The 72,089-nt window shown below is 36.2% G+C and overlaps 1 protein-coding gene across 1 annotated transcript; it reads left to right on the top strand.

Annotated features, from left to right (window-relative positions):
• The first annotated feature begins 4,396 nt into the window (after window positions 1–4,396).
• Window positions 4,397–30,557, top strand: LOC113334069 (heterogeneous nuclear ribonucleoprotein 1-like). The gene is made up of 6 exons (XM_026580413.1): window positions 4,397–5,127; window positions 27,220–27,319; window positions 27,448–27,617; window positions 27,979–28,462; window positions 29,689–29,927; window positions 30,267–30,557. Exons 1-6 carry the CDS (start codon window positions 5,017–5,019, stop codon window positions 30,555–30,557), a joined length of 1,395 nt encoding a protein of 464 aa, XP_026436198.1. The 5' UTR covers window positions 4,397–5,016.
• Window positions 30,558–72,089: the final 41,532 nt, after the last annotated feature.

Consider the following 72,089-nt stretch of genomic DNA (forward strand, 5'->3'; position numbering starts at 1 on the left):
TATGGGAATCAAGTGCGCAGTATCCTGCTAGGATCAGAGGCGTAGGAGTACAACTTTACCTTGTATCAGTGGGAGATTGGTAGGGGTTCAACTATATATCAGTCTGAAGTTAGCTTGGAGTAGGCTAGTGTCTGTAGAGGCTTAATACAATGTGTATTCAATATGGACTAGGTCCCGGGGTTTTTCTGCATTTGCGGTTTCCTCGTTAACAAAATTTCTGGTGTCTGTGTTATTTATTTTCCGCATTATATTTTATATATAGAAATAATACAGGTTGTGCCTTAAGATCATCAACTTCTCTAATCCAAATTTTAGTTTTTTATTGTAGTTGATTGATCCTTGGACATTGGTCTTTGGTACCGTCCAAGTTATCTCTCTTTGATAAAGACTCGCTATTGATTTTAGCTTGAGTAGAAATCAAATCGAGAGATTGAGATGATAACTCCTTGAGATGCTTTTTATCTAGATTGAGTCTGACTTTCTAGTTCATTCTCTAGCAAAGTATTTCGGAGTTAATCCATACAGATTGCTATGCGAAATATTGGGTGGTGTTGTTAGACCCCGGCTTTTTCACTTTTCACCCAATTCACCGATTCATGGCTTCTCTGCTGCTGTTGTTAAACTTATTGAAAGATGTATTTTTGTTTGTGAGAGTGATCATCTTATTGTGCAACTGGGTTTTTTTATTCCATGATTCTCAATCTACATTGTGGGTGTTTTCAGGAAGATTTTTATTGGTGGTCTAGCGAAGGAGACTACTCCTCGTAAGTTCTAATATTTTTTCCCTCAATTTTCTTGTTACTGCTTCCCGTTGGTTTTGTTCTCACGTTGTTGTTTCTCTTTTTGTGCTCAATGCAGTTCACTTTACCAAGTATTTCGGTAAATATGGAGAAATCACAGACTCTGTGATAATGATGTTGGATATTTTCAATAACATAGAAAATAAAATGTTTTCGTTTTTGGTTTGCCGCTATGACGGGGGAGCTTCCTGTGTTGAATAAACACAATGGATGTTAGTTGGAGATGAAGAGACACCTCTAAAGGGTGTGATGGTTCATAAAAGACACAACCATTCTCAATAGACACCTTATGTGTCTTTTGGAAGTGAAGCGGCATCTCCAATAGGCATGAGTTCCCTATAAGTAGTGATGATTTGTTTTCATTCAAACAATGGAAAAACATATCTAAAACATCTGATTTCTTTTCTCTCTAAACATCATCAGAATCTAAATATTGTGTGTTCTTGGTTGGGTCAAGGAAAGTACAACTCTTGAATCCAATCACGTTGTTAGGGCTTCATTGTATCCTGAAAGCAATATTTCGCTGACCGGTTGTACTCGCCAATTATTTGGGAATGGTCGAAATAATTGCTGAAAAAAATCGCAAGGCCTTGAAGCTCCGGTGATACAACATTCTTTTTCGTTCTCTGTTTTTAGCCCAAATTTTCCAACCGTTTTCAGCAATTAATTTTTGACGAAAGAGGATGAAACATCATGTGAGTTTTTTAAGGACGGCTTGGGGAAGAGTCTTCACGAAATATAATAGAGTTAAACCCTTCTTTTGAAATACTATGAATACGTTAGAGGCGTGGATATTAGAGGCGTGGACAATTTTTCATCTTGGGCTTTTATCGTATTTCCGGAAATTGGGCTTTATGAAGAGACCAACAACCTAATCATATGTTGCCGAATTGTGAAGAAGATGATTTGGGGTTTCGCTGTTGATTTGCAAAGTGATCAATTGTTTCCTGCAAATCGGGTATTCCTGGTAACAAACGCATGATGGAACTCGCAACTGTAACCATCATCAGGCCATCGATATATCAGTTTCCATGAAATACTAGTTTCAGACCGATTCTGAAAACGGAATTTTTCAAGGCGTTCACCTTTAAGGCTAAACCCCAGATAAGTTTGTCTTTTCCAATTGTTTGTGTTTTATGGTTTTAGATGTTTCATGATGCTCAATTTTCTATGATTCATGATTGATATGTCTATGCTTACATCCATAACCATGAGATACTGTTGGATATGAAATTGATAAACTGCATGGTGCTTGCAAATTTCATGTTTGAATTTACCCAGCAGTAACTTTGTGTGCGGACACCTTGTTTGATATTTGGCCTGAACGACTGCTGTCCTCATTGAAATCGTTGCTTCTTTGATTTCGTGATTTTTCTGTATTTACGGTCTACAAACTAATATTAAGATTGGCAAAGTTGGTGCTTCTTAACGGTTGTTGACAAGGGAAACTTTCACGGAATAAGATAAGTGTTCGTCCCCGACTCTTTGTTTTATTGTGATATTATATCATGCCGGGATCTGTTTCATCCATGCCTATTGATCCCTTATGATGAGATTAGGAATTAAAAGATTTTGTTTGGTTAAACATGGATTAGATATAGAAAGCCATATTTCGGTTCTTTATATTGATCTCAAAATGAAAAGACGCATCTCTTAGTTGAATGGACGTGGGGTCATTTATAGTTTCATCTGTGCATATTGATTCGTTACAATTAAATATGTATCAAATGCGTACTCACTATTTGGTGTGAGTATGGATGTTATCATTCGGTCATCGGGTCATGGATGATGGGCATTTGAATGTTTATTATTATCTGTTGAACTTGGATTATATCCAAATATCTCCATGAAGCTTGGATTGTCATGATCAATTTGAATAGAGAATGATGTCAGATGATAAGTGTCGTAAGTCTTCTCAATGGTTACGACAGTGCTAATCCATCCAACCTGTTTTCTCTTATTTGAGAAAAATAATGTTTGTCCAGAGGCAGTTTCCTTTTCTTGGATTAAGTTTGATCTGAAGAACCTCTCGCCACCATAATTAATTATGAGGTTCCCATAAAAAAAAAAAAAAAAGGCGACGAACCATAGGAGGTAGGGGTTAATCTACCAAAGCGGTTACTGATTGGATAAGTTATCATCAAATTTGATGCTGGCCATCAGTATTGGTGATGATAATGAATGGTCTCAACAAGAGAATAGATAGCACCAACAATTGTTGTCACAACAATTTTATGGTACGGATATAATTCTTTGCCATAAGAATTATATGGTTCCAAATCTGGAAATTGGCATGTCTTAAATGACATCGAAAGGAAAGTGGAATACCGGCTAATATGTAACGTATTGGAAGATTGGGCGGCCGACCAAATATCCAACGATGAGGTGTTACGATATTACCGATGAATAAATTATGAACATTTGCATTACATAATGTAAAATGTTAAATAGACATTGTCTATATTTTTGGGTATAAATTTGTAGAAGATTGGGCATGAGTAGAGGAGTTACTCATCGTAATAATGTGCTTGTTGAAATAGCAAGTAAGTTGCCTACAAATTTTCTATGCCTCTAGTGTATGCAAGTCTATGACGACTTCTTGTGAATTAACAGTAAATGTTAATTAGGATCACTAGAGAAGTCACAATTATTTTGTGAAATTAAAGAGGAACATTTTTAATAATGTTTCCAAAATTGATTGCATGAGTAGATGCAATTAATGAGGAGGAATGGCTTGGAAACAAACTTGTAGAGAACCCATTTTGGAAGAAGCCATTTCAAGCGGTCTTGATTAATTGTGAGAATCAGGATATGAATCTATAATGTCTCTAATGAGAGTTATAATGAAAAAGTCAAGATATGCAAGTCTTGGAAATTGAACGGTAAGTCAATTACTCAAGAAAGGAGTAATTGCAGTTAGCCATTGAAATGGACTAGAACTTGGAAGACCAATTATGAAGAGTCTCCCAAAGGAAATATTTTCAATGAAGTATACGGAAATGGGACTAAGGTCTATGAATGAAAGTTCGATCACCCATAGCAGAAACCCAACCTATGTTTTGAAAAAGATAAACAAGGTTCAATGTGGTACCAACAAGTTATGGAAGTGATTATGTGCACTAAGTATAAAACTTCTCATTTCTGTTTAGTGCAGGTTCTGCAAGAAAATAGGATGGATGAAAATCCTTAATAAGTCTAACTTTTATCACAAGGTGTCTCGCAGAAACACCTTCGAGACTTACCTATATGAGTATGGAAATCATGTCGTTTCCTAAGAGAAGAAGACCGTTCTTTAAAGCAGACTCATGAATCCAGGATAAGCACAGGGCCATTAATGTGCTGAGCTACAGAACACACAATCTATGAAATCAATATGTGTGGAGATTCCGGTTTTATCACATGGGGTACTTGGTTCAAGACTGGTTTCACCACTGAACCCCGATAAGGCTTTGAATTTCTTACACTAAGTGAAGGTTCAAATCCAAAAGATACCTATTATTTATGTATTGATTTCGACGATGATGCTTATTTCCCAATTGAGCTTGAACTACGTTGGCTTGATCCCACCCGGGTACGTAGGCAGTCACTTGAGTGATGCAGCCACTCCGGTTTTGTAAGTTTTACTTTATTTTCTGTTTTGGTTTTTGAAAATAAGGGGAGATTGTTGGATATTTTCAATAACATAGAAAATAAAATGTTTTCGTTTTTGGTTTGCCGCTATGACGGGGGAGCTTCCTGTGTTGAATAAACACAATGGATGTTAGTTGGAGATGAAGAGACACCTCTAAAGGGTGTGATGGTTCACAAAAGACACAACCATTCTCAATAGACACCTTATGTGTCTTTTGGAAGTAAAGAGGCATCTCCAATAGGCATGAGTTCCCTATAAGTAGTGATGATTTGTTTTCATTCAAACAATGGAAAAACATATCTAAAACATCTGATTTATTTTCTCTCTAAGCATCATCAGAATCTAAATACTGTGTGTTCTTGGTTGGGTCAAGGGAAGTACAACTCTTGAATCCAATTACGTTGTTAGGGCTTCATTGTATCCTGAAAGCAATATTTCGCTGGCCGGTTGTACTCGCCAGTTATTTGGGAATGGTCGAAATAATTGCTGAAAAGAATCGCAAGGCCTTGAAGCTCCAGTGATACAACATTCTTTTCCGTTCTCTGTTTTCTTCATCCTCTGTTTTTAGCCCAAATTTTCCAACAAATGAAAGATCGAGCAAGTGGGCAGCCCCGTGGATTCGTTTTTGTGACTTATTCAGATGCCTCTGTAGTTGACAGAGTTATCGAAGATACTCATGTTATAAATGGAAAACAAGTATGATTCGGACCCGTGTGTGGTTTTTGAGTATAATTGTTTCCTTATGTGTTACGACGATGCCTTACTGCAATTCAGGAATTTGACTTTTGTTTTTGTTTTTCCTTCTTCTGTAGGTTGAGATCAAGCAGACCATACCTAAGGGAGCCATGGGATCCAAGGATTTGAAGACCAAAAATATCTTCGTGGGAGGTATTCCTACTAGCCTAAACGAAGGTGATTCTATGTTTTAATGTGCTCAGTTTTTTCTTACATACTCGGAGTCAGCGTGGTTCTCCATTACCGTTGGCGTCACCTTTTTGATATTGATTTTCTCTTCAAATGTGCCAGATGAATTTAGTGGTTTTTTCTCTAAGTTTGGAGAGGTCAAGGAACATCAAATCATGCGGGACCATGCAAGCACTCGTTCTCGGGGTTTTGGGTTTATTACATTTGATAGTGAGGAATCTGTCTATAACATTCTGTCTCAAGGGAACAAAATCGAATTTGCTGGAGCTCAGGTTAGTTTAGAGCCTACTAGGAAAATTTGGCAAATTGGTAGCATAGTTTTTTGCTTATTTCTCACCTGTCTCAAATGTTTGGCACTTCCAATTCTCTGTGGCGGCTTAATACAGTATGGTGTTCAAATTGGACTAGGTCTCGGGGTTTTTCTGCATTTGCATGTTCCTCGTTAACAAAATTCTGGTGTTTGTGTTATTTCTTTTCTGCATTATATTTTGTTATATAATTGAAATATCACAGGTTGTGCGTTAAGTTCAATCAATTAGAATATCCAACCTTTGGTTGTTGATTTACATTGATTGACACTTGAACAATGCATTGGTCTTTGGTACCGTTCAAGTTGTTTCACATAATAATCAGGCTCGCGGATTTCTATATTTTGATTTGTTGATTACATTGTGAAACAGAGATATAAAACCTCCTCGATATACTTTACTCTAGATTGAGTGTGACTGTCTAGTTGATTCTCTAGAAAGTGTATTGGAGTAAGTCCTCTCAGATTGCCAAACGAATTGTTGGGTGCGGTTATTAGGCCCCCGAATTTTCGCTCCTGATAAACCTACTCGGTTGCGGGAGTTCTGTGAGAAGCTACTTGATTTTTGGGACTTTCTATTTTCTCTTTGCAGTCCAAAAATTAGGGGGAAAAGTGTACCAATGTCTTTGCAACTACAATGCAAATCACTACTAGGCTGGAATTCCAATTATTTGGCTTTGGATTGTGGAACAATCACATGTCGATCCTTTAATCAGTTTCATGAGGATAAACCATCATTCGGGTTTTACTGTCTCTCGAAATTTCCATCAGCTAATGTCAAAGTTAGCTTCTTCCCGAGGCATGGGCATTTTTATCACATTGATTACATTTTGTTAGACCTTGGACTCCGCTCTTCTACACTATTTTTTGTTAGACCTTGAACTTCATTCTTCCACACAAGAATAATCATATGTAGAAAAATTTGAGAATTGATCAAATCGACTAATAAAAACTATTATAGATTAAGATTTATCATCTCAAACACTTGGATCGAAACTAGGTTTTACATTATCGGTCTTTTCAGCCTACATAAAAAGTAACAAAAATATTATAATACATGCCACTACCACATGATCGTCTTCCACTCCTGTGGGGACATGGTCTGTTGTGGACTCTTAATTTTCCTAGCGACTCACCGAGTAATCTTTATTTAACACAAAATTGGTTAAAAAGACAAAAATCAATAATTTCTGGGTGAAATGGACAGTTAGATTTTGATACTGTTTAAATGCACAAAAATGTAAAAATAGGCAGGATGTAACCAGTTTCATCGTACCCATTTTCAAATATTTTTTCTTATTTTTAATTTACACAGGATGTATCCAGTTTCATCCTTGCTATTTTTTAAATTTAAGCTAAGATGAAACCAGTTTCATCCTTATTATTTTTTTTTTGGCCATTTCACCCAAACTATTTTTTACTCGTCCATTTGAACCGTGATTTAAAAATATTTGGACAAATGACTCATTTTCCGTTTATTTAACGGGGATTCAGGTATCACATAAGTGTGTGCAAGCTTGTGTACTTAAATATACGTGCACCGGTGCAGTGTACCCCATCATTATTTTGAAAAGTAACCAGGTTAAAGAAATGGAATTGAAGTTGAATGTAAGTTAAAGAAATGGAATTAAAGTTGACTGCAAGTGAAGTAAAGTTATTAGTTTTAATGTTTTGGAATACTAATCCACTATTTCAAAGGAGGTATATGCATCAACGCTACTAGAGTATTAATCTATACTAAACAAAACAATTTTGAGTATTGGATCTCTGGATTGACTTGAAAGTACTTTTTTTAGATCAAATCTATTTTTGCAAAATAAATAAATAAATTAGATCACTATTTATTTGAAAGATGAGGACTTTTGCGATTGTGGCTAAAGTTTTGATATTGATATTTGAGTAAACAACCTAATATAAAAAACGAAAGAAATTTTTTTATTTTAGTTTCAGTAAGTTCCATTGATAGATTTTCTAACTCCGTTGTTTTCACAAAAGGTGAAATATCATTAATTAAAATATGAAGCATAATGTGATTGATAAAAAAAAAAGTGAAAACAACTAAAAGTGCAAGATGTAGAGGAGACACAAGAACGGAGCCCCTCCAATTCCACCTAGTACTTTCTTTATAAATGGCGTGAAGATAGTGCTGGGTGTATCATCAACATGGGGTAAAATGGCAGATGTAGACGAGGGACTCTTAGTTTAGTTGTTGGTAGGAGGGAAGCTTGTTTGATTGTTGTTAATCGGCTAAGCGGAGACTACGATTGATGATACTAGTGGTGATGGCGTTGTTGTTGGTGTTTCTGCACCAAAACCACCAAACTTGCCATATTAAGAAAGATAAATGCCATTGATGCATAGTAATTCATAGCGAATAAGACGATTTTTATGCGAGAGAAAGAAGTGCATAATCACTTCTTCAACATATATATACAGGAAAAAAACCTAAATTGGGCAGTGAAACTGACCAGGAAGGAAAAAGGTCCCGGTCCATTTTATCCATCATCTCCAAACTTTTCCAAGTCCAAATTTTTCCAATATAATATCCACACACTTCCAGTGTATGTCGTCAAATGATTTCTCGAAGACCACTGTGCAGATAATACCATACTTGTTTTCCTTGATTCTAGAGTCTATTAGTTTTGTTGCAATTAAATTCTTCCATTTACCCGTCTTTCATGAAAGCTCCTAGAAAACTAGCGATAATGGAAGATAAGACCAACTTTATTCTTTCTACAAGTATCTTTGATATTATTTTATATGCGCTTTTTATCAAACTAATGTTCATGTAGTTGTGCAAAGAGACGACCTCATTACATTTTGACAGTAGCTTCAAGTTTGTATAGTTCAACCTCTAATCGATTAAGTCTTTAATTTTAAACTTTTCAATTACTAGTATCTCCTGATATTAATGAGTCAGTCTAGCTATCCACGTTAGATTGCCTGATAGTTGTATGATTTTCGAAGATGAAATGTGGTTTCTGAACTTATTATGATTTTCTGATATGACAGTTAACAACTCATGCAGGATATACAACTGAATTTATTCAGTTGTCACTTGTTAGTCTGTAGGAACATAATTTTGGGTTCAACCGATAGGAAGATGCGATTTGCATAATTTGGTGATGGGTATGTGGTTTGCATATTCTTCTTACAGATGCAAGAAGAAGGAAGATGCAGTTTGCATAATTTGTTTGTGGGTATGTTGGTTTGCATATTCTTCTCACAGATGACTGCGTGAAATATATTGTCATGGTTAATTTTACTGTGTCAATACATGTAAATTTAATACACCTAAATTCCTATTTGTTTGATATATATATATATATATATATGTCCTCATAATTTTATTTGCATTAATACACCTAAAATCAATATCGATCATTTATGTTAATACGATGATATTGAATAGAAAGGAAAACACACTCGAGTAAAACGACTCACAAAAAGAAAAACAAAAAGATGTTAAACTTTATGTTTGTTTTATAACTGTTGTAATGTTAAAGGGATGGTTATATTTAGTCACCGCATTGAGAAATAATATAAGAACTTTACTCGTTCGTAATGTGGGTTTAATTTATTTGTTATTTGCATCATTGATAACTTATGAAAATATGTCTTATATGTTAACACATTTTTCTTGTATAATGTGAAAAATGTGAATATTTCTTTTCCCATAGATTTTTTATGAGTTCGGGCATGTATGCATTTTAAAATTCAAAGCAAATTTCCCAATCTGAAAGAATTAGTAATTCTTCATACTGTTAATATCTTTGTAATGTATGATAGGTAGTCTAATTCTATGAACTAATCGAATTATTACTTGAAATTTGAACAAAGTTTCATAACACTGATTGAATCTCAGGTTTCTGAATTAATACCAAAAAGAAAAGAAAGAACCAGCACAAACCACTTACTTCCATGTGGTGTGTGCTGGGAAATTAATACCAAAAACAAAAGAGACTAACAAGTTGTCACTTGTTAGTCTGTAGGAACATAATTTTGGGTTCAACCGATAGGAAGATGCGATTTGCATAATTTGGTGATGGGTATGTGGTTTGCATATTCTTCTTACAGATGCAAGAAGAAGGAAGAATTTTGTGTTTGCAGAGATATGAAGATGCAGTTTGCATAATTTGTTTGTGGGTATGTTGGTTTGCATATTCTTCTCACAGATGACTGCGTGAAATATATTGTCATGGTTAATTTTACTGTGTCAATACATGTAAATTTAATACACCTAAATTCCTATTTGTTTGATATATATATATATATATATATATATATATATATATATATGTCCTCATAATTTTATTTGCATTAATACACCTAAAATCAATATCGATCATTTATGTTAATACGATGATATTGAATAGAAAGGAAAACACACTCGAGTAAAACGACTCACAAAAAGAAAAACAAAAAGATGTTAAACTTTATGTTTGTTTTATAACTGTTGTAAATGTTAAAGGGATGGTTATATTTAGTCACTGCATTGAGAAATAATATAAGAACTTTACTCGTTGGTAATGTGGGTTTAATTTATTTGTTATTTGCATCATTGATAACTTATGAAAATATGTCTTATATGTTAACACATTTTTCTTGTATAATGCGAAAAATGTGAATATTTCTTTTCCCATAGATTTTTTATGAGTTCGGGCATGTATGCATTTTAAAATTCAAAGCAAATTTCCCAATCTGAAAGAATTAGTAATTCTTCATACTGTTAATATCTTTGTAATGTATGATAGGTAGTCTAATTCTATGAACTAATCGAATTATTACTTGAAATTTGAACAAAGTTTCATAACACTGATTGAATCTCAGGTTTCTGAATTAATACCAAAAGAAAAGAGAGAACCAGCACACACCACTTACTTCCATGTGGTGTGTGCTGGGAAATTAATACCTAAAAGAAAAGAGACTAACAAGTTGTCACTTGTTAGTCAGTAGGAACATAATTTTGGGTTCAACCGATAGGAAGATGCGATTTGCATAATTTGGTGATTGGTATGTGGTTTGCATATTCTTCTTACAGATGCAAGAAGAAGGAAGAATTTTGTGTTTGCAGAGATAGGAAGATGCAGTTTGCATAATTTGTTTGTGGGTATGTTGGTTTTCATATTCTTCTCACATATGACTGCGTGAAATATATTGTCATGGTTAATTTTACTGTGTCAATACATGTAAATTTAATACACCTAAATTCCTATTTTTTTGATATATATATATATATATGTCCTCATAATTTTATTTGCATTAATACACCTAAAATCAATATCGATCATTTATGTTAATACGATGATATTGAATAGAAAGGAAAACACACTCGAGTAAAACGACTCACAAAAAGAAAAACAAAAAGATGTTAAACTTTATGTTTGTTTTATAACTGTTGTAATGTTAAAGGGATGGTTATATTTAGTCACTGCATTGAGAAATAATATAAGAACTTTACTCGTTGGTAATGTGGGTTTAATTTATTTGTTATTTACATCATTGATAACTTATGAAAATATGTCTTATATGTTAGCACATTTTTCTTGTATAATGTGAAAAATGTGAATATTTCTTTTCTCATAGATTTTTTATGAGTTCGGGCATGTATGCATTTTAAAATTCAAAGCAAATTTCCCAATCTGAAAGAATTAGTAATTCTTCATACTGTTAATATCTTTGTAATGTATGATAGGTAGTCTAATTCTATGAACTAATCGAATTATTACTTGAAATTTGAACAAAGTTTCATAACACTGATTGAATCTCAGGTTTCTGAATTAATACCAAAAAGAAAAGAAAGAACCAGCACACACCACTTACTTCCATGTGGTGTGTGCTGGGAAATTAATACCAAAAACAAAAGAGACTAACAAGTGACAGGAACATAATTTTGGGTTCAACCGATAGGAAGATGCGATTTGCATAATTTGGTGATTGGTATGTGGTTTGCATATTCTTCTTACAGATGCAAGAAGAAGGAAGAATTTTGTGTTTGCGGAGATAAGAAGATGTAGTTTGCATAATTTGTTTGTGGGTATGTTGGTTTGCATATTTGATGAGTGCCAAATATTGTATATATTTATCCCTTTTTGTTGGCATTTTAACTCATCTTTTGTGCAGTAATTCTACATTTTATCCCATATTCTGTATTTTCATTGTTTTCAAGAATAAATATTTTTATTAATTAATTTTGCATTTTTAGGTAATAAATAAAGTTCGGATGAGTCGTGGAGCGAAAAGAGCAGAAAAGTAGTGAAAAGCCGGGAGAAATTACGCAAGGAAACCGCAAAGAATGGTGCGCACAACCTCATTTTCTACACACAAAAGCGCCTCCGTTCTCAGCCATCAGATCAGTTCTCAGGAGCATCCGACGGTCGCTCCTTCATAGATCATCAAAATCTGATGTTTCTGCCGAGCACCACAGCGCTGAAATTCCAAGCCTTCAGATTAGATGGTAGTTGAATCCAACGGTCGCTCCTATGCCTTGCATCAACTCCCGATGATTCCGCCTAACACTACAACACCTAACTCATCTAGCACCGTTGACTTCGTTGTATTTTACATCCTACGGTCGCTACAAGCTGCCTCTTCCTTAGCCGTCCGATCTACCTACCATCTCCACACCCCACGGCTAAGCATCGCAAGACATCGAAATACGATGGGCCCGCCTCACACTCAAGCAGTCGAGAACCTACACCCAACCAAACAGATCCTTCTCCTCAAACCCATCGACCACCTCTGCCATCACCTTCTCCTTCACAGGCTCTGCAACACCATGTCCTGCCACCACCATCGCCTGCAACCCACTGCCACCACCAGACCTCGAGCTTCCTTCACCACCACCAGTTCCATCACTGCCACCACCATCTCCAACACCCGACAACACCCTAGCCTAGCTATTTTCTTCATCTCACAACCTCTGAAACCCTAGGTTTTGGGGTGAGTAAAATAGCTAGAAATTAGGGGACAATAGGAGCAGGAAGAGCATCATAAGGACGATTCAGAGCATGGGTCGAGCAATTTTTGGAGTTTGGAGGCCAAATTTTGGGTAATAATTTATCCCTAAATTGTACTGTGTATTGATACTTTTGGGAAAAATGTGTGTGAAACCCTAATTTGTTAATTTGGGTATAAATAGGCAATGTGTAGGAGATGAAAAACTTGTTCTTGGACTAGCCAAGTTTCCCCCTATTTGGGTTAGGTTTGATTTTAATTTTTGCTGCACTGTTAACCATTTGCATATTTTTTCACTGTGCTGTGTATGATGTTGTAGTGTGTAACTGTTTGATGTTTGTTAGTTTAATGCTCTAATTCACCACTATGTAATTGTTTGATGTTGTGTAATTGTCTGTTGTGTTGTTAGTTTAATGCTCCTGTTCATTTGTAATTGTTCCTGTTAAAGTGCAATGTCTTGTTAATGTCTTGTTAGTGCCATTCCTAGCTCACTGTTATGCTGCTTGTCATGTTCTAAATCACCTTGCTAGGGACTTGATGAATCACTAATGTCTTATTGTGTAGTACATTGACCACATTGCTCTAGAAAGCTAAACAAGTTTAGGTAAAATTTGAACTTAGCTCATCATCACCTCACTTTCACAATGTATGTCATGTATATTTTGTAGTTAGGATCATGAGCTGCTGATAAGCTGCAACTTAAGCTGAATTCATAATCTCTTGACTAGTTGTGCTGTAGAAAGACAATTAGTGCTTTGGAAATAGTACCATAGTTGTGTTTAACTTCCTATAGGAGAATATACAGTAAAAGTTAGAGTGAATTCAACCCCTAGTTCCTATCCATAAATCCATCTTTAACTGTTAGTCTTGTTTTTTTGTCACTCATTTGCTTTACCTGCACTGCTGCATTACTACTTGTATTTCTGTTTTTGCATTCTCTTTACTACTTGCTTCCCCTGCTGCCAAGCTGCAGCTTCTACTGCATTTCTTCTACTGCAGCCACTTCTGTTGCTTCTCTGTTGTGCCTTTTTCTTCTACTGCAGCTGCTTCTACTGCATCTCTGCTTCCCCTGCTGCCACTGCCTTTCTTGGACTGCTGCTGCCACTGCCTTTCTTGCATTGCTGCTGCCACTCCTTGCCTTGTGCTGCTGTTGCAGTACTGACTTCTCTTCTGTGGCTGTTGCATAGCTGCTGCTTGCTTTGCTCCAAGGCTCACTTCATTCCTGAGCCCAAGTCCACTTCTGTGAAACCAAAGGTTAAAGGCCTAACCAACTCAAGCCCAAAGTTCACTTCCAAAAGCCCAGAACACAATCTGAGCCCAACTGTAAGATCAATACTAAGGCCCATTCCATTAAAGCTCAAAGCCCAGTTTGGGTTAAGGTTGAAGGCCAAATCCAAATCAACTGTGGGCTTAACCCAAAGCTCAATCAAAGGCTCAAAGCCCATTTGCACTTCAAAGATAACTGAGCCCAGGCTCAGTTCATTTTATGTTTAACAAACCCACTAAGCCCAATCCATTCAAAGGGCATTCAAACCCAATAGTACATTAAGCCCAACACTTCCAAAGGGCTTCTAAGCCCAAAGCAAATCTAGGAACCCAATTAGCTAAAACACTTCCGAAACACACCCGATCTCTGTGGATCGACCCGTACTTGCACGAGCTACAACTGACGACCGTGCACTTGCGGTATTACTGTAGGCCCCCGTTCCATCGCATCATAATTTTACACACCTTTCCGGACCCAACAAGTTTTTGGCGCCGCTGCCGGGGATAAATTTTTAGGACCTTTTACAAGCCCGCCAAGTTTTTGGCGCCGTTGCCGGGGATTGGTGCTGTGTTTTATCTGTGTTTTTTAGTTATTTTGTATTTCATTTCATAGCATTTGCATCTGCATCTGCTTCATTTCATTTGCTGTTGGACCTGCTGTTCTGAACCTGTTTTTCCTCTGCTGGGACGCCACCAAGGAAAAGAACCAAAACCCAACTGGGTTTTTGCAACAATATCAGAGCAGCTGGGCTGTGCTACAAAGGTAAGCCTAAACCCATTTCATTGAGAGAACCCAACCTGTGGGCTTCCAATTTTTTATTTGGGCTTGTAATAATTAACCCAATTTTTTGGGCTTTTTATTTTTCTATTTTGGGTTTGTAATAATTTATTTGTGGGCTTGTATTTATTTTGTGTGGGCTTGTTTAAATTCTTCCATTGGACTTGTATTTTGGACTCTGGGTTTAAACCCAGCTGAGCTTATAACTGGTTGTGGACTTGTAAGTGGACCTCGAAACCAAAGTTTTAAAACAAACGTCGGGCCTTAACCAACTGGGCCAAATTAAACTTTCAAAAATTAAAACTTGGATTTTCGTAGGCCGCAGCCTTCATTTCATTAGAGGCTTGCACAGTGGGCTTGCTCCCATTTCAAAAACCAAATTTTATTTTCTTCTTTTTATTATTTAAAAAAAAAAAAAAAAAAAAAAAAAAAAAAAAATTTACTTGCTCCCAGATTTTAAAACCAAATTTTATTCTGCTCCCACATTAAAAACCAAAATTTTTCTTTTTCCCATTAAAACCAAATGGCTCCCGCCAAAACCAAATTTTTCCCAACAAAACCAAATTTTTCCAAAAAGTCCAATCCCTTAAAAACCAAATTTTGAGCTTTGAGCCCAATCATGTATAGATCTTTTTCTACAGTTGGGGAATACAACAAATCCCTTAGAGAACTTGCGTGTGGACAAACTTCACGTTATGAACCTCCCACAGACCATGATGTCAATAGTCATAGGAATTATTATGGACATTTTCAAAGTCCCGAGCCGCAATACATGAACCCTAATGACTATTCATACATGCATCATTCGCCACAACGTGAAAATGAACATTTTGCTAGTGCCTCACTCACACAATCATCTCTGTGGATCAATTAGAAGCTCGAATCGCAGCTTTAGAAATGCAATCACATGAGGAATCTGTCACATCTAATTTTCTTAGGCAACCTGAAATCTATGCATGTCCCGCATGTGGTAGTTTAGACCACCCTGTTGAGATTGTCATATTTTGCATAATTTTAGGCAATCTAGAGAAAATCCAAGTATGAAATGCCCATGAATTGTGAGAATGGTAGTCATTGGGACCATAATCAATCCTTTGAGGGTTGCGATCAAATTTTGTAGACCCTAATGACCATGCATACATGTACCATTCACCACAATTTGAACATGAAGAATTTTGTACTCCCATGAATTTAGACTCCACCACAGAAGCTTTAAGACTTAGTGAGCAAAACTTCGATAGATCTACATCACGAATTCAGGCATATTTAGATCAGATTTTGCTTCACCTACAAAAGGAGGAAATTCATGAGGAAATGTATGTTGTCCCTAATGAAGTGTCTAGTCCCATTCATGTAAATGATGTTGAATATGAACCTAATTTAGAGGAACATGAATCGACTAACGACACCACCACTTAATGAGGACCAATATGCATGCTACCATGATGATGATTATGATGATTATGATGATGTGTTAGAAGAACATGAAAATATTGTGGAACCTGTTGGTTCAATAACATATGGCTTCTCGCCCTCGACCTTCATGAATGTTGTTTTTTCTAATACTCATTGTAATTCATATGATTTTGATATTGACATGGGATTCGTACAATTATTCTGTGAAGATGAGCATGACATAGGAATAGTTGAATCTTCTGTAGACACTAATATGCATGAAAATATATTTGATGTGTCTGATTCTCTACCTAGGTCACATTGTGATATTTCTCCTGATTTGCCGATGCATGAGAATAAATTTGTTGATGATGTTGATGATTCTGTGTGAACTTGCCAATGTGTGATGATTGTGAGCATGATGTGACATGTGTAGATGAGTTAGAAGATTTTGATTTGATTGATAATGATATGCCTATTCTTCTACCTAAGTCACAATCTGATGGCCTTCCACCCAACCTAGATTTGGTTTGTACCAATATTGTAAAACCAATTTTCTGAGAATGCCCAACCTAGGTTTGGAACTGTGTGCTTCCCAAGTCCTCTTGGACTATTTTGCTTCCAAATATAATACATTTGAGGAACCACAGTTGGAAATAGCATGTTTGCCCGTCCCTAGCACAGTTCATTTGAGCTAGACCTTGCATGATGAACCCCCAAACTGCGCGATTTTGTTTTCAAAATTATATCTTCTGTAAAATCCAGGTTTGGGGGTAGCTCATTTTGTTTCACAGTTTCACTTGCGTTTCTTTCCTGTTATTATTGTTGAAGCTGTTGAAATGTCTACACTTCGTCTTTTGGGTTGATCCTCAACTCTTTAGATTGTTAGTGTATGGTGAATTTTTTGTATATAATCCAGTAGATAAAATTTTAAAAACCTTTTGTTCCTTTTGTATATATTTTGATAATCCAATATGATCTCGGCTGAAATATGTTGGATTTTTGCCTTGAATAACGGAGTTTTAATTCTGCTTTCGCCGAAATCGGGTATTCTCTCTCCTTTTACTCTACTCAGCATGTCCCTTTCCATATGTTGCATTTTAATTCTTTCCATATTTTGAAACATTGAGGACAATGTTTAGTTTAGGTTTGGGGGTAAGATACCATGATAATATGCTATAATTGAAAACAACTCCTTCTTTTTGAAAAAATTAAAAATTCAAAAAAATTAAAAAATGAAATGAAAAATCATAAAAAATGGAGCTCATTTACCTTGAAATGTTGACTCTTGTGCAAATATGTATTATTATTAGGAGTCTTAGTCTAGATATTTAGGCACCCTGATTCTAGCACAATTCACATAGTGATAAGAAATTTGCACGCGCACGATCTACCAATACATGTATGGCCTCGATCTTCAAGGTGTTGGATAGGAAGTTACGATTGCCAATCACTTTAGAATACTGAACGAAACTTGACTAGCTTGTTCTTTGGTTGGTTGGGATAGAAGGTGGAGGTTACATTAAGAAAGACAACCATCGAATTTAACTGGGTGCATCAAAAAGGGCTACCTCTTGCAAAGTGTCATGTAATTTTTTGTTTCTTCTTGTTATGTATCAAAAGTGTTTCCTTGTTAAAAAAAAAAAAAAAAAAAAAAAAAAAAAAAAAAAAAAACGATGTATATATTCAAAAAAAAAAAAAAAAAAAAAAAAAAAAAAAAAATATCAGAAAAATACCAAAAAAATCAAGTATTTATCAATTCCATCATCTCTTGTTCCAAAAATAAAAGAGATTTGTCAATGTAAATAAGAGTCATGTAAAGAGTTCTTTTGTGTTTCGTTGTAATAAGCAAGGAGGGTGTATGCCATTGATGTACAACGCGAGCAATTGTGAAATACCTCCAACTCATTCACAATTCTCGTAAAGTCCGGACAGCTAGCTAGATTTCGACCTCAGTTCTTAGCCTGAGAAACTATCTCTTGGTGATTAGTAGTCATGATTCAGATCTTTCTTTACACATGTGTAGATACACTTTACACTCTTATCACATGTCCTTATTTGTTATCAGTGCTAGGATTGTGCCTTCGATAGCTAGATTGACATCTCCATTTTGCTGTGAGCTTAAACTGTTTTGCACATGTCACGTTTGATGGAATATGAGCTTATATTTTGTCCTTAGGTTTTGTAGGCACACCTCTGGTAAACCTTCACGAGACTTCAACTCGTCCACTAGGGACACTTAGTGGTTTAAAAGGCTTAGTGCATACGCTAAATGCATTCGAGAGACCAGCGACAGTGGTATAGTAGGATTTCCTTAGTTTTGTTTTACTTGAGGACAAGTAAAATTCAGGTTTGGGGGTATTTGATGAGTGCCAAATATTGTATATATTTATCCCTTTTTGTTGGCATTTAACTCATCTTTTGTGCATTAATTCTACATTTTATCCCATATTCTGTATTTTCATTGTTTTCAAGAATAAATATTTTTATTAATTAATTTTGCATTTTTAGGTAATAAATAAAGTTCGGATGAGTCGTGGAGCGAAAAGAGCAGAAAAGTAGTGAAAAGCCGGGAGAAATTACGCAAGGAAACCGCAAGAATGGTGCGCACAACCTCATTTTCTACACACAAAAGCGCCTCCGTTCTCAGCCATCAGATCAGTTCTCAGGAGCATCCGACGGTCGCTCCTTCATAGATCATCAAAATCTGATGTTTCTGCCGAGCACCACAGCGCTGAAATTCCAAGCCTTCAGATTAGATGGTAGTTGAATCCAACGGTCGCTCCTATGCCTGTGCATCAACTCCCGATGATTCCGCCTAACACTACAACACCTAACTCAATCTAGCACCGTTGACTTCGTTGTATTTTACATCCTACGGTCGCTACAAGCTGCCTCTTCCTTAGCCGTCCGATCTACCTACCATCTCCACACCCCACGGCTAAGCATCGCAAGACATCGAAATACGATGGGCCCGCCTCACACTCAAGCAGTCGAGAACCTACACCCAACCAAACAGATCCTTCTCCTCAAACCCATCGACCACCTCTGCCATCACCTTCTCCTTCACAGGCTCTGCAACACCATGTCCTGCCACCACATCGCCTGCAACCCACTGCCACCACCAGACCTCGAGCTTCCTTCACCACCACCAGTTCCATCACTGCCACCACCATCTCCAACACCCGACAACACCCTAGCCTAGCTATTTTCTTCATCTCACAACCTCTGAAACCCTAGGTTTTGGGGTGAGTAAAATAGCTAGAAATTAGGGGACAATAGGAGCAGGAAGAGCATCATAAGGACGATTCAGAGCATGGGTCGAGCAATTTTTGGAGTTTGGAGGCCAAATTTTGGGTAATAATTTATCCCTAAATTGTACTGTGTATTGATACTTTTGGGAAAAATGTGTGTGAAACCCTAATTTGTTAATTTGGGTATAATAGGCAATGTGTAGGAGATGAAAAACTTGTTCTTGGACTAGCCAAGTTTCCCCCTATTTGGGTTAGGTTTGATTTTAATTTTTGCTGCACTGTTAACCATTTGCATATTTTTTCACTGTGCTGTGTATGATGTTGTGTGTGGTAACTGTTTGATGTTTGTTAGTTTAATGCTCTAATTCACCACTATGTAATTGTTGTGTGTGTGTAATTGTCTGTTGTGTTGTTAGTTTAATGCTCCTGTTCATTTGTAATTGTTCCTGTTAAAGTGCAATGTCTTGTTAATGTCTGTTGTGTGCCATTCCTAGCTCACTGTTATGCTGCTTGTCATGTTCTAAATCACCTTGCTAGGGACTTGATGAATCACTAATGTCTTATTGTGTAGTACATTGACCACATTGCTCTAGAAAGCTAAACAAGTTTAGGTAAAATTTGAACTTAGCTCATCATCACCTCACTTTCACAATGTATGTCATGTATATTTTGTAGTTAGGATCATGAGATGCTGATAAGCTGCAACTTAAGCTGAATTCATAATCTCTTGACTAGTTGTGCTGTAGAAAGACAATTAGTGCTTTGGAAATAGTACCATAGTTGTGTTTAACTTCCTATAGGAGAATATACAGTAAAAGTTAGAGTGAATTCAACCCCTAGTTCCTATCCATAAATCCATCTTTAACTGTTAGTCTTGTTTTTTTGTCACTCATTTGCTTTACCTGCACTGCTGCATTACTACTTGTATTTCTGTTTTTGCATTCTCTTTACTACTTGCTTCCCCTGCTGCCAAGCTGCAGCTTCTACTGCATTTCTTCTACTGCAGCCACTTCTGTTGCTTTCTCTGTTGTGCCTTTTTCTTCTACTGCAGCTGCTTCTACTGCATCTCTGCTTCCCCTGCTGCCACTGCCTTTCTTGGACTGCTGCTGCTGCTGCCTTTCTTGCATTGCTGCTGCCACTCCTTGCCTTGTGCTGCTGTTGCAGTACTGACTTCTCTTCTGTGGCTGTTGCATAGCTGCTGCTTGCTTTGCTCCAAGGCTCACTTCATTCCTGAGCCCAAGTCCACTTCTGTGAAACCAAAGGTTAAAGGCCTAACCAACTCAAGCCCAAAGTTCACTTCCAAAAGCCCAGAACACAATCTGAGCCCAACTGTAAGATCAATACTAAGGCCCATTCCATTAAAGCTCAAAGCCCAGTTTGGGTTAAGGTTGAAGGCCAAATCCAAATCAACTGTGGGCTTAACCCAAAGCTCAATCAAAGGCTCAAAGCCCATTTGCACTTCAAAGATAACTGAGCCCAGGCTCAGTTCATTTTATGTTTAACAAACCCACTAAGCCCAATCCATTCAAAGGGCATTCAAACCCAATAGTACATTAAGCCCAACACTTCCAAAGGGCTTCTAAGCCCAAAGCAAATCTAGGAACCCAATTAGCTAAAACACTTCCGAAACACACCCGATCTCTGTGGATCGACCCGTACTTGCACGAGCTACAACTGACGACCGTGCACTTGCGGTATTACTGTAGGCCCCCGTTCCATCGCATCATTTCTATACACTTTCCGGACCTGCCAATATTCTTCTCACAGATGACTGCGTGAAATATATTGTCATGGTTAATTTTACTGTGTCAATACATGTAAATTTAATACACCTAAATTCCTATTTTTTTGATATATATATGTATGTCCTCATAATTTTATTTGCATTAATACACCTAAAATCAATATCGATCATTTATGTTAATACGATGGTATTGAATAGAAAGGAAAACACACTCGAGTAAAACGACTCACAAAAAGAAAAACAAAAAGATGTTAAACTTTATGTTTGTTTTATAACTGTTGTAATGTTAAAGGGATGGTTATATTTAGTCACTGCATTGAGAAATAATATAAGAACTTTACTCGTTGGTAATGTGGGTTTAATTTATTTGTTATTTGCATCATTGATAACTTATGAAAATATGTCTTATATGTTAACACATTTTTCTTGTATAATGTGAAAAATGTGAATATTTCTTTTCCCATAGATTTTTTATGAGTTCGGGCATGTATGCATTTTAAAATTCAAAGCAAATTTCCCAATCTGAAAGAATTAGTAATTCTTCATACTGTTAATATCTTTGTAATGTATGATAGGTAGTCTAATTCTATGAACTAATCGAATTATTACTTGAAATTTGAACAAAGTTTCATAATACTGATTGAATCTCAGGTTTCTGAATTAATACCAAAAAGAAAAGAGAGAACCAGCACACACCACTTACTTCCATGTGTGGCTACTAGAAAATTGAGATGAAAATATTGAATAACACCTTTTCTTTTCTTTTGGCATTGCTAATCGGATTTTTTTTTAAATATATATATATATGTCTGTGTTTCAAAATTACCAAAAGTACTCTGGAAAAAGTATAATTTAATCGGCTTAAAAACATTTTTTAAGATAACATCCAATTTACCTTGTTTTTGCAATTTTTGATTGAGGGAATAGTCTTGACGAGAGAAGCATTGCCTTCGCCTTCATGGATAAATGATATATAGAAAACCAACCCAAGTCCAAGCAAAAATCCACATTAACCTACAAAACACCAATCCAAGAATCGTTTTCTTAGTTATTTTTTCTTTGTTTTATTGTGTCGGTTCTCGTTGATACTACTTGTCAGGAAATAAGATATTTTCATTACAAGTGTTTGAATTGGTTCTTATAAAAGGTTGTGATTGGTTCAGAGGTTATATCGTCCGAAAAAATATTCAATCTTGGAAGTTTTCTAATTCCATTGCTAATTTTTCGATTCTAATGATTATCGGGCATAATATCCAATAACTATTCTGTTTTGGAGCTTTTATTTTTCATTTATAAAGAAACTATTATAGTTTAAATTGGCTCTATGCAAATTTACCTATGTAACTACATATAAAAAAAAACTATATTTAATCTATAGTAATGAGATCCTCTTAACTCATTACCAACAATTAACACAAATCACCTTTATTTTTTTGGTGGTGCCGCTTTTGGGGAACAACTGCAAATCATCCAAATGATGAAAACGATGACAACAAAGAAAACAAACGATATTGCATATCGTCTCAGATCGGCAGCATACGAGGAGCCATTGTCATGTTTTCTACATATAGTTTGTCAGAAATTCTTGACTATTCTGGAAATATTGTTTATTATTGTCCTTGAAAAAGAGGGAGTCTAACAACCACACCCAATATTTCATTCAAATTAATACTATAGTAATACGACTTTTGTCTCAAGAAGGGAGATAGAATAGAAATAGACTTTCTGAATGATAGATGAGTTTCAGTCTCCTCATACCTTTTGTTGATGAAGTTCCACAAGCTCTCCTAAGTAGTTCTTCGTCTTCAATCGATGAACGCCGTGAAGTCTAAAGTTCAACTACACACTTTATCCTAGTCTGAGACATTACTATAAGTAGACTAGAAATCAAGACTTATAGTTTCGATCACTAAACTTGACAAACAAGCTTGAGATAGCAACGCTTGCGAGTCCGACCGAGTAGTGCTCTAACAATGGGAAAGTCATAAGGCTATGGTAAGTCCTTTTTTCACTTAACGTGCACCATTATTTACATTCCTTAGGTAAAAGTTTCGTGAAATTTTGTATGAGAAGATGAAAGTGAAGATTAAATATGTTATTGCATTGATTAACCAAGAATGCCAAAGAAATGAAATTGATTGTAGTTCGGTTTTGTTGAATTGGGAGTAAGAATGGTGGAAACCTTGATTAAATGCGGTTATGTACGAATGTGCTTGATCGATTCAACAATGTTAAGCATGTGCTTGTTCGATTGAACAATGTTAAGCATATTGTGCTTGATCGACTGAATGAGTTCGAAACTTCTCACAAAAAGATTATGGTTGATATGACTTAGATACTCTTAGGCCCTTGCAACCCCTAAGACAACTGACATTGCTGTTGTACTGATAGCTCCACCAAATATTATTGAAGTTGTGAAGACTCAATTCATTGGTGGTTAAGGTCATGATGAGAGAGAAAAAAATAGTCGGGAGAAAAACAGGAAAAATTCTCCCTATTTTCTAACTTAGATCACTTGATTTTTTGTGTCTCTTATTCCTCTTTCTATGATCTACAAGTATGTGGTAGAAATTTATGTTTTGGTTTGATTTTGGAGGAGTATTGTTTAGCTCAACAACCATGGTAGAAATTGAATTTAACATGGGGTTTGCATATTTCCCCCCGTTGAAATTATCTAATGGAAAGGAGGGTCACAAGATTAGTATCTCTTCCTTTGATGTTGGGATTGAACATCTCAAACCTAAGATTGGTGGAGAGAACCAAAAGGGTAATGATGGGTCTATTAACAAACTTGAGATTGTTTCCCATGGGAAAGTAGTAGGGGGTTCTGATTCAAATGAAGTAGGTGTTCCATCAACATCTTCCTCTAGAGAATGGAGAACTTTGTTTCCATCTGAAAAGCCAATTCAACCTCAACCTGAAATTCTAATGAATTCTTTCCTTCAGCGGAGTTAAATGGCAAGAGGGTGGTGGATTATGTTGCTGGTGATTTCTCTACAGGAATCAAGAGACGTGAGGAATATGTTGTTGGTTTATGTATGGGTAAAAAACTATCATTCCCAGCAATCAAGGAAGTTGTATCCAAGCTATGGAACCTCAAGAACGAAGTGATTATCAAATTACACAACAACTGTGCTTTCATTTTTGAATTCAAATATGAGGAAGATCGTACAAAAGTGTTAGAATTAGGTTCCTTTAACATATCTAAATGTCTTTTCATTGTGAGACCTTGGTCTAGTTTAATTGAATCTAAAATTTCTAGTGTTAGAACCATACCCATTTGAGTATTGATATACAATGTACCATTGCACATGTGGGACATTGAAGATCTGAGTTTAATCTTTTGTTTCTTAGGAAACCCTTTATTGGAAGATGATTATACGCTAAATAAGACTACATTATCTTATGCTAAGGTCTGTGCTGAAGCTGATATTGATTTCATTTATTCTGAGAGCATTCATTAATGATTGATGGCAAGATTATTTTGGAAATGCCAGTTGAGTATCTCTAGAAACCCCCCAAGTGTGAATTGTGCAAGGTGTTTGGCCACTCCTCTAAAAACTGCACTCAAAAACTGAAACCAAAATGGAATCCTAAGAAGAATGGGAAGGATCTTGAGAAGAATCAAGAAACAATCCGGTGTAAAGCAACGGAAAATGCAAAATGCGAGAATCAAATGGAAAAGCGTAAGAATTCAGTTGAAAACATAATGAATGCAATAGAATCTGGAGCTATGGTGACTCACGTTGGGGATACGCAATAGCTGAATGCATTAGTCAATAATCCTCAGTTGACTATTACGGATGGTGGCAATGAATATGTGGTTGAAAAAAATGCTCAAGTTGTTGTCTCTACTGTGAATGAGACTGCAGTAGCTGATTCATCTTTTGTGATTGATTTATCCTCATCTGAAAAGGGTAGTGGTGTTTGCAAAAATTTGGATAGAGCAACAATGGAAAATGAGAAGGTTGCATCTACAAAGTCGGCTTCATCAAAGAAGAAGGCTATAGAGAATGAACCTATTCAAAAACCCTTCCATTTGTCTAGTGACTATCCATACCAATGGAAAGATTTATCGATCAAGGCTTCTATACCTAAAATTGATGCTTATCCTACGGTAACAAATGTTTCACTAGAAAAGAGGACAAGTATCAAGGGGGTTCAAGCTACTACTACAAAAAGCCCAAGTGCATAAATGAAAAATAATCACAATCCTTTTATGGTAGGAGGTCACCCTAGCTTTATACCAGACAAGAGGAAAGGTGATCTTGGTAAGCACGGGGCAAATGAAAAAATTCTACCTTTATAGGAGAATCTGATGGGAAATGGAAGGATGCTCCAAGTAGGAAATATCCTTCTAAGATTGTCTCGTCGACCAACAATTCTGTCATGTACAATCAAACCTCTGTCAATAATTCTTTCAAACTTTTGAGTAACGGGATTACTCGGGATATAGTAGAATATGAGGATGATCATGAGGAAGACTATGTTGTGGAAGATGACAAATACTCTCTGAATTATAAAGAAAATTCTGGCAGAAAAACAGACAGGGAGCTTTTAAGTCTCAAATGGAATGGTGAAATTCCCAACAAGGGAAATTCAGAAAATATGGGGAGAGGCCAAAGATCTGCAGCTAAAAAGCAAAAGTAGTTTACTGTTTTTCTATCATTGCTTGTAATTTGCTTTGGTGGAGAGTTGGTTTATACCACTCTTTTAGTTTCTTTTTCTCTGTGTCTGGTGGAATTTACTCTTACCTTTAGACTTGCCTAGGCGCTCTCATCTTATACTCTTTTTTATTTTTTCTTCATAACGAATAAAATTAACCTTTCTATTCAAAAATAAATAAATAAAATAAAAATTGTGAAGACTCGATGGGGATTCTAATACAATTTTATAATCGCGTGTACCAAACAGCTACCGAGTAGCAGACGAACAAAAATTCACTTACTACAAATAATAGCATTTGTAATTCAGTATGTAAGTACGAGAGTCAAGGACAAGAAAAAGAAGGAAGAACTGTTTTATTACTGTACTTTTTTTTGTACATCTCCATACGTAAGTATTCAAGGCTATTTATAGCCTAAATTCACATGACATACATACAAGGTGGCAGCAACTTTAATTGCCACGAGTTTACATATGTGGCCTTTAATTAAGAGATTAAAGTGTTTTTTGTTAATCCACAAGAGATTAACTTATCACCTAGCAAGTGTGTTTCTCACTGAAATGTGGTCATCCATAAATCGAGCCGACAATATATAACACTCCCCCTTGGATGACCACCATCACATATATATGGTGTCTAGTTAAAACCTTGTAATGAAATTTCGACTGGGATAAAAACTGGGCGAAGGAAAATGAGTACAACACTGGAATCTTTAAATTGTGAGGACCGCCATGAACTGCTCTCTTCGTTAAAGTTGTATCAGGAAAACTGCTTAGGGAAAAATCTGAGCACTTGAAATTCCAAATAAGGGTAGTCGCTACTATGAATTTCTTCCTTTGTCGAAACTGTGTCAGGAAAACCATCTAGGACAAAACCCGAGCTTATAATAAGGGTGATCGCCGCCACGAAAATATTTTCTTTGACAAAACTGCGTCAGGAAAACCACTTGGGACAAAACCTGAACGCCCAAAGTTCATAATAATGTTGACGTCGATGCTAATGTTGCCTCGTTAAAAACCTCGTCTGGAAAACCACGTGGGAAAAATCAGACCAGAGGAAAAGAGTACAACGGACGTCGCCTGATAGTGGTGCTGAACACACATATGCTTCCTCGTTAAAACCTTGACAAGGAAAACCCAACGGGATAAAACCTTGGAGAAGGAAAAAAAGTACAACACGTTTAAGTCCAGCCAAAGATTCTATGAGTTTACTCCCCATGAAGCATGACTTCTTGGTGCAAATATTATATAACCTTCAGAAAACCGCTTTACCATTTGGGTTTATGGAGGATTGACTGCAGGTATTGCGCTGGGTGCACAATCGCCATTGTACACCTCGCATTTAAATCCTCAGTCCATTGCGCACCAATTTCAGTTTTCCGCGTTAACTACATGCATAACCATGAAAGGCCTTTTGTAAACTCATAAATACCGTAGAATCAGTTTTCCGCTTACAGCAACTCAGGATTTTGACTTTTTTTTTGCCCTTCTTCTATAGGTTGAAATCAAGCGGACCATACCTAAGGGAACCATGGGATCCAAGGATTTGAAGACCAAAAAGATCTTCGTGGGCGGTATTCCTACTAGCGTAAAAGAAGGTGGTTCTATGTTTTAATGTGCTCAGTTTTTTCTTACATACCCGGAGTCAGCGCGGTTCTCCGTTACCTTTAGCGTCATCTTTTTGATATTAATTTTTTGATATTGATTTTTTCTTCAAATGTGCCAGATGAATTTAGTGGGTTTTTCTCTAAGTTTGGAGAGGTCAAGGAACATCAAATCATGCGGGACCATGCAAGCACTCGTTCTCGGGGTTTTGGGTTTATTACATTTGATAGTGAGGAATCTGTCGATAACATTCTGTCTCAAGGGAACAAGATCGAATTTGCTGGAGCTCAGGTTAGTTTAGAGCCTACTAGGAAAATTACGCAAATTGGTAGCATAGTTTCTTGCTTGTTTCTCACCTGTTTCAAATGTTTGGCACTTCCAATTCTGGATCCTTTTTAACAAAATTTGATAAAACAAGAAGTTACATTCACACCCCTTACATCCAAAGATTGGGGAATCTTTGTTGATGCTGTTGATAGGATATTTAGTTTTTTTTAGCTGATGGTGGGTGGTAGTCCTGGGAGTTATCTGCTTTTACTTTGTTAGTCACTAATGGTTTTTTGGTGTGGGGGGTATTTCTTGTACAAGGTATAAAATATAAAAGGGGTGTGTGGATCTGGCAGTCTAGGTTGATGTTTTTGTTTTGTTGTAGGTGGAGATCAAGAAAGCAGAACCCAAGAAATCTAACCCCCCATTGGCACCACCCAGGCGTTTTTCCAATTCTAGACCCAGTACTTATGGTGGTGCTGGTGCTGGTGCTGGTGCATTTGGGGATGCTTATGATGGGTATGGTGCGGGTGGTGGTGGGTCCTATAGGTCAGGCGGGATGTATGGGGGTAGACCAGGTGGCCATGCAGGATATGGCACTAGTGAATTCGGTGGTGGATATGGATATGGATATGGTGGTAGCGGTCTAGGCGATTATAGAGAGTCTTCTCTAGGATATGCAGGCTGTTATGGCGGAGGCTTCAATAGAGGTTATGACCTAGGAGGTGGTTATGGTGGAGGAGCTGGTGAGGGTTATGATGGGTATGGCGGTGCTGGTGGTTATGGTAGTAGCTATGTTGCAGGCTTTACGAGTGGCTACCGAGGTAGCGGTGGAAGCTCCCTATATGGAAATAGAGGTGGTTATGGAGGTAGTGGTGGTGGTCGTTACCATCCTTATGCAAGGTAGAGAATTCCAATAGCAGTGTCAATGGTCCATGGAAGAACAAAGCAGAACAACTTAGTCCTCCATTGTTAGCTTCAAGCAGCTAGAGAAGGGTAGATCATCTTGCTTACTGATGTGATCCTTGGCAAAACAGGACTTAGTCGTCTATTGTTAGCTTAATGATGCGACCCTTAGAATTTTAATCTATTTTTAGTTTGTATTGCTGCTTGGTTATTTATAATTATCTGAACTTCTAGATATACTCTGTTTGATAAGATGAACATCGGATAATTAATCTTTTCTTTGATGTCTTGGTTGTTTGAAGGAAAAAAGAAGAAGAAACTCTTAGAAACCTATTTTTTGAAATCTTATTTTAGCTTTCTATGTAGATCAATGTTGGCAGTTAGGATATTTAGCCTTCATACCCTCTTGAATCTTTGTTCTCCTTACATCTGAGGCTAGGTATTAGGAATTAGGATGAGTTAATTGAAATTTTTTATTGACCCATTGATTTAAGGCCCAACTAAAATAGTAATATTTTGGAATTACAAACAATTTTTTTTTCTACGCCACAGTAGTAGTACAGTAAGTTTGACCCTCTTCCTTCTTTCGTGGCCTAGTGTATTGATGTGGCCTTCGTTCTTGTTTACAATATGCGATCAATATGTTGTCCCGTATGTTAATTGTTTCTTGTCTTGTTTTTCGAACTGTTTTTCACTTTCCAATTACGGCCCAAGGCCTTCACAAAGTCTCCGTATGTATTGTTCATTTTTTACAAAAAAAGATTGCATATTAGTAGTACAGTAAGTTTGAGCCTCTTCCTTATTCTTGGCCTAGCGTATTTGTGGCCTTCGTTTTTGTTTATAATATGCAATCTATATGTTCTCCCATTGTCCCATCCTGATGGGTATTTCAAGCGTTTCTTGTCTTGTTTCGAACTTGTTTTCACTTTCCAAGTACGGCCCAAGGGCATCTTCAATGTCTTGTATTGTTTGTTTGTTTCTGCATAGAAACACAAAAAAAAGATTGACGCCCAATGCCATGTGAGGGAAATTGACAAACAAATACTTGTAGTATCCCCCTTGGCCCTAAAATCTGAATGGCAATCTTTTAGAATTTTTTGTTTGCTTTTGTAAATTCAGTTGCTACTCTTGTTTCCTTGTCTTCTCCCAGCAATCTGAGGTCTTTAATTCTTACTGGTAACTTTAGCAGTCGTGGCTTGGACACTAGCGAAGCTTCTATTGAGATTGGAAGATGTTCAACCATTATCTAAACCTGAAGTAAACAGAGCATCTTCTCAAGCTTTTGTTACTATGCTGCAACTTGGACAGTCTTCTTTCCTTCCTCACCCAATTGAGAATGGTTCATATGATATAATTGTTCTCTGCATAAGATTGCTCTACAATACCGGGGATGAGATTCAAAGATATGGTTACAGTCATGCTGTGACAGTTCGTTAAGATGCTTGCAGATAAACAGTAAGCTAAGTCTCAGACTTCTCATGCACAACCAGATGATCTTATCGATTTTTACCATTTTGATAAGTAGGAAGGTAAGCGCTCAAAGTTTTTTTTTTTTAATCTGGATTCTGGAAAGCATGGATAAGTTCCTGCGTGATTATGTCCTATTGATATCATGATCTCATAAAATTAGCAATTCCTAGGATGCTCTTGTATGCACATATGTCTTATGATGTGTTGCTGTCTTTTCAAATAGTTTATGCAAGTCTTCTCAGTTTTCATCATCAAAATTTTCTTACTAAAAATGATGGCGTATGGTTATTGAAGCAGACTAGCGATAATCATGGCATGACTTCTAAAAAAGAGCCCAGCCTTGAGCTTAAGATACCAATCACATCTACGAAGAGTGGTCGGCTTTTATGCTATGGTTCTGTTGGTGGCAGTATCTATCGCAACGATCCAAAAGCTTCATCTTCCGAGTTGCTTGAGAGTTTTAGTAGGTTGGTTTGTCTAGTCATTCTTCACAGGAATACCTTAATTTCACTGAAAGAATTAGGAGAAAAAGATACACAAAGAATGGAATCTGTTGAAAGGGCAAGGTCAAGTCAGGAGATGCAGTGACAACAGCCAGTACGAAGTAAGAGATCTGAAGGTACGTATAAACAGATATAGCTTCGTTGAAATTTTAGACAGATACAAGGGACCTTTGCTGAATCTACTTCAATATTTTGTCTATATCCTATTATATATAAAATTGTGTCTATATCATATATCCATAGGTGCCTTTTATTAATTTATGAGATCTGTTGATTTTTACTTTTGTCACGCAATCTGAGATGTATATGCAGAAAAGATTTTTGAAACTGAAAGCTTTTGAGCGACTCTTTCCTTAGAAGAGATCTATTTAGTGTTGTCATTTTAAGAATTTTGTGTGTGATTATAAGTTGCTTGGTTGGTTCCAAAAAAGAAACCAGTGTGTTGGATAGGTTAAAACAGAAAAGTTTGTCTTCCTGGGTAACAAATTTTATAAAAACAGCAAACACTAGTAGGTAGAACCTTGTCACGGTGAGCGAAGCGAGTGATGCTGTGTAGAGTGAGAGGGAAACTTTCACTTGAGAGAAGTTCACATCAAGCTAATCTTAAGTCTCAATACATAGTTGGTTACACATGCTTGGTTTCGCTATATCACCGATTTCAATTGTTGAGTTTTAGATTTGTATGCCTGCAGGTCAAGCAAAATACCTCCGACCTGCTAACGTTTGGATCTATGACAAGATTACTCCTTTGATCTGATGGATTCACCCAAACATTGTAGAATATGTAATTTGGATTGACACCTATATAAATTGCATACACAGATAAGCTTGACTGAACGAAATTTTAGGCGTTCTGAGATTAAATAACAAGGGACCTTTCTGCATCTAATTCTGTATTGTGTTTATATTTTAGATTGCTATGTTAACGATCTGTTGATTTACTTTAGTTTGTCTTGGTGGGGAATGGTGCAGCTCAATTACTTAAAGAACCTTTTTTATTTTGTTCGTAAAACAAGAGTCTGATACAGGAAAGTTCGTTGAAAACTGAAAACTTTTCAATGGCTTTAGCCTTGGGAAATATCTGTTTAGTGTTCACTCTCAGATTAACTTCTTATATTGCTGTCATTTGGACATCTTTATGTCTGATTATAAGTTGCTTGGTTGGTTATAGAAAGAAGAAAAATAGTGTTTTGGGCAGACTTTAACGCTGCCAGCTAGACCCTTGTCTTGGTATGCGAAGTGAGTGATGCTGTGTAAAGAGAGAGGGAAACTTTCACTCGGAGTAGTGTGGATAGTTTAGGAGAGATAACTTCACTTCAAGCTCATCTTAACGCGTAATGGGGTTACACATGCTTGGTTGAAGCTTATATTTGTATGCCCCCGGGTCAAGCAAATACCGCACACTCTGCTAATATCAGGATGTATGACAGATTACTCGTAGAATATTTAACTTGGATTTTATGTGGTTCTGACATTATTTAAGTACCAAAGTTGAGAGGGTTTGTTTACCCTGAAATAGGAAAAGAATGAACTTCATGCAGGAAAAGGGGATTGTGGCTTTCCTTAGTATCGTTAAGGCCCTAATCTATGAGGTTCCGACATTATTTGGGTACCATGATGGAGGGGGTTTGTTTACCCTGAAATTCCGTACATTTTTTGTTAGTGCAACACGGCAAATTGTAGGGTTATATTAGAATTGGTGGTTAGCTGTCATTTATATGTTGGGTATTTTAGGGTATTTTACGAGGACCTGCTTGGTATGTGGATCCCAAACCCCAAATAGTTCTACTTTCACTGTGTTATAGTCCTTGATATTTCCAGATTAAGTTTGTGATACAATTCGATTTGCTGAATTTCAAGAGGACTCAGTGTTAGAGTCAGCCCCTAATGCTACTCTTAATCTGAGAGTGAGCCTAATGTCAAGCTCAATCGAGGCATGTGGAATCAAGCTTTGACTGGCATCAGGCTCATTCTTTGTTTGAACTGCCCTATCTGTGCCAGATGCATTTGTTCAGTTATCCAGTACAAGCAATAGAACTTGGGCTTTAGATTCTTCATGATATGTTAGCATGAGAAAACACTTCACAGATAACATAACCAATTGCAGCAATTGGGATCGATTTGGGTGCTACATAGTACATACTCATGTGGTCTGAGAAAATTTGGTATGTAATACCATCCCAATTGCTGCCATTTGGTCCGAGTTTCCTAGAAAATTGGTGGGGTTTTAGGTAAGTAAGTGGGGTTCTAGAGGAGATTTGTTGAGAAAATTTGGGGTTGTTTTTTCTAGATTTAGGTTAGATCTAGATATAGGGGAAAAGATGGTATATATACCCTTATCAAAAGCCTTTTCGTTTCCGGAAAACCTTTGGAATTCCTTAAAATTACGTAAATACCCCTTATTTTTATAGTTATTGCCTTTTTTCTATCTAGGATTGCACATTGCTGGGTTGGCTGTCCTGGGAGGCTAGGAACACCTGCAAAATATTCTCATGCTTTTATTATTTTTTTATTTTTTTGAATATAACCTTCTTTATAAGAAATTCTAACATGCTGATGCGGTGGAGTTATGGTGTGGCCTTGTCATGGCCAATTGGGGGATGTGTACAAATTTTGTTCCAGAAAAATGTTGTTCCCATATGCAGTTAATAGTCTGAAATGGAACAACAATCCCTTGGAGCTAGGAGAATAAAGTATCGGGGTTGGAGGCCAGATCTATGTTAGTCTAAGTTGGATCTATAGAGAAGCTGGCTTAGCAGCTGTAACATATCTGTATTCGTAGATTTTCCTTGCGTTGTTTTATCCATAATAACAAGGGATATTATGGCTTTGGGCCCCAATTTTATGACCATAGTTGCATTTGAGTCCTAGAAAGTTTCAAATTAGAGTTTGGTCCCAGGACCACATTTTGTAGTTATCATGCTTGTTCTTAGAGCAAGTCTTATGGTGGAAGAGTTCCATCTTCGACGCCACCTCAGCATTTGGAACCGTGAATGGAAGTGCAAGTGTAGTGGTGGAATAGTGAAAACGCTATTAAGAATTGCGTTTTTTTGTCCGTCGTTAGATTTCAACAACTCATCTTAAATCTACGGACAAAAGAAAAAACGTTATTCTTATTGGCGTTCACATGGATTCCACGAACCTTTCCACGAAACGGTGAAACCTTGCTTGGATTTTCTGTGGAAAACCCCAACTTGAAAGCCATTAGACTTGACATTTTATGGCTTTTCCACACTTGGAATAGGTTGGATTCCACCATAAGACTTGCTCTTATACTGCTGATACATTCTCTAAATTCCTTCATTTTGTTTTCTTTTTATATCATCCAAGTCACTTAAATATTAGTTTTTACCCACTGTAGGGGCCTTGTTAACTGCAGCCCCAATCTTCCCTCTACCAACTCACACCATTGTTTAAACGTTCAAGCTTTGTTCGTGACAAGGGAAATATATTTCCCTGTGCACTAATCTCCTTCTCGGTCTTAGCTCTAACAGAACATGTCTGGCTATCTTAAGAAGCTAACATTCGGCAATAATGAGAACAAATGTCGACTACGCTTAGAAGCCAAATTTCGGTATAACCTAGCACGGTAATGAAGTGCATGAAATAGTTTTGGTAGAAGGGAAATTAGTGTTATATTCTATTACTGAAGAAACAATGATGGGAATAATCTCTATCCCATCATTTGGTATAATTTCCCGAGAAAATCAGTGGGACTTTTATGAAAATATGAAGGGTTTTAGAGGGAGATATGTTAAGGACTACAATATGTTCATTCTCGGTAAGTATGAGAACAAGCATGATAGCCGAATCACATGCAACAAGAAATCCCCTGTGGCCAGGTTTTATATAAATTATTCCTGCAACATCACCATAGTTTAATCAGCTATTTTACCAACATCTCCTTCCATCCAAACTTTTATAGTTTAATCAGCTATTTTACCAACATCTCCTTCCATCCAAACTTTTATATGAAAAATGACTCATTCTATACTACAATCCTTGCCCGCTTTGTAATGTACATGATGAAACTGTAAGTGCAATTTTATTTGGCAAGTTTGGAACCACCTCAATTTCAGTATGAACTATGTCAAAGATAATGCTGTTAACTGCCATGAATGGATGACAAATTGGTTTACTAGTACTGATAAAGACGGGGTTGATATAATCGGTGAATCCTGGTAAAGAATGAGCATCCAGGGAATCGAACCCTGATCAGTACCGTGGGAGGGTATTATAATACCACTACACCAGATGCGCGCTTTGTTGCTTGGAAATTTCTCCTTAAAACTGCTGACACATTCTCTGCACAAAGCACACGCCAGCAAGTTGCAGCTTAACATCAGGGAACGATATCTGGACATCCAATAACGAGCACAAAATTTCAGCAGAAGGTGAGGTGACAATTTTGGTCATAAGGGCAATTGCTACGGGCAATCGACATCTTTTTTTTTTTGTTGAACATGTGGATGACCAAATGTGTTTCGGTGAATCGGAGCAAAATGAACAAATAGGACTTCTTAAAATCCCACTAATAATGTTATTAATATAAACTAATAAGAATTGGGTCCCACTAATTATTTAACTAATAAAATAAATAATAAAATATAAAACTTATAAATATAAAAACGAGTTTTTGGAGAGAGAAAACCAATGAGTGGACAAATGTCATCCGCATGCGGTCAAACTTCACCCACCAGCGGGTTTTCTTTCTCCACACGGTTGTAGATGAAACACGCGGTTTTACATCAAACTCGCGTCTCTTCATCGTCCACACTCAACAAATCAATAAATTGTTGGTTTGTTCATATGTTTTTTATGTTTCTTGAGTCCATAGTGGGAGCAAAACGAACAAATCATGGATTTGTTAAGTCCATAGGAATTTCCCTAATGATATGTATTGGCCACTTTCTTTTCAATATATTATTTGACTGGTTGTTATAGACTAAGGGATCTATATATAGAGGGAGGATTCATGGACACTCTTAGATGGACACTATTATGCATGATTTGTGTCATTTTCTCGTCAAAAGCCAAACGACAATAAATTTTATTCTAATATTTTGATGATATGTTTCTCTTATAGAACTCTACACTCCTACCAAAAATGAGCACAATTCGAGACGTATAACACTACCATCTACCCCTTTGAATATCGTCCATTAAAATTTAACGGTTGAAATTAAGACTGGTAGATGGTGAGGTTTGGTATCTCAAATTGTGCTCATTTTCTATAGGAATGTAGAGTCTTACAAAAGGAACATATCCTCAAAATATTAGATTTAAATTCATTGTCAGTGGGATTTTGTGAAGAAAATGACACAAATTATGTATGATAGTGTCCATGGATCCTTCCTTTATATCAAATGACAAAATTTTAGTACCCCTTTTGGCTCAGATTATGATAGTTTGATACTCCAAAAGGACGTTTCCAATAACCAATGGAGGTGTATTTTGGTACCCTAAGTTTTCAATAACCAATAGAGCAAGATGCGGATAAAATAACTATCAGGTAAAGATATTCCAACCGGACTTCACGAATCCATAAATAAAGTCTTCAAAGTCGTAACATAGTTTAGTTCGTGAAAACCCATATATTATAGAAGATAATGCTAGCTTTGAAAATAGGACATAAGAATGCCAGAGATTAGGAAATCATGTTGCAAGCGTCTTTCTACTTATTAGTTAACCGACTACTTTTACAAGGAAAAGAATGTCTTACATGCAGTAAAAGAGAAGTTTTTTTTAGTACTGTAACCAGGGCAGTTTAGTCCATATGGTTCTTAAAACGGCATCATATGATCAGCTGTTTGGGGACCTTAAATTTGTCCATACTATTTTAAAATTCCAAAATTCGGTTGTTAGGATCATACGGTCTATACATTTTCCGACTTCCTCATCAGGACCTCTATGTTTTCTTTTGTATGAACTACTTACATGCAGTGTTTCTGCATTCATGTTACTTCATAAATTCCAATTTCTTAAGCAGCAGTCTCCAGTTGACATGTAATATTTTCATGCTTGGCTTCGCGAGGTTTACCCCCACTTCACCAAGTACTTCGTCTATTTGAACTCCTAAATCTGAGCTACTTGTTATAGCTTTGTTCGCCTTTTCGGCTTCTTCTTGTTTTGTGCTTGATCTTGCACTTGTGTTAGCGATTTGACCTAGCTTACTGATATGTTACTTTTTTAGTACTAGCTCTCAAGTCTTGATGCTTCTTGTTTTGATTTGGCAGATTCACCCGCACATTGTAGAATAGAATATCTCATTTGAATTTCACCTATTTAACGTGCTCTTCAGAAAACTAGTGTTCATACTTATAGGAGAGTGTTATTCTAAATATGAGAACTTATTTGGATGGCCCATACGAACTATGCATTTTCTCACATCCCATCAAGATTCAAGACCAGCTTATATCCTAAATATGAGCAACTTGTTATAGCTTCGGTTTTTTACCCGTGTTTGAGCTTTCTTTTTACCCCAGTGTTTGAGCTTGCACTTGTGTTCATGTTTTGGTCTAGCTTAAATAATATACCTTCATAATACTTTGTTATTGACCTTGATAGCGTAGTTTAATTGGGGTCCTAAAAACCAATTACGGCCTCCCACTAGAGGACAAAAAGATCATCCATGTCTAATTTGAGTCACCCCTTATCGAATTATTTAAGTAATGGCTAATCTCACTTAACTAGTAGTAATCTCATTTAATTAGTGTTAATTTTACTTAATTAAAATTTCATTTTTTTTAAAAAAAAAAGTTCCGTTTGCAAATTCTTTTTCCTCAAATTTGTATGAAAAGCCGTTATGGTATTTTTTTTTAAATCAATGACGATTCTAAAGAGTCGTTAATGTTTTCAATGACGATTCTAAAGAGTCGTTAATGTTTTCAATGACGACTAGTGTCGTTACTGTTTTCAATGACGACTCTAAAGTATCGTTATTGTTTGAATGATGACTCTACAGTAACGACACTCAGAATCGTAATTGAAAACATTAATGACTCTTTAAAATTGCCATTAAAACCATAACGACGCCTAGAGTCGTTATTGAAAACATTAACGACTCTGAAGAGTCATCATATAAACAATAACGACACTTAGAGTCGTCATTCATCTAAAGAATCGTCATTAAAACAATAACGACACTTTAGAGTCGTCATTGTTTTCAATGACGATTGATTTAAAAAAATAAAAGAAGTGTAGGGTAAAGCAATATTTTCACTTTATTATTGATACGACTCTGAAAATTTTGGGATGCAAATAAAATGGGTGAGGCCCCTAATTGGATTTTGAGCCCCCAATTAAACGAGGCTTGATAGGTATACCTTTTCTCATTTATCCAAGTCCAAGTTATCTATTTACAGTTTCCATGTTTCCATTTATGATTTTCATCTGTTGGGTATACTAATTTTTATATATGTAGTGCTGTAAGCTTGAATTGTCTGGTAATGCAATACTTTGTTGTCAATCTCCACTATGAATATCATCTACTTATTCATTTCTCGCTTTGCTCACTTTGCAGGTTCTTGGTAAATGCTTGATGAATATAACTGTTGCAAGATTGAGTGGAATTTAGATATCTTGGGGTTGTCAAGTATTTTTGTAAATTGTAATCACAAACTTTATTGGACGCTATCACGGTTTCGATCTTTTCTGAGTTTGTTTATGGATCTCTTTAGAAAAGATCCTGCGGTCTACAAAAATGTTAATTGACCGCTCAGATTTTAAAGCACATTTCACTTTGGGTGCGGCTATTGAAGGGAAGTGATACACATACCGACACTATCTCCCACAAAAAAAAATCCCAATATGGAAATCAACGGAAGAGATAAAGCTTCTCAACATCGGGATATGTAAAGGGCATATGTGGGTTGAAAATCGAGAGATTTATTCGGTAAACATATCATTTCAGGGCTATTAAATCTAAAAATCTTTCACCATAAATCATAGGTGTTAGAGCATAGCTCGGTCGACCTCGCATGCGTTGCTATCTCAAGCATGTTTGTCAATGTTAGTGACCAAAACTATGAGTCTTGATTTCTAGCCTACATAGCTAAGTATCGGACTAGGATAGAAAAGTGTAGTTGAGCTCAAGGACTTCATGGCGATTCATCATACAACGAAGAAGATCTACTCAAGGAACCGTGGAACTTCATCAACAAATAGATATGTGGAGACTTGAACTTATCTATCACTCAAAAGTCTATCTCTTCTATCTCCTACTTCTTATGAGACAAAATTCGTATGTTATATAGACTGGATCACATTTGATATTTCGAGCCGAGTATATCTTGCCTATCTATATCTCTAAATCATGTGCAGGTAAAGTGTTTCGCTTTGATCAAGTTTATCTTCACCTAGTCACGAAAGTCATGAAAAGTTTCAATTACTTTGAGAATTGCTCTGACGCGAAACGGTCTGTGAATAACGACTATATAACGTCCTCTGAGAATGTCTCAATGATTGGAATGGGAGTTTAGATTACATAACCATGTATTCTTTAATCCGAAGTTTTCGAACTTTGTTGATTGAGAGAAACCGGAGGAATTGGCTTTGCCAAGTCCGCGAACTGAAGGAAGTTCTTGTACCGAGAATTTCTGCTGGGATTTTCCAAAAATTCGTTTGCGTGTAAGTCCGCGAACTCAGTCTGCGAACCTAGTCCGCGTCTTAAGTCCGCGAACTTGTTTGTGAGCTTAAGTGGCTATGATCTAAAGATGTGCTCTGAACATGAAACTTAAATTACTAAGGAATGTTTTATGCAAACCGTGGCTATAAAGTTCATGAGCCAATTCAATCGAATCATCTTTGTTTCAATTGTGTCTTGTGTAGTTACACAAGATCTCATAGCAATTGAACAACTCTTTAACTAGTTCATTTGAGTCAATTGAACTAGTTATGGTGAAGAAGAACGAGGTTAATATGAAATGCTCATATGGTTAACCTTTTGGGTTACTATGTTGAACCAACATACACGTACACGTTTGGGCATGGTTTTCACAAACCCAGTAAACGTATACCCAAGTGTGTGTGACAAGTTAAGTTTTCGATCTAACGGTTGAGAAATATTAGCTTGAATCTAAATCAGGTTTTCATCTAACGGTGAATATGGATTGCTTTGTAAATAAGGCAAAACCCTGATTTGAAGACTATATAAAGGAGACATCTAGCATTGTGCAAAACTAATCGCCACATGTCTGTGTGATACTAGTGCGCTCGCTAGAGTCGATTATCCTTTAACCTTTGGTTTTATCGTAGTTGTGTGATCTGATATTGCATCTTCTATTGCACGAGTACAATCTTTGATTGGCTTGAGATCGTGAGAGTTCTCCGATAGGAAAGATAAAGAAGTCACAAACATCTTCGTCTCACTGTTTGTGATTCCTCGACAAACCGCATGTGTAGTCAGGAAGGATTATAGAGAGGTGATTGATTAATCTAGGTTGTTCTTCGGGAATATAAGACCGGATAATCAATTGGTTCCTGCTCACCTTGATTTCATATCTTAAGACGGAACAAAACCTAGGATTTATCTGTGGGTGACAGATTTATCCTTTGATAGACTTTTCTGTGTGAGACAGATTTATTTATTATCAAGTCTGCGATTTTGGATTGCAGCAACTCTTGGTTGTGGGTAAGATCAACTAAGGGAATCAAGTGTGCAGTATCCTCCTGGGATCAGAGGCGTAGGAGTACAACTGTACCTTGGATCGGTGGGAGACTGATTGGGGTTCAACTATAGTCCAGTCCGAAGTTAGCTTGGAGTAGGCTAGTGTCTGTAGCGGCTTAATACAGTGTGTATTCAATCTGAACTAGGTCCCGGGGTTTTTCTTCATTTGCGGTTTCCTCGTTAACAAAATTTCTGGTGTCTGTGTTATTTATTTTTCGCATTATATTTTATATAATTGAAATGATACAGGTTGTGCGTTCGTGATCATCAATTGGAAATCCAACCTTTGATTGTTGATTGATATTAATTGATCCTTGGACATTGGTCTTTGGTACCGTCCAAGTTATTCCTTGTATTTGATAAAGACTCGCTATTGATTTTAGCTTGAGTAAAAATCAAATCAAGAGAAAGATATTAACTCCTTGAGATACTTTTATCTAGATTGAGACTGACTGTCTAGTTGATTCTCTAGCAAAGTATTTCGGAGTTAGTTCATACAGATTGCTAAGCGAAATATTGGGTGGTGTTGTTAGACCCCCGCTTTTTCAATTGGTATCAGAGCATGCAAACACGCTAAGACCTCATCAGTCTGTGTTTGTAGCGATCTGACTCTATGGACCATTGTACTATCTCAATAAATGCACCACCAGATCCAGGAATTTCGGAATACTCTTCCATGACTGGTTTTTCATAAGTGTTGAAGAGTTGTTCCCTAGTCCATTAACTGGTATGAAATCCTTAGAAACATTCTCTGAAATTGAAAATAAACTTGAAAGCCTATCATCTGAGATGGATCTCTATATTTCAAATGAGCAAGAATCTCTTTACAGGCTAGATCAAGCAATGATCAAAAATCATGTTATTGTTGACATAGATATGATTATGAAAGAGGTCTCTCCTCCGAAGTCAACGACGAAGCATGAATTAATTGTTGATAGGACACTTAATGTTACTAATGCTATCATTGTTTTCGATGACTCCAACATCTATTACATTTCCAAGACTGTCCTGTGTAATCTTAATAATTTTCTTCATTTGAGATGGAAAAAGAAAAATCAGAGAAATCGATCGTCACTGATTATTTTCCTTGATAATCTCAGGAAAAACTTACTCTGGAATAGCTTCAGATATTCAAAAAGTCTTTGTTCATGGAAGGAAGCTTTATCTTGGTATCATAGTATGCAAGCAATAAGGTCTTGGTGTAGATAGGGTCTTGTACCAAACACACCTTTAACCAACACGTGTGACTCACATACTTTGGTTCATGAACCGCCTTCGTACCAAATCCGGTTCGCAAACGTGTCACTTGGTTTTCTCAACTTTTAAAAAAGGAAAAACTCTCTTCTCGTTCTCATCTCCTTCTCCTGTTCAAGAACTGAAGAACAGTTCGCACACCTCTTCTCTCTTCATCACTTCTTCCCAAGTCTTTTTTTCTCTTTTGTTGATTGCTTTGATTTCAGAAGAAGCTTTTGCATCTTGGGTCGAATCTTGTTTTTTGTTTCGAGTTTGTGTACAAGAATCACCATTGTTCCAAGTCCACAAACCGAGTAAGTCTTCTACTTCCTTTTTGGGTTGTCATCGTTTAAATTATGAGTCATAAAAGAACTAGATATGTTGGTAGTTCTAGCAATCAACCCAGGGACGAATCGTTCCTTGACCTAAATTTAGGAGTTAGGTTCTTTAATCATGCAGCACGTGAACTGTATCTAGAACTCATGAACAAAACACCTATTCGTGAACGTTTTCTTGACCCAACTATTAATGATATTCCTCACTTTAACAACTTGTTTAGTCATCATCATTGGGGAATAATTCACGAACCCTCGGGTAATGTTCATAATGAGTTGGTTGCACAGTTTTATACAAATATTCATGATGTAAACCGTGTAAACTGCTCTTTCAAAACCATGGTGGGAGGGACTGTGATTGATGTTTACAAAGAAATTGTCTCAAGACTGGTTCAAGTACCCATTGGTGACACTCATTTTCCTCCAGCCGAAAGACGAACTTTAGCAGACCTTTCTGTCTTACTGTTTAATCAAAATCTTGTTCGAAATGATGGTAAGGTTTGTGTACAAGGAGAGGGTATTCATCTCAAGGTTGCTGCTAAGCTTATTGTGGCAAATATGTTTCCAAGCACCTGTGACAACAATCGCTGGACGAAGGATGTTACTGAGTTTATCTACCTAATTGTTGAAGGGAGGCAGATTGATTTATGTGGAGTGATTGTGAATTCTATGATCAGTGTTAAACAAAGCAGTAACAGGAGACCTGGACTTCCCTGTCTCATTTCAAGAATTTGTGTTGGCTACAACCTTCAAATGATTGGAACCAATATCGGAGGACCATCAATGATAATAAGGTCAAGCATTGAGAAGATGATTCCCTCGAGTGTCAGAGGTACTCCTGTTGCTCTATTTTCCCCACCATCTGTTGATGCTGATGAGATGGACCTTCTCCAAATAAATCTTCTTGAAACAAGAGAAGAACTTGCTCGTGCCAAGAAAAAAATTGTTGTTCTCAAAGAAAAGGTGGAGTATGATGAACTTGTTGTACCATCCCTTGGATAAAATTTCTATGAAATTGAGAGAGATCACTTTTATGAAAGTGACTAATCTCTAAAAAGTATGAATGCTGATGTTTGTTTGTTTTTTTAATACTCTGCTTTAAATTCTATATGGGTTGTAATAACTTTTATGATTAGCTTTGAATACTTTGGTTCTTTATGAAAATATTTGCTACATAAATTTCCCATATTGTGTCAAAAGTAAAGTCGTTCATAAATCGATATTTGTATTGATGAAAGGACGAATGGACTTTTGACAATTACAAAAGTTATGCCTATGCAGTCATGTATTTGATGGAATATAGGATAAAATCTTGTGTTTGACAAGGATAAAGTCTATTATGTCATTATGATGGAAAATAGAATAGATCCTTGTATGTTATCCACGGTATTGATCTTCATTGATCCATTTTGTTATGTTTTACCGTGAAGGCTCCATTGTGTGTCTTATGTTGAGCACGATACAACTAAGTCGATTATTCTTATTGGCCTTGTTGGTTGTTCCATAAGATGTTATATGTTGAGCATTATGAACTAAATTAATCATCTTGGTTGGTTATTTAGTTATTTGCTCCGAAAGTCTTCTTTTGTCGAGAAAATCCTTTGACAATTAAATTGATTACTTTTGTGATTAGTTCTAATTAGATTAATTATAAGTTATTTTGTAATTAGTATAGTTGAGTTTTCATATATTCCACAAGTTCTTGTGTTGAGTATATGAATGGCTATACAAATCATGTTCTATTGGTTAATGTAGTCGTATATTCCGTAAGGTTTTTCCTTATGTTGAGTATGTGAACGATTAAGTTAGTCGTCTTCGTATGATTATCTTAGTCGTATCTCCGTAAGTTTACTTATGTTGAGCACCTTCAATTAAATTTATCACTTTTGTGGTTTGATTTAGTTGCATATTCCAATTAAATTAATCATGGGTTTTCTTGTGATTAATTTGGTTGAGTTTAAGAAAATCACTTTTATGATTTTTGGTGTCCAATTTAAAAATCCTTCTTTTCTTTCGAAATTAAGGTCGCTCTTGTTTTTCTTTCGGGAATGACATCAAATGGGGGAGAGTTCTTTTGAACTTGCGCTTAATGGTAATATCTTGCGGGGTGTGCGGCTGTGGAATTTTATAGGGGTTATCTTGTATCTTAAAACTCCTTGATGAATGCATTTAGCTTCGGCTTTATGATTGCATCTAAATTAAGTTGGTATGTGTTTTTCTTTTAGTTTATGAAATGTCTCTTGTGGAAATTTCATTATGATCCCGTTCTTATACCTTTGCCAATTTTATTGACAAAAAGGGGGAGAAATATTGTAGTTCACACTACAAATACATATGGTTTTTGGATCATTGTGTAAGGGGGAGTGGTTTCCATGATCGAGATGGAGTATTGACTAAGGGGGAGTGATACATATCACCATAGTATTATTGTTAAAGTCGTGATACAATTGTACTTTGATGTTACATAATAATACTATGACACTGTATAATAATGATCGAGAATCTCGATTTCTCTCACTATTATAGCTACGGATATTCAACAACGGTGATGCTAAACTTACAACCTTTGGGATTATTGGATTACTTGGAAGGACGAAGATTTCAGGGAACGTTGAAGATTAGACTATGGAATAGGAGCCACCAAAGTTTATCTTTTTGTATTCAATGTGTATTAATAGTTTTGTCACTAAAATTGACAAAGGGGGAGATTGTTAGAACATAGCTCCGTCGACCTCGCATCCGTTTCTATCTCAAGCATGTTTGTCAATTTTAGTGATCAAAACTATGAGTCTTCATTTCTAGCCTACATAGCTAAGTCTCGTACTATGATAGAAAAGTGTAGTTGAGCTCAAGGACTTCATGGAGATTCATCATACAACAACGAAGATCTACTCAAGTAACCGTGGAACTTCATCAAAAAAAAGGTATGTGGAGACTGACGCGGAACGATCTGTGAATAACGGCTATATAACGTCCTCTGAGAATGTCTCAATGATTGGAATGAGAGTTTAGATTACATAACCATGTATTCCTTAATCCGAAGTTTTCGAACTTTGTTGATTGAGAGAAACCGGAGGAATTGGATTTGCAAAGTCCACGAACTGACGGAAGTTCTTGTGTCGAGAATTGCTACTGGGATTTTCCAAAAACTCGTTTGCGTGTAAGTCTGCGAACTCAGTCCGCGAACCTAGTCCGCAAACTGGAGAAAGTCTCTTTGTCGAGATTTTATGCTGAGTTTGGAAAACTCCACCGGTTGTCTTAAGTCCGCGAACTTGTTTGTGAGCTTAAGTGGTTATGATCTAAGGATGTGCTCTGAACATGAAACTTAAATTACTAAGGAATGTTTTATGCAAACCGTGGCTATAAAGTTCATGAGCCGATTCAATCAAATCGAATCATCTTTGTTTCAATTGTGTCTTGTGTAGTTACATAAGATCTCATAGCAATTGAACAACTCTTTAACTAGTACATTTGAGTCAATTGAACTTGTTATGGTGAAGAAGAACGAGGTTAATATGAAATTCTCATATGGTTAACCTTTTGGGTTACTATGTTGAACCAACATACACGTACACGTTTGGGCATGGTTTTCACAAACCCAGTAAACGTCTACCCAAGTGTGTGTGACAAGCTAAGTTTTCGATCTAACAGTTGAGAAATATTAGCTTGAATCTAAATCAGATTTTCATCTAACTGTGAATATGGATTGCTTTGTAACTAAGGCAAAACCCTGACTTGAAGACTATATAAAGGAGACATCTAGCATTGTGCAAAACTAATCCCCACACGTCTGTGTGATATTAGTGCGCTCGCTAGAGTCGATTCTCCTTTAACCTTTGGTTTTCTTCTCTAAAACTAGGTTAACGACTTATAAACTTCATTGGGATTGTGAAGCCAGACCGATACTACTTTTATCGAGTTGTGTGATCTGATCTTGCATCTTCTATCGTACGAGTACAATCTTTGATTGTCTTGAGATCGTGAGAGTTCTCCGATAGGCAAGATAAAGAAGTCATAAACATCTTCGTCTCACTGTTTGTGATTCCTCGACAAACCTCATGTGTAGTCAGGAAGGATTGTAGAGAGGTGATTGATTAATCTAGGCTGTTCTTCGGGAATATAAGACCGGATTATCAATTGGTTCTTGTTCACCTTGATTTCATATCTTAAGACGGAACAAAACCTAGGGTTTATCTGTGGGAGACAGATTTATCCTTTGATAGACTTTTCTGTGTGAGACAGATTTGTTTATTATCAAGTCTGCGATTTTGGGTTGCAGCAACTCTTGGTTGTGGGTGAGATCAGTTAAGGGAATCAAGTGTACAGTATCCTGCTGGGATCAGAGGCGTAGGAGTACAACTGTACCTTGGATCAGTAGGAGACTGATTAGGGTTCAACTATAGTCCAGTCTGAAGTTAGCCTGGAGTAGGCTAGTGTCTGTAGTGGCTTAATACACTGTGTATTCAATCTGTACTAGGTCCCGAGGTTTTTCTGCATTTGCGGTTTCCTCGTTAACAAAACTTCTGGTGCATGTGTTCTTTCTTTTCTTCATTATATTTTATATAATTGAAATAATACAGGTTGTGCGTTCGTGATCATAAATTGGAAAACCAACCTTTGGTTGTTGATTGACATTGATTGATCCTTGGAAATTGGTCTTTGGTACCGTCCATGTTATTCCTTGTATTTGATAAGGAATCGCTATTGATTTTAGCTTGAGTAAAAATCAAATCAAGAGAGAGATTAACTCCTTGAGATACTTTTATCTAGATTGAGTCTGATTGTCTAGTTGATTCTCTAGCAAAGTATTTCGGAGTTAGTCCATAAAGATTGCTAAGCGAAATATTGGGTGGTGTTGTTAGACCTTAGCTTTTTCAATAGGAACACTTATTTTCTCAATTCTTTTTTTTATTTTATTTTTATTTTTATGAGAAAAAATACACTTGTATTACACCTATATACAAAGTTTATAGCAAGAAAGAAGAAAATAGGAAGGCAGACAGAAGTAGGAGACACTTTCAGGTTCAACAATTATATACAGTTCTTACAAGGATTCTTAAATCTGGGGATATTGAGAATGAGAAGCTGCAAGAAGAGCAGCTCCAATTCCAGAGCCATCGCGTGCAATTTCTTCTCTGAATAATTCACCTGAGTACTCTTCAAGCAGGATCTGAATTCGGTGTAGTACTCAAATAATCCTCCATCCATAGCTACTAACAGTCCTATGTTTCTCTCTTTCCTTGACCGTGTATTTTCCCATCTTTTCCAAAATAGCCCAGATCCCTGCAACACATTGAAGGGCACCACGCGTGGCATCGTTGCAACAATGTTGTAAAGCTCTACAACAAGTCTTCTTGTTTCTATGGAAATACCAGATATCCTAAAGGTATCCTTAAATTTTATTTCAACCACCCTCAAATCTAGGTATGTGTCATGATGCATGGCATTTCTGTGGTCCTCAAAATGAATCGAGTCTTAAGTTTTGGTGGAACAATATCGCCAAAAACTCCAGCCTATTTTGTCATTTAATTTGCAGAGGACTCTACGTATAGTGTCTCCCATATTTAGTCACAGGAAGGTGTGATGATCGAAAGTTACCCCAGTCCATGTTGATTACTACTTATCCTGACTATAACTCATCTCACCAGTTTAGAAAAACTTGTGGAATCAACAAAGTCTGAGAGGAAGAGAACTTTGTTGATTACTATCTATCTTGATCGTTGGAGAAAGCTCTACAATCAATCAAGATCAGGATACTCAAGTTATCAAGGAAAGATAACTGGACCTGGCTTCACGAATCCCAATGAAGTCTTTATAGTCGCTAAAACCTAAAAGGGTTAGAAAGAGGATGAATCTAGATACAACTAGGACACACCAAAAAGTAGTGACGGGATTCAAAGATCTTAGTTGCTCGAGGTTCCCCTTTTATAGATGTTCAAAGCATAAGTTATTTTAGGTTTAAGCTAAGATAGATTTGGAACCAAGCAAACGATATCCACCTTTAGATGAATCTTTGAATCTAATTCACATAAACAAGATATACACATACATGTTTAGTGAAACCGTACCTAAACCATGTACAAAGACTATGTCCATTATGGTTAGCCGAAACTAGCCGGTTTGAACTTTCGAAGCTTAATATTCATTTACATGAACACATACGACATAAACTTGAGTCACAATTACATGATCAAATAAGTCTAGTGTTTTTAAAGAATTGATCAAGCAAAAATTATCTCGTAGAAATAATTTAATCGTATTTGAACATCATCAACATGATTGTAAATGCACAAAGTACAAATACATAAGTAGCTCGTGAATCGGTTGAGCCAAGGTATGCAGACCGGTTTTCCAACTTTGAGCAAGACCGAGTTCCTGAGTTATTCAGAACATTTAATTCACGTACCGGTTTGCCAACTGAGTTTCGGAGTTCACAAAACTTTTTCAGTTTATGAACTGGTTTTCCAGAGTTCACAGAACGATTTATTCCACGTACCGGTTTGGGTACTATACTGGTTCTAGAACACATAACTGTATTGACTCGCATACCATCTTAATCCGGTTCGATAATCACAGTTCCTAAATGGTTTGTATAAGAGTATACATACCTATCCGGATCAAGAAACAAACAGATTTTCCCATGAAATGCATACGCGTATGCGTATCACACAAATCTATAACTCGATATATATCTACTCTACGTGTACGAATACATGTAATACGAATTCAGACATATAACATTTATCTCAGTTTGTAAGACTGATACCACTGTCTTGCCTTCCGAATATAGTAGTTCTATATTTTGTCTATGTCGATTCGAAACATTCCTGAATAACATCAATGACACGTATCACAGTTCCAGGCTATTTTTGAATGATAAATTGAATCATTATTTTGATTCCGAATAATAAAAAAATTTGTAACCGAAATTCATCAAGCATGAACAAATGTTCATTAAGATTAATCATTATATTTCGAGAAAATTCGTTAACTAGAAATAGTTATTCGGCTCCAAATTCTTGTCTATGCAAACTAGTCTAATTAGTTATGTGACATCGTCTCAAATGATAAAAAGATGAGTATAACTTGAGATATAAGGGGTTTAGTCTTCACTTTCCTTTTGTTGATGAAGTTCTCCACAAGTTTCGGTTGATCTTCGCCTTCAAACGGTAGAACACAATGATGGCTGCAGTGATCCACTATTTCTCAACTACGTCTTTCGTAGTCGGAGACTTAACTAATTGTAGACTAAAAATCAAGATATAGTTTTGACAACTAAATTTGACAACAAGCTTGAGATAGAAACACTTGTGAGTTCAACCGAGCAATGCTCTAACAATTCTTGTCTTTGGATTGTAAGGAAAATTTTCTATACACTTACGAATTTATATTTTCTAGCTAATTTCTTTTGTTAAGAAGTCTAGTTACTTTTTTGAAAGTTCCTTCTCAATGCCCGAGTATTCATCAAATGCATTCTCCTTGCTACAATTCTCAGAATTGAAGACCAAGGTCATCTTACCTTTCAAGTGCCTTTTTCTTTCACTTAATTTTAAAGTTATCTTTGGTAGTAATTCAGTTTTTACATAAGTTGTTTATTTCCATATGATAATAACACGTTGCATATTTGTTATAACCTTTAAATTAGTATAGTTGCGTAACAATGACAATACCTACGCTAAATTATATACCTATATTATAAGGAAAATGAGGTTTTTATATATGGATGGCCATCTACATTTCGTGAATATAAAGGACGTTCTAGATGCATCAACTACTATGTGCATGGATACAGACGGTGATCTTCACTTTGGACTTATAAAAGATGGTCCAGATCGATATGCTATTTGTTTTCGGGTATGATTTATTTTATAACCAAAATGAACGGTGCTCTACACTTTGTGGAGATAAAGGCCGGCATAGATCGAGATATTTTTAACCTAAAATTTCCATCTCAGAAATTCTCCTTGATTCTAGTCATCAATGCGAAAACCGTTACGAATTTTCTTTTCACCTGTGACGACATAGATTATGATAATAGTTACTATATTAGATAGCGAAGATCATTCGTAACCGTAACCCCAAAATTTTACTCAGTAATACTCATTTGTAAGTTCAGAATCGTTTTCAATCATCACTGATCGAAGAGGTTTGTTTCTTTTCCCTCTATCATATTTGTTGGTGTTTCATCTTCACTCTAACCAATTTTTTGTTGTTGTTCTAGATTTTTATTTTTTGGGGGTTAGTTTTCTTAAAAGAATGGCTTAGTTTTACAATTATTCAGGTGTGATTTGGTTGATAAATGTTTTAGGGACTGCGAACTTCTGTAACAAGAAAACGTTACAGGTTGTAGTATTTTGGGTGGACATTAAGCTATTTACGGGCAGGGGAAATAAAGTTTATACTAATTCGGTTTTCTCCCGAGTATGCATGGGTTGATACTTCTGCTACTGTAAACTGCCTAAAGTTGATTGTTTCTGTGTGTTTTTTTTAATGTACATCATCGTTGAAGGTTTTTTGAATTCGTTCTTGCCAACTTCTTGCTATCCATAATTTAAAATAAACAAATAAATTGGTGAGGCATGTTCTATGTGACTGTTGTTTCTATGATAAATTCTTTGCCTTTGTTAATATCGATTCTAACTGTCCAATAAGTTATTTTTTATTTTTTTTTTTGAAGATATATGAAATTATTATGTTGATTATTTGTTGTGAATAATCATGGATGAAACTTGGTTTTCTTAGTTAGTTTGAAGGACGCGGCACACGGTCGATATATAAATTAGCTTTATCTTTTGTTATATGTTGAACTTTGATTAACCTTGAGTTTTTTGAAACATGTGATGATTTCTGTTCAGCTTTCCTATTAGCAAGTTCTGTCAATTTTTCATCTTTATCGCAAATTCAGAAGTTGTCCTATTGGCAAGTTCCTTCAAATTTGTCATCTTTACCACAAATTCAGAGGGTGAACAAAGTTTTCAATCGGTTTTTAAATTATTTTATTTTAGGCTTGTGTGACTTTGCTTAATAGAGGTTTGTTTTGTTAGTGCACTTACTTTTAAAAGGAACTTATTTGGGCAAAATTTGTTATTGTGGGGGAATCTTATTATGGGAAATAGTTTATATACAGAGAGAACTACACAAACTTTGTTTGATTATGAGTGGAAATCATTAGTAGTAAACTACCAAAAACAAAACTTTAGAAAATTAGGATTGCATTTAAAAGTCTTGAGATTTATGCTAAAACACTTATGCTTTCTCTTAAGCTTAGTTTCGAGTTCTCAATAAAAAAGAGTTTGGAAAGTTGAAACATCACTAGACTTAACAAAAACCAATCCATGATATGATCTTATTTGAATATATTCATTTACTAAGGTCCTCAACTTTTGCTACGATAATATACGGGTTGAGCCAAATTTACTTATATATATATATATATACAGATTGAGCCACTTTTAAATTGTTGAAGAAAAATTTTATATTTTTAAAAAAAAAAATTTAGTTTACACATGCGAAATTTATAACATGATTTATTCTCTTGCATTTGATTATTTGCTTATGATTAGTTTTTCTGCATATAAAATTTTATTTTAAAAAAATGAATACCTTTACTATTTACAATATTAATGAGTTAATTGTCAAAATGTGTGTCATGTGTGAAAAATACAATGCGTCATTATATGAACTTGTTTTTTTATTGATGAATATGTTTTTACATATACTTTTTCTAGTACAATATAATTTATTTTCTTTTCGTATAAATATTTTCTTTTCATATAAATATTTTCTTTTCATATAATTTCATTATGAATTTGGACTAATAACCATTTCTAAGAATTAACTTCCTTAATTTCAAATAATTCGTATAAAAACAAATATTTGTTTAGGCCCTTCCGGAGAGGCCTATGGAATTTTGTCCATCAACAATTTTATTCAGCTATCGCTAGTTTTAAACATACTAAAACCAAAAAAAATCCTAAACACAGAACCTTTTTATTTAAATCAATGTCAAAAAAAGTCGAAAATCATCATTTTCCACTGTTCGAAATCTCAATATAAAATGTTTGAAATCAACCAACTTTGAACATTTTATAAATGAAACCCTGAAATATCAAAATTATGAGAAAAAATATCAAGGAGAAAACATAAATTAAAATTAGCGACAAAACAAATCGACCTACCAAATACGTGGAATTGATTTTGAATTCATGTTAAATCATCTCCTCCAACAGCTTTCCGTATTGGATTCATTTGACGGTTGAATAACCAGAAAGATTAAAGAAAAAGAATTTTTGTCTCGCTCGCTCTCCCTCGGTCTCTTTAGAAAAGTATCGACAACAGGGTTATTTTTGGTATTTAAAGAAAAACATATAGTAGAATCTCACTTATTTTTAGTCGGGTAAATGTACATTTTTTTTGTTCAAAAACATGTTTTTGGACCGGCAAATAAAACTAGTTGGATGGGTGGACCACCCATTAAACGGGTCCCTAAATAAGATTAATCAGCAATTTGACTTCCCTTTCCTCCTTGGTCCTTGCCTATAATGATAAGTTCACCGAGGCCTTACTCTTTTTAAGGCACAACATTGAGTAAGTTGGAATCATTTAAGGTGTTCCTAAATCACGTAATAGTTTATACTTGCACCGAGAGAGATAAAAAGGCGTTTATACTTTCAATCCAAAGTTTTACCAGCTATTCAAGAGAAGCATGGTGTATTATTGCTGTTAAGAGGTGGGAAAATCATAAGGTTATGGAAAGTCGGATTTTTCAATTATCTCAGACCGTTTTTTACATTACTTCAGTAAAAGTTTGATGAAATTGTGTATGAGTACTTAATGATGTTGATTAATCAAGAAGGCCAAGAAGATGAATTTAATTGTAGTCTGGTCAAGGATATGCCTTAGAGGTTTTTGTCGAATTGGGAGTGAGAATGGTGGAACCCTTGATTAACATGTCGTTATGTACGAAGTGTGCTTGTTCGATTGAACAATGTTAAGCTTATTATGCTTGATCGATTGAATGAGATCGAAACTTCTCACAAAGACTGACATTGATCTTGCACTGATAACTCCATCAAACATTGATCAAGTTATGAGGACTCTGTGCTTGAGAAGAATGGGATTCTTGTGCAAATAAATTTCCTAAAACAGCCATTACTGTGGTTTATCTATTGATGGATTTATTGGGTGATAGCAATGTTGCTTCAGCTATTGCACCTTCTAATGTTGTTATATACGGATGTGCTGGAACCATTGTTTCACTTTCATATGCACCAACGGCTATCAGGGCTGCTGCCAACACCTTCAACTTATACATTCTCAAAGTGATAATGATGTTAAGCTTATTGTGTTTGATGGATTAAACGAGCTTCAAAACTTCTCACATGGAGATTATGGTTGATATTATCATGAAGTTGTTCAAGCACTGAAGAAGAAAGTTGTGAAGACTCAGAGCACCGAGATTGAGAAGAATGGAGAATACCATCAAATGCTTGTTCAAGCTATTCATTCTTGTGCCATAAAATTCCCTGAAGTTTCCAGCATTGTGGTTCATTTATTGATGGATTTCGTGAAATTGTGTATAAGAAAATGAAAGTGAAAGTTAACGATGTTATTGCATTGATTAATCAAGAACGCCAAGGAAATGAAGTTGATTGTAGTTTGGTAATGAAGTTAAAGGATATGCCTTAGAGGTTTTTCTTGGAATTGGGAATGAAAATGGTGCTGGAACCTTCATCTGCACCAACAACTACAGGCTCAGAGTCATAACAATGTTAAGCTTATTGTGCTTGATCGATTGAATGAGCTCAAAACTTCTTTCTGATTATGGTTGATATTCGTAGGGCCCTTGCAACCCCTAATCTTGACATTCCAAGGAAGACAACTAACATTGGCCTTGAACTGGTAAGTGGTTATCCTATGAACATTGATCAAGTTGTGAAGACTCGGAGTACTAAGCTTGAGAAGAATGGGGAATGCCGTCAAATGCTTGTTCAGGATCCGGAATCATTCAAAAACTGATAAAAAAGATGACTATTAATAATGATATCACTGAAGGTGTTCCTGAATCACGCAACAGTTTACCCTATGTGCATTGATGAGAGAGATTCAAAGGCGTTTATCACGAAGATTACTTGTAATCCAAAGTTTTATCAGCTATGCAAGCGAAGCATGGTGTGCATGTTCTTGCTGATATTGTGTATGAGAAGATGAAAGTGAAGGTTAAAGATGTTATTGCATTGGTTAATCAAGAACGCCAAGGAAATGAAACTGATTGTAGTTCGGTCAAGGATATGGCTTAGAGGTTTTTGTTGAATTGTGAATGGGTATGGTGGAATCCTTGATTAAGTGTCGTTACATACAAATATGTCGGAACCTTCATCTGCACCTATTAGAGAATTGCTCGGTCGAACACGCATGTGTTGCTTTCTCAAGCATGTTTGTCAAGTTTAGTTGTCAAAACTATATGTCTTGATTTCTAGACTACTTATAGTTAAGTCTCGGTTATGACAGATTAGTGTAGTTGAGCTCCAGACTCCATGGCGATTATCTTGCGAAGACGAAGAACTACTAAAGGTACCAATGGAACTTCATCCGACCAAAAAGGTATGTGGAGACTTCAACTTATCTATCACTCAAAAGTCTATCTACTCTATCTCCTACTCTTAAGACAAAGTCGTATAAGTATGTTAGTTTTCATATATACACATTTGATATTTCGATCCGAGTTTACTCGCCTATCTTTTATCTCGAAATACGTGATGGTAAAGCTTTCGCTTTAGCCGTTGTTCATTTAATCCGTGACGCAAGTCATGATGATGTTTCAATCTTGAAAATAGCTTTGATGATGACAGTCGTGAATAACGATTATTATAACATTATAGAAGAATGTTTCAATGATTGAAATGTAGAGTTGAGAATATGTAACCAACTATGGATATAAGCATATATAGTGTGTTCGCGCATTAATATATAAATCCATGTGCCAGAAACCAAGTGTGTGCACTCATGCATACGGTATTGGCGAAGGAGACAGGTTGGGTACGCGTACTGGCGGAAGTTTTCGAACCGAAAATTTCTGTTGATGTTTGCGAAGTTTGCAAACTAGAAAACTGTCACCTTAGGTATGCGTACCCTCGGAATTTTTCGAGCAGAAAATTTCTACTGGGTTTTCAAAGCCAATTCCGGTAAAGCTAGAGTACACGTACCCGTATGCGTACCCAAGCTTGTTATATCTCAAATTGGTAGCTCATGAACTTAAAAAAATAAATCAACAAGGAATGCAATCTTTGCAAACCGTGGCTATATTTTTCATGAATTGATTCAAGTGAATCTTTCAATTGTGTCTATCATAAAGATGTAACCAATTGAACAACTCTTGAACTAGTTATGAAGAAGATGAATACGGTTGATATGAAAGTTACTCATATGGCTAACCATTGGTGAACCATTTGTGAACCAACCAAGTGCACACGTTTAGGTATGGTTACTCAAACCTAAATGATAGCATTTCATTTGTGTGTGACAAGCTAAGATTCGATCTAACGGTGAATATTGAATGCTTGGATAAATCAGGTTTTTCATCTAACGGTGAATATTGAATGCTTTGTTACCAAGGTAACCTAGATTGCAAACCCTGATTTGAAAACTATATAAGGAGGACTCTAGAATTTGTGCAAAACTAATCCCCACGCCTCCCGTGTGATACTAGTTAGTTTTGCTAGAGTTGTTTCTCCTTTAACCGTAGGTTTCTTCTCGAGACCCTGTCGGTTAAACGACCAAAAGACTTCATTGGGATTGTGAAGCCAGACGAAACTACTTCTCTTGTAGTTGAGCGATCTGATCTTGCCAGTTTCTATCGTACGAGTTCAATTGTAAGATTGGCTTGAGATTTATCTTCGATAGGGAAAGATATAAAAAGAAATCACAAACATCTTCGTCTCATCGTTTGTGATTCCACAACATCTTGTTTCGCTACCATACGATTAAGATTGTTGTGAGGTGATTGATAACTCTAAGATGTTCTTCGGGAATATAAGACCGGATTATCAATTGGTTCCTGTTCACCTTGATTTATCAAAAGACAGAACAAAATTTTTGGGTTTATCTGTGGGAGACAGATTTATCCAACCTATAGACTTTTTTGTGTGAGACAGATTTGTTTATCAAGTCTTCGACTTTGGGTCGTAGCAACTCTTGGTTGTGGGTGAGATCAGCTAAGGGAATTAAATGCGTAGTATCCTGCTGGGATCAGAGACGTAAGGAGCGCAAAGTGTACCTTGGATCAGTGTGATACTGATTAGGGTTCAACCACAGTCCAGACCAAAGTTAGTTTATAGTAGGCTAGTGTCTGTAGCGTTTTATAACAGTGTGTGTTCAATCTGGACTAGGTCTCGGGGTTTTTCTGCATTTGCGGTTTCCTCGTTAACAAAAAATTTGGTGTTTGTGTTATTTCTATTCTGCATTATATTTATTATATAATTGTATCGATCAATTGTGAATCTCAACCTTTGGTTGTTGATTGGAAATTGATTGATCCTTGGATATTGGTCTTTGGTACCATCCAGGTTTATTCCTTGTATTTGATTAAGACTCGCAGATTTCTATTTGCTTGAGTAAGATCAAATCAAGAGGGAGATATTAACTCCTGGATATAATTTTACCTATATTGAGTCTGACTGTCTAGTTGATTCTCTAGAAACTATATTGGAGTTAGTCCATACAGATTGCTAAGAGAGATATTGGGTGGTGTTATTAGACCCCCACTTTTTCAATTGGTATCAGAGGAGGAAAACACGTTCAATACCTCAAAAGTCTGTGTTTGTAGCGATCTGACTAGATGGACAACAAAGTCTCTTTAAATGCTTCACCAGGAATAAATCACAATCTTAGAGAATGTTCAAAAAATCTTGTTATTCTCCAAATGAAGTTAGATGAACAAATCCAGATCAACTGTGATCTTATTGCAGAAATTGCAAAACATATGGATTTGAAGTCTGTAAAAAATCCTTCAGTTGTGATGAATAACCCCTTCAATTTTCATAAGTCAAGTGTTAAACAAAGTACATGCTTTGAGAAACTTGATAGAAGGAAGAAGTTCTCAAATAAGATTATTGATGTTGGCCCTTGTATGTTCTGTGATTCTCAAAATCATGTTCAACATACCTATACACGTTTTCAGAAAAGTAAAAAGGTTGTGAGTAATCTTCACAAGAAAGCTGAACAATTGTGTACTTATCTAAAAGGGTGTACAATACTAACAAGAAATCCTAAACATGAAAGTAGCGTTAGTATGAGAGCTTTTGCCTTGAAATCAACATCACCCTTTCAATGGTTTCTTGACAGTGGATGTAGTCGACATATGACTGGTGATCTTTCGTGGTTTATCTTTACAAGAAACTTTTAAGGAGGACCGGTCACTTTCGGAGATGGAAGATGTTGCTACATTAGCAAGAAGGGTACGATCAAACTTCCCGGCGTTCCATAAATCCATCATGTAGTATACGTCAAAGGTATGACTGCTAATCTTCTTTCTATTAGTCAAATTTGTGACAAAGACCATAGAGTTGTCTTCAATGCAAATGGATATGAGATTGTGGATAAAAATGGAAAAGTAATTTTTCAAGGAACTCATGGTAAAAACAACTGTTATCTTCTTGATACTCAGTTTAATAATTGTTGCAATTTAACTAAGGTGGAATCTACACATCTTTGGCATGAGCGTTTTGTTCACATCAATTATCGTCTCTTCACTAAGATCATTAACAAGGAACTTGTTAGAGGCGTTCCCAAAATCAATGCAAAGATTAACAGTGTATGTGGTGCCTGTCAAAAAGGTAAGCAAACGAAAGTTCACCATAAGTCATCTCGAGACATTCTAACTAAATCCCCACTTGATTTAATTCATATGGATCTCTTCGGACCAATTCAACAACCTACTGTTGGAGGAAAGAAGTATACTTTAGTTGTGGTAGATGACTACATCAGATTCACTTGGGAAGCATTCCTAGCACATAAGAATGAAACCCTTGGTGAATTCAAGATTATTGTTAATAGAATCCAGACTGAACAAGGTCGCAAACTAAAGAAAATTAGAAGTGATCCTGGCACTGAATTCAAAGACACCAAGGTATTTGAATTTTTTGACAAACTGGGGATTATTCAACAATATTCACCACCTATCACACCTCAGGATAATGGGGTTGCTGAAAGAAAGAATATGAATATTCAGGAAATGGCCAGGATAATGCTCCATAACAAAAACTTACCTCTAAGGTTTTGGGGAGAAGCTATCTTTACAGCATGCTATTTGATCAACCGTGTCTATCTACGGCCTAAAACCCTTAACACTCCATATGAGTTGTGGTATGGTAGAAAACCCAAATTACACTATCTAAGAGTGTTCGGAAGTAAGTGCTACATCCTGAAAGATCGAGAACAGAGAGGGAAATTTGATACTAAAAGTGATGAAGGTATCTTTTTGGGATATGCATCTGATAGTCGTGGTTTTCGATTATTTAATCTCAGAACTCAAGTAATGATGGAATCTGCTAATGTTATTATTGATGATATTAGTGATTTTCATCATGATTTTTCTCCTGTTGAGCTTCCTCCAACCGAGACAACTGAGAAAGTCAAAGAAGTTTCAGACTCAGTTGAAGTTATTCCTACTGTTACTGATCCTGATCCTTCTAGTGACGAGGAGAAAAACACTGATCAGACTGCACCTGCTGAGTAAGAACGTGTCCCTCCACGACATCTCTAGGTTCAAAGAAATCATGATCCAAATAGTATCATTGGAGGAAGAGACTCTACTGCAAAGACTATGGGACAACTTCAAAATTTGTGCAATTTCGGTTGTTATCTGTCACATGTAGAACCAATAAATATTGATGAATCTCTTAGCGATCCCATATGGGTGAATGCAATTCATGAAGATTTAAATCAATTAAAAGACAGGATGTATGGAAGCTTGTACCTTATCCTCCAAATGTCAACATTGTTGGCACCAAATGGATATTTAAGAACAAGTCTGATGAGTTTGGCACTATTGTTAGAAACAAAGCAAGACTTGTCGTTCAAGGATATTCACAAATCGAAGGAATCAATTTTGACGAAACCTTCGCCCCCGTGGCACACCTTGAGTCCATCAGATTATTATTAGCTCATGCTTGTTTTCTTAAGGTAAATCTATTTCAAATGGACATCAAATCCGATTTTCTAAACGGAACCTTAAAGGAAGAAGTCTATGTAGCTCAACCTAAGGGATTTGAAAACCCTGACTTCCCAGATCACGTTCTTAAACTTAATAAGACGTCGTATGGGTTAAAACAAGCACCTCGTGCCTGGTTCGAAAAACTGACCTCATCTCTTCTTGGGAAAGGTTTTTCGAGAGGAGGAGCTGATAAAACTTTGGTTACCAAGTGGAATGGAAAAGATGTTCTAATTGCTCAGGTTTATGTAGATGATATCATATATGGATCAACATTGGAGAAACTTGCAAAAGAGTTTCAAGTATCTCTTGGAAAGGAGTTTGAAATGAGCAATCTTGAAAATAGCTTTGATGATGACAGTCGTGAATAACGATTATTATAACATTATAGAAGAATGTTTCAATGATTGAAATGTAGAGTTGAGAATATGTAACCAACTATGGATATGAGCATATATAATGTGTTCGCGCATTAGTGTATAAATCCATGTGCCAGAAACCAAGTGTGTGCATTCGTGCATACGGTATTGGGAAGGAGACAGGTTGGGTACGCGTACCCGTACGTGTACTGGCGGAAATTTTCGAACCGAAAATTTCTGCTGATGTTTGTGAAGTTTGCAAACTGGAAAATCGTCACCTTAGGTATGCATACCCGTACGCGTACCCTCAGAAGTTTTCGAACCGAAAATTTCTACTGGGTTTTCAAACCCAATTCCGGTAAAGCTAGAGTACACGTACCCGTACGCGTACCCAAGCTGGTTATATCTCAAATTGGTAGCTCATGAACTTAAAATAATAAATCAACAAGGAATACAATCTTTGCAAACCGTGGCTATATTGTTCATGAATTGATTCAAGTGAATCATACCGATTTTGTTTCAATTGTGTCTATCATAAAGATGTAAACAATTGAACAACTCTTGAACTAGTTATGAAGAAGATGAATACGGTTGATATGAAAGTTACTCATATGGCTAACCATTGGTGAACCATTTGTGAACCAACCAAGTGCACACTTTTAGGTATGGTTACTCAAACCTAAATGATAGCATTTCATTTGTGTGTGACAAACTAAGTTTCGATCTAATGGTTGAAAGATATTAGCTTGGATAAATCAGGTTTTTCATCTAACGGTGAATATTGAATGCTTTGTTACCAAGGTAACCTAGATTGCAAACCCTGATTTGAAAACTATATAAGGAGGACTCTAGAATCTATGCAAAACTAATCCCCACGCCTCCCGTGTGATACTAGTTAGTTTTGCTAGAGTCGTTTCTCCTTTAACCGTAGGTTTCTTCTTGAGACCCTATCGGTTAAACGACCAAAAGACTTCATTGGGATTGTGAAGCCAGACGAAACTACTTCTCTTGTAGTTGAGCGATCTGATCTTGCCATTTTCTATCATACGAGTTCAATTGTAAGATTGGCTTGAGATTTATCTCTGATAGGGCAAGATATAAAAAGAAATCACAAACATCTTTGTCTCATCGTTTGTGATTCCACAACATCTTGTTTCGCTACCATACGATTAAGATTGTTGTGAGGTGATTGATAACTCTAGACTGTTCTTCGGGAATATAAGACCGAATTATCAATTGGTTCCTGTTCACCTTGATTTATCAAAAGACGAAACAAAACTTTTGGGTTTATCTGTGGGAGACAGATTTATCCAACACATAGACTTTTTTGTGAGAGACAAATTTGTTTATCAAGTCTTCGACTTTGGGTCGTAGCAACTCTTGGTTGTGGGTGAGATCAGCTAAGAGAATCAAGTGCGTAGTATCGTGTTGGGATCAGAGACGTAAGGAGCGCAACTGTACCTTGGATCAGTGTGATATTGATTAGGGTTCAACTACAGTCCAGACCGAAGTTAGTTTGTAGTAGGCTAGTTTTTGTAGCGTCTTATAACAGTGTATGTTCAATCTGGACTAGGTCTCGGGGTTTTTCAGCATTTTCGGTTTCCTTGTTAACAAAATTTATGGTGTCTGTGTTATTTCTATTCTGCATTATATTTGTTATATAATTGAAATAATACAGGTTGTGCATTGTATCGATCAATTGTGAAACCCAACCTTTGGTTGTTGATTGGAAATTGATTGATCTTTGGATATTGGTCTTTGGTACCATCCAGGACTATTCCTTGTATTTGATTAAGACTCGCAGATTTCTATTTGCTTGAGTAAGATCAAATCAAGAGAGAATATTAACTCTTCGATATACTTTTACCTAGATTGAGTCTGACTGTCTAGTTCATTCTCTAGAAAGTATATTGGAGTTAGTCTATACAGATTGCTAAGTGAAATATTGGGTGGTGTTATTAGACCCCCGCTTTTTTCATTGGTATCAGAGGAGGAAAACACGTTGAAGACCTCAAAAGTCTGTGTTTGTAGCGATCTGACTAGATGGACAATAAAGTCTCTTTAAACGCTTCACCAGGAATAAATCACAATCTTAGAGAATGTTCAAAAAATCTTGTTATTCTCCAAAAGAAGTTAGATGAACAAATCCAGATCAACCGTGATCTTATTGCAGAAATTGCAAAACATATGGATTTGAAGTCTGTGAAAAATCCTTCAGTTGTGATGAATAACCCCTTCAATTTTCATAAGTCAAGTGTTAAACAAAGTACATGCTTTGAGAAACTTGATAGAAGGAAGAAGTTCTCAAATAAGATTATTGATGTTGGCCCTTGTATGTTCTGTGATTCTCAAAATTATGTTCAACATACCTATACACGTTTTCAGAAAAGTAAAAAGGTTGTGAGTAATTTTCACAAGAAAGCTGGACAATTGTGTACTTATCTAAAAGGGTGTACAATACTAACAAGAAATCCTAAACAGGAAAGTAGTGTTAGTGTGGGAGCTTTTGCCTTGAAATCAACATCACCCTTTCAATTGTTTCTTGACAGTGGATGTATTCGACATATGACTGGTGATCTTTCGTGGTTTATCTCTGCAAGCAACTTTTAAGGAGGACCGGTCACTTTCGGAGATGGGAGATGTTGCTACATTAGCAAGAAGGGTATAATCAAACTTCCCATCGTTTCAGAAATCCATCATGTAGTATACGTCAAAGGTATGACTGCTAATCTTCTTTCTATTAGTCAAATTTGTGACAAAGGCCATAGAGTTGTCTTCAATGCAAATGGATATGACATTGTTGATAAAACTGGAAAAGTAATTTTTCAAGGAACTCATGGTAAAAACAACTGTTATCTTCTTGATACTCAGTTTAATAATTGTTGCAATTTGACTAAGGTGAAATCTACACATCTTTGGCATGAGCGTTTTGGTCACATCAATTATCGTCTCTTAACTAAGATCACTAACAAGGAACTTGTTAGAGGCGTTCCCAAAATCAATGCAAAGATTAACAGTGTATGTGGTGCCTGTCAAAAAGGTAAGCAAACGAAAGTTCACCAAAATCATAAGTCGGCTGTTATCTGTCACATGTAGAACCAAGAAATATTGGTGAATATCTTAGTGATCCCATATGGGTGAATGCAATGCATGAAGAGTTAAATCAATTTGAAAGACAGGATGTATGGAAGATTGTACCTTATCCTCCAAATGTCAACATTGTTGGCACCAAATGGATATTTAAGAACAAGTCTGATGAGTTTGGCATTATTTTTAGAAACAAAGCAAGACTTGTCGTTCAAGGATATTCACAAATCGAAGGAATCAATTTTGACGAAACATTCGCTCCTATGGCACGCCTTGAGTCCATCAGATTATTATTAGCTCATGCTTGTTTTCTTAAGGTAAAGCTATTTCAAATGGACATCAAATCCGCTTTTCTAAACGGAACCTTAAAGGAAGAAGTCTATGTAGCTCAACCTAAGGGATTTGAAACCTGACTTCCCAGATCACCTTCTTAAACTTAATAAGTCGTTGTATGGGTTAAAACAAGCACCTCGTGCCTGGTTCGAAAAACTAACCTCATCTCTTCTTGGGAAAGTTTTTTCGAGAGGAGGAGCTGATAAAACTTTGTTTACCAAGTGGAATGGAAAAATGTTCTAATTTCTCAGGTTTATGTAGATGATATCATTTATGGATCAACATTGGAGAAACTTGCAAAAGAGTTTCAAGTATCTCTTGGAAAGGAGTTTGAAATGAGCAATGTTGGTGAGTTAAAATTATTTTTGGGTTTACAAATTCAACAACATAGGGATGGCATTTACTTATCTGAAGAAAAATATGCTAAGGATCTTGTCTCAAGATTTGGACTTGATAAGTCTACCCCTAAACTCACTCCTATGCCTACCACTGGTAAATTGCATCAAGATGATAAAGGAACAAGTGTAGATCAAAAACTTTACTGGTCTATCATTGGAAGTCTTTTATATCTTATAGCTACTCGACCTGATATTTCTTTCAGTGTTGGATGTTGTGCGAGGTTTCAGGAAAATCCAAAGGAATCTCTTCTAGCAGCTGCAAAGAGGATCATACGCTACATCAATCACACGGCCGGGTATGAACTATCTTACACCTTTGATACTAACTGAAAAAGCGGGGGTCTAACAACACCACCAATATTTCGCTTAGCAATCTGTATGGACTAACTCCGAAATACTTTCTAGAGAATCAACTAGACAGTCAGACTCAATCTAGGTAAAAGTACCTCAAGGAGTTAATTTCTCTCTCTTGTTTTGATTCACTCAAGCTAATAGAAATCAGCGAATCTATAATCAAACACAAGGAATAACTTGGACGGTACCAAAGACCAATGTCCAAGGATCAATCAATATCAATCAACAACCAAAGGTCGGATTTCCAATTGATTGATTCAAATGCACAACATGTATTATTTCAATTATATAAACAAATATAATGCGGAAATAGAAATAACACAGACGCCAGAATTTTGTTAACGAGGAAACCGAAAATGCAGAAAAAACCCGGGACCTAGTCCATATTGAATACACACTGTATTAAGCCGCTACAGACACTATCCTACTCCAAGCTAACTTTAGACTGGACTATAGTTGAACCCCAATCAGTCTCCCACTGATCCAGGGTACATTTGTACTCCCTATGCCTCTGATCCCAGCAGGATACTACGCACTTGATTCCCTTAGCCGATCTCACCCACAACTAAGAGGTGCTACGACCCAAAATCGCAGGCTTTAACAATTAACAAATCTGTCTCCACAGACAAGTCTATCAAAGGATCAATCTGTCTCCCACTGAAAAACCCTAAAAGTTTTTGTTCTGTATTTTGATAATAATCAAGGTGAACATGAACCAATTGATAATCCGGTCTTATATTCCCGAAGAACATCCTAGATTAATCAATCATCTCACAACAATCTTAATCGTATGGTAGCGAAACAAGATGTTGTGGAATCACAAACGATGAGACGAAGGTGTTTGTGACTACTTTTTATAACTTGCCTATTGGAGAACTCTCACGATCTCAAGCCAATCAAAATGATTGTATTGTTATGATAGAAGATGCAAGATCATATCACACAACTACGATAAAAGTAGTATCGGTCTGGCTTCACAATCCCAATGAAGTCTTCAAGTCGTTAACCTGGTTTTAGAAGAAGAAAACCAAAGGTTAAAGGAGAAACGACTCTAGCACGCAAACTAGTATCACACGTAAGGTGTGGGGATTAGTTTTGCACAATACTAGATGTCTCCTTTATATATCCTTTCAAATCAGGATTTTGACTTAGTTACAAAGAAATCAATATTCACCATTGGATGAAAACCTGATTTAGATTCAAGCTAATATTTCTCAACCGTTAGATCGAAAACTTAGCTTGTCATACACAAATGACTTACCAACCATGTTCTTCTTCACCATAACTAGTTCAATTGACTCAAATGGACTAGTTAAGTGAGTTGTTCAATTGCAAGGAAATCTTATGTAACTACACAAGACACAATTGAAGCAAAGATGATTTGATTCACTCGAATCGGTTCATGAACTTTAATAGTCATGGTTTGCAAATACATTTCTTAGTTTTTTAAGATTAAGTTAAGAAATCATCTTTAGATATATAACCTTCTCAAGTTCGTAGACTAGGTTCGCGGACTTACGACACCGGATAGAGTTTAAAAATTCCAGCAGAAATTCTTGAGTTCGAGAACTACGCCGGTTCGCGGACTTGGCTCACGCAAGTAGTTTGTCAACTCCAGCAGAAATTCTCGGGTTTGAGAACTTCGGCAGTTCGCAGACTGAGTTCGCGGACTTGTCACTTGCCATACTTTCGGTTCTCTTGATCAACAAATTTCGAAATTATCTAATCTATACTCTCAGTCCAGTCATTGAAACATTCTTAGAGGACGTTATATAGTTGTTACACTATTTCTCGTCAAAGGACCTTTCAAAGTGATTGAAACATTTATGACTTCCGTCACTAGGTAAAGATAAACTTGGTCGAAGCGAAAAGCTTACCAACACATATTTCGAGATATAAATAGGCGAGGTATACTCGGCTCGAAATACCAAATGTGTATGATCTAGTATATATATATATATATAGCATACGACTTTTGTCTCAAAGAGTAGGAGATAGAATAGATAGACTTTTGAGTGACAGATAAGTTCAAGTCTCCACATACCTTTTTGTCGATAAGTTCCACCGGTTCCTTGAGTAGAACTTCTTCTTGTATGATGAATCGCCATGAATTCCTTGAGCTCAACTACACTTACTATCCTAGTCAGAGACTTAGCTATTAGAGACTAGAAATCAAGACTTATAGTTTTGATCACTAACATTGACAAACATGCTTGAGATAGCAACACATGCGAGTTTGACCGAGCAGTGCTCTAACAATCTCCCCCTTTGTCAATTTTAGTGACAAAACTATCAATACATATGGAATAAAAAAAAATATAATGAAACTTTGGTAGCTCCTATTCCACATGTCTAATCTTCAACATTCCTCGAAACCTTCGTCACTTCCAAGTACTTCAATGATCCCAAAGGTTGTAAGTTTAGCATCACCGTTGTTGAAGATCCGTAGCTATAACAATGAGAAAGCATCGGTCTCGATCATTGTTATACAGTTTCATAGTATTATTATATAGTTCAAAGTCCAATTGTATCACAACTTCAACAATAATATTATGGTGATATGTATCACTCCCCCTTAGTCAATACTCCATCTCACATGAAAACCACTCCCCCTTACACAATGATCCGGAAACCATATGTATTTATAGTGTGAACTACATATTAATTCTCCCCCTTTTTGTCAATAAAATTGGCAAAGGTACAAGAACGGGATCATAATGAAATTTCCATAAGAGACATTTCATGACTGAGAGAAAGAAACACACATCATCTTATTTAGATGCAATCATATAGCCGAAGCTAACAACATTCATCAAGGAGTTTAAAGATACAAGATAACCCCTCTAAAATTCCACAGCCGCACACCCCTCAAGATATGACCATTAAGCACAAGTTCAAAAGAACTCTCCCCCATTTGATGTCATTCCAAAGGGAACAACAACGAGCGACCTTAATTTCAAGAGAAACGAAGGATTTTATTGGACACCAAAACCATGAGAATGATTTTTATATCCAAAACTCAATCAAATTATTCATAAGTAAACCCATTAATAATCTAATTGGAATACATAATCAAATTAACCACGAAGGTGATCAATTTAATTCATTATGCTCAACATAAGTAAACTTACGGAGCAACGACTAACATAACCATTAGAAAATGATTAAGATAGATGTTCATATACTCAAGACAAGAAAAACTCATGGAATATATGAAAACTCAACTAGATTAATTACAAGAGATTCCATAATTAATCTAATTGGAATACACAATCAAACTAATCACAAATGTAATCAATTTAATTGTAATTTGTTTTGCTCGACATAAGATAACTTACGGAGCAATAACTAAATAACCAAACAAGATGATTAATTTAGTTCACAAATGCTCAACATAAAGTATCGTACGGAACAACCAACCAAGCTAATCAAAAATTAATCAACTTAGTTGTATCGTGCTCAACATAAGACACATCACCGAGCCTCACGGTAATATAAAAAGATGGATCAATGAAGACCTATACCGTGGAATACACAAGGAATCATTCTTTTGCACAATCATATACAATAGCAATAATCCTTGGATACAAAAGATTTTAGCATATCTTCCATCAAGGGTTGACAATATAGGCTTAACTTTTGTATATGTCAAAAGTCTATTCATTCTTAAACCAATACATGAATACCGATCATGAACGACTTTACTTTTGACAAAAATATGGGACAACAAAGTTGACGGACGTAAACACAAATATCCCATAACAAGTTGCAATATAACAAAATCGAAAATATTGCAAAACATCATCCTCCAAAAAAAAATTTAATAAAAGGTAAGATTTATTCGTGAATGGAATCGTACAAAGCTGTAGTTGGTAGCCTAGCAACAAGTTGGGCCCCAACACCTTTTTGAATAGCAATACCTAACCTATGAAGATGAAAAAAAACTAATAGTTTTAGAATTTTAGAATTTTTAGAATTTATTCCTCCAAATAGTTTTAGAATTTTAGACTAAAAAACCTAAAAACAAGAAGATGAAAATAATAGCTATGTGTAGTCACAATCTTCGCTATTCAAAGCACTAGTTATTCTTCCAACTAATCAAAAAGAAGACATCCTAGGAAACAAATAAAACTCAATTTTCCTTGATGATTTCATACCTCTGGAATGGTCCATTGAAATAGGAGTCACTGATATCCTTGATTTTGTTGACTGTAGAGACACCATGTTCATGAGTCGGAACGTTAGTTTTTAGATCAACAATGCGAACAAAGTGTCGAGCCTTAGCTTAGTCAAGAATAACTTTCTTCTGATTCCTGATCAAGATATTCAGAGTACCAAGGATTTTTGCTTGTCCATCAATAAGATGGTTTATCTGCAGTTGAAGATTAGAAAGTTCGTTCTTTATTTCATTCTGAACGATAATTAAATCCTTGACTGATTCTCTAATCCAAGAGTTATACTCTTTTCTTTCATGCATCTTTTTCAAAATAAACTCTTAAGAAGGATCACTTCCTTTGAGATCATCCTCTATAGTAGGGTTAACTTCTTCGTTGGGAACAGTTTCCATCGAGTTCCTTTCTGATGATTAATGAACGCATATATGAAATATATATATGTTCAAAAGTACATCTGGATAGAAACCCTATAGTTCCTTGAGGAGATAAGGACGTTTTTGGACTAATCCATGAAACAAAATGGACCCAACCGGGAAAACTGCATATTGTGTCGCTTCCATCCCTAAAAAGAAGGTCACAGTGAAAGAAATACTAAAAACTCACATCAAGAGATATCAAACATACACACTAATGAAAATCAGCTAATTACTTGAGCATCTCTCAAACATCATCCTTGTATCTCTCAAGCTAGATACAAAAACGGAACTTTCTGCTATTAGGTAGCAGAGGGAGACATAGTCTCACCATAGGTTTTGAGAGAGTAGTTGTGATTTCCACCAGGATATCTGATCTCAGCATTTCTTGTCTTCCCATGGTAGTTTCCATTTTTAGGGAAATTTCTCATAGCTCTTCCTGAAAGCTCAAGAGAAGAAGATTTCTGATTACTGAGTCTAGGACCTCTAGAGATCGGTTCAAGAGGATTTTCCGAGATGGGTTTCGAAACTCTAGACTTAGATTTACCAGAGTTTTTCTTATAAGCACGGGTCATGCTTTCTTCAGTAGCATAAGAATTTAAACCACTAGAATGCACAGAAGTACTGTAATGATTCCTGGGGAAGATATCATTTTTATAAGATGTCTGGTTTCTTGTGAGCATGAGGTTCACTGCCGTAGTCGACTGACTATTTACTCCATTGACTGTGGAAAGAAGCAAATTACGAAGTTTAGAAATTTGTTTCTTCCTGGCAAAGCAATGGATAGCATAGTGATTCTTTTTCCCACATAAGGTACAGGTTCGTGGAGGAGAAGAAACAACTGGTACTTGTTTAAACTTCATAGCCATTGGAGAAGATTGTAAGTTATGAACACTTTCCTTGACACAATCTTTTTCGGGAGAAAATTTCATTCTGTACAGTAACTCATGAGAATTAGTTTGTGCAGAAGAATTTTTTCTTAAGACAGAGTTTTCCATTTCCAAGGATTTGCACTGTCCATGGGCTAGAACAAGGTCGGATGAATGAGTCTTGATCAAACATTTTTCTCTAATTGAGCCTTTTTTGATCAGCTTTTCAAGATCACAAACCTTTTCATGTTGTAGATTATTCTCTTGAAGAAGTTTCTCAATATCCTTAGAGAATGACTCTATGATGTTATAGAGTACATGTTTACGATCAATAGACTTTTCAAATTCATCAATGAGCTGTTCATGATTCTGAAGATGAACAAACTCAGTAGAATTTTTTGCAATTCTGGTGAGCTCCATTTCAGATTTTGCCATTGTGTCCAATGTCTCATTGGAGGAAGAGTGGCCAACACAAGATGGGACAATCTTCCTACCTCGGGATTCGGAAGAATCAACTAAGGAGTAATCCTTTGAGGTATTTCCGAGACACTTAACGGTGTTGAAAGCTTTAGGAGGAATTTTGGTATGCGTACGAGATTTCGTCCTCAGACTCAGATTGCTACAAACACAGACTTGTAAGGTCTTAAACGTGTTTGCCTGCTCTGATACCAATTGAAAAAGCGGGGGTCTAACAACACCACCCAATATTTCTCTTAGCAATCTGTATGGACTAACTCCGAAATACTTTCTAGAGAATCAACTAGACAGTAAGACTCAATCTAGGTAAAAGTATCTCAAGGAGTTAATATCTTTCTCTTGTTTTGATTCACTCAAGATAATAGAAATCAGCGAGTCTATAATCAAACACAAGGAATAACTTGGACGGTACCAAATAAAAATGTCCAAGGATCAATCAATATCAATCAACAACCAAAGGTCGGATTTCCAATTGATTGATTCAAACGCACAACCTGTATTATTTAAATTATATAAACAAATATAATGCGGAAATAGAAATAACACAGACACCAGAATTTTGTTAACGAGGAAACCGCAAATGTAGAAAAAACCCGGGACCTAGTCCAGATTGAATACACATTGTATTAAGCCGCTACAGACACTAGCCTACTCCAAGATAACTTTAGACTGGACTATAGTTGAACCCCAATCAGTCTCCCACTGATCCAAGGTACAGTTGTACTCCCTACGCCTCTGATCCCAGCAGGATACTGCGCACTTGATTCCCTTAGCTGATCTCACCCACAACTAAGAGTTGCTACGACCCAAAATTGTAGGCTTTAACAATAAACAAATCTGTCTCACACAGACAAGTCTATCAAAGGATCAATCTGTCTCCCACAGAAAAAACCCTAAAAGTTTTTGTTCCGACTTTTGATAATAATCAAGGTGAACAGGAACCAATTGATAATCCGGTCTTATATTCCCGAAGAACAGCTTAGATTAATCAATCACCTCACAACAATCTTAATCGTATGGTAGCGAAACAAGATGTCGTGGAATCACAAACGATGAGACGAATGTGTTTGTGATTACTTTTTATATCTTTCCTATCATAGAACTCTCACGATCTCAATCCAATCAATATGATTGTACGGTTACGATAGAAGATGCAAGATCAGATCACACAACTACGATAAAAGTAGTATCGGTCTGGCTTCACAATCCCAATGAAGTATTTAAATCGTTAACCTGGTTTTAGAAGAAGAAAACCAAAGGTAAAAGGAGAAACGACTCTAGCACGCAAACTAGTATCACACGTAAGGTATGGGGATTAGTTTTGCACAATACTAGATGTCTCCTTTATATAGCCTTTCAAATTAGGGGTTTGCCTTAGTTACAAAGCAATCAATATTCACCGTTAGATGAAAACCTGATTTAGATTCAAGCTAATATTTCTCAACCGTTAGATCGAAAACTTAGCTTGTCATACACAAATTATTGTACGCTTCTAGGTTTGTTAATCGCACCCAAACGTGTACATTGTTGGTTTTAACAATAGTCTACCCAAAGAGGTTAACCATATAGCATTTCATACCAACCATGTTATTCTTCACTATAACTAGTTCAATTGACTCAAATGAACTAGTTAAGATAGTTGTTCAATTGCAAGGAAATCATATGTAACTACACAAGACACAATTGAAGCAAAGATGATTTGATTCACTCGAATCGGTTCATGAACTTTAATATCCACGGTTTGCAAATGCATTCCTAAGTCTTTTAAGATTAAGTTCAGAAATCATATTTAGATATATAACCTTCTTAAGTTCGCAGACTAGGTTCGCGGACTTAAGGCACCGGTTAGAGTTTACAAACTCCAGCAGAAATTCTCGGGTTCGAGAACTACTGGGTTCGCGGACTGGGTTTGCGGACTTGGCTCACGCAAGTAGTTTGTCAACTCTAGCTGAAATTCTTGGGTTTGAGAACTTCGGCGGTTCGCGGACTTGGCACTTGACATACTTCCGGTTCTCTTGATCAACAAAGTTCGAAAACTTCGGTTTAAGGAATCCATTGGTTATGTAATTTAAACTCTCATTCCAATCATTGAAACATTCTTAGAGGGCGTTAATAGTTGTTACATTATTTCTCGTCAAAGCAATTTTCAAAGTGATTGAAATATTCATGACTTTCGTCACTAGGTAAGGATAAACTTGGTCGAAGCGAAAAGCTTACCAACACATATTTCGAGATATAGATAAGTGAGGTATACAGCTCGAAATACCAAATGTGTATGATCTAGTCTATATATATATATATATAGCATACGAATTTTGTCTCAAATAGTAGGAGATAGAATAGATAGACTTTTGAGTGATAGATAAGTTCAAGTCTCCACATACCTTTTTGTCGAGAAGTTCCACCTGTTCCTTGAGTAAATCTTCTTCTTGTATGATGAATCGCCATGAAGTCCTTGAGATCAACTACACTTATTATCCTAGTCTGAGACTTAGCTATAATAGACTAGAAATCAAGACTTATAGTTTTGATCACTAACATTGACAAACATGCTTGAGATAGAAATGCATGCGAGTTTGACCGAGCAGTGCTCTAACACTAACGATGATCTTACTACCTATTCAGATGCAGATTGGGCAGGATGTGTGGAAGATAGGGAAAGTACATTAGGGGGTTTCTACTATGCAGGATTGAATCTTGTAGCTTGG

This window comes from Papaver somniferum, unplaced genomic scaffold (genome assembly GCF_003573695.1).
Source record: "Papaver somniferum cultivar HN1 unplaced genomic scaffold, ASM357369v1 unplaced-scaffold_135, whole genome shotgun sequence".
NCBI classification, from domain to species: Eukaryota; Viridiplantae; Streptophyta; class Magnoliopsida; order Ranunculales; family Papaveraceae; genus Papaver; species Papaver somniferum.

What these genes read in the sequence shown, in the direction of transcription:
- LOC113334069 (XM_026580413.1), top strand. Translation starts at nt 5,017, where the DNA reads ATGAAAGATCGAGCAAGTGGGCAGCCCCGTGGATTCGTTTTTGTGACT. An exon ending in ATGTTATAAATGGAAAACAA is followed by an intron (nt 5,128 to 27,219) that starts GTATGATTCGGA and finishes CTTCTTCTATAG; the next exon opens with GTTGAAATCAAGCGGACCAT. An exon ending in GTTACAGTCATGCTGTGACA is followed by an intron (nt 29,928 to 30,266) that starts GTTCGTTAAGAT and finishes TTATTGAAGCAG; the next exon opens with ACTAGCGATAATCATGGCAT.